Genomic DNA, 72089 nt, shown 5'->3' on the forward strand with positions numbered 1-72089 from the left:
ACATTTCAAAATACTATCAATCCTGCTGACGGGAAGTTAGCACCAAAATGGGAAGGCCCCTACTTGATTGAAGCTGAAGCAGGAAAGGGGGCATACAGGTTGCTAACCATGGAAGGAAACTTGTTACCAAGAGCCTGGAATGCTGTTCACTTAAAGAAATATTTCATGTGAACATGATCTTTCATGCATGTGATCCTTACATTGAAGTATCCTTGAAGGACCCCGGAGATATCAGTGATCCTTACTCTGGTAATACGCTTATCCTAAAACTATTGCATTTTCTTACTTTTTGCCTAAGGATAAGGATCATGTATCCTTCATCCTCTACTCACAAACCATTTGAGTTATGATAGTTCAGGTATCTTCAGCAAATCGTCAAAGATCTCCAAGAGCACCACAGATCCTTGGGTCCAACCCCAGTTATCCTTGGGATTATCCCCAGTTTCCGCCAGCAGCGCACGATGATCCTGATATAGTTCACGTCTTTGGGACCAGTACCCACTTTCGGGGCTGACAACCTCATCGTACTGGCTATATTTAGGATCCTACGTATAATGGTAGACGTACCATACATCCGTTCCTAAGGTTTCTAACGTTTTCACGTTAGCTAAGGTTTTGACATTTTCATGTCACTAAGTTTGGATAGTCGCCAGTAAGGGCCATACTCCAGTTTACATACGATCCTTTGGGCTTGTCCCCAGTTATCCTATGGGCTTGTCCCCAGTGATCCTCTGGGATCATTCTCAGCTATCCTTTGGGCATGTCCCCAGTTACTAGTTTATCTTTTACATTGGCTTAGTCCCAAGTTATATCTCACTTTTCAGGTTTTGGAAGTCTAAACATATAAGGATCCTTAATCCTTATTAACTATCAAAGTCTTATCTATAATTGTCTTGATTGAAGGTTAGGATCCTAACTTGGATCCTCAGGTATGATCCTTGACTATTTTTATTATATTCATTATCCTGACCGACCCTTATACTTTGACAACCAAACCTATGATCCTTGGACTAAAATACTTTGAATATTTTCAATATCAGGATATTTGATCTAGGATCATATCCTAAATTTATTAAATATATTTTCAACTCTTGCAAATATATTACAAAGACAACTAAAGAAACAAGAAGATAAGGATAACAACACGAGATAAGCCAGAAAAGTTAAGTTATATTATTAAACAAAAGGATCATTAACCCTTTCAAAAAGTTGTCAAAATTGCCAACCCACATTTCTACCAGCAAAACGTGGCCCGTCCACATGGGTTGGCAAAGGGTGTCCATTGTCTATGCGGTCTTAGCATTGTGCAGGAAAATTAAAGCGGCAGGATCACAAAGGCTTCATCCCCCAAACAGAGGATCCCTCCACCTTTTGCAATCCTACCCATTGTTCAAAGGATCCAGGATCCTTAACCCTAAGAAACTATTGTTCGAAGATTACAGACCATAATTGTTTCAAACACCACAAACTACTATCAAAATTTAAAAAATTGGGCTCCGGCTATGTCTAGAAGTTTCCATCATTGCCCAATCTTGCAGCTCAAACCTTCGCTGCACCATCACCACCAGCTCCACTTGCCTCCCCCTGATCCTTACCGGCATCTCCACCTTCAAGCATAGGGATATCCTCAACATCATCGTCATCCTCCAACTCTGCTAGCCTTGCCTTCCAGCCTTCAATATCCCATGTGCTCTTATCAAAGGAAGGATCCTGAGCCTCCGTGGCCATCTGCAGTTGTATCTTGTACATAGCTATCGCGGCAGAGACTTTAGCGTCCTGAGTAATGTCACGCTTCTCATAATCGAACTTGATCAATGCTTTGACAGCCTCATCCTTAACAGCCCGGATCTTCTTCTCAAGATCAGTGATCTTGAGATCCTTCAGCACACCCATTTGATGAAGGTCGGCAATCTGGCGATCCTGATCTTCAACGTGGCTAACATAAGATTCTATTTCAGTAAGTTTCTGCAAAAACAACAGGATATAACGTCAGACACGGGTGATCCTCAAAAACCATCAGGATAACCAACAGGGGCAGTGATCCTGACCTCGTTGACAGAATCAAGAAATTGCTGACGGAGGAGGGGAAATCCTTGAAGATCCTCAGAAACTTTCCTCTTCTTTCCCTTACCCCTAATGGGTAATTTAGGGGCTGAAGCAGAAGGACTAGCAACCGAAGTCTTCTTCTTCGAAGACGTGACCTTGGCAAGATCATCAATCCCAAACAAGGAGGCAGATTTGGCAGACTTAGCGGATTTCCCAGCACCTACACAATCAAAACAAGATAAGTCTCCTAACTAATTTAATATTTTTTACCTAAAACTTACTTTTTGGTAAGGATACTTACTTGACATTGTGGCAGACGCGGAAGATACTTCTTGTGAATCTCGGATGGTGACTTGAAAACTTCTGACCTCAGGATTAAGCCTTTTAAAAGCTAAAACTCTTTCTCTTGCAGCAGGGGTTAACTTGAGATGAGCGATGGAAATAGCTGCAAAGGAAAAGAGATATTAGTAATCTTCATCAAATGAGACAGGACTGATAGTGATCCTTCGAGGATCCTCTACCCTACCATGAGTAGCCCACTCCTTGGGCAGATCATTCCCATTAGGGAGGGAATCCCTTCTCACGAAGAAGAAACGACGCTTCCAATTTGTGTCATTTTTGGTAACTTTCAAAACAGGATGATCCTCCCCGGCCTTCCGTTTCAACAAATATCGATGAGAACCAAACGTGGTAAGATCATAAAGTGCGGCCAGCTCTGCCATCCCTAAATCAATCCCCTCCTGCTCGATGATCCTCTCGAAGGTATACAAGACCCTCCAGATCATCGGCATAGCTTGGATATAAGATATGCCGGTCAGAGAAAAGAAAGATTGGGTGAAGGCCGGAAAAGGATACGAATATCCTATGATAAATGGAGTTGCAGGAAAGATCACCCAGGTATCTGAAGTAAAATCACTCAAGGCAGTGGATGTGAAGGATTTGAAAACGGCATCCGCCGGAAAGCAATGACGAATCCTATCTACATGAGCATCGGTAAAGCAACATCTCTCCGTAGGAGAATCCTTAATGATCCCTTGGCTTTTCAGGGGACTATCCTTCTTGGAATCCTTGTGTGGAGAATTCCGGAGCAACATGTTTGTGACGGAACAGAAACAGAGACGGAGTAGAAAAAACAGAGCAAAGAGAAGGAAGAAGGGAAAGAGAGAAGAAGAGGATACCTGATCAGTCTTCGGTAGCGATTATAAAGGGAAGATATCTCGAATTTAAATGCAGAATGATCCTAACCCTATCTCCTATTTATAATGATGATTTGCAGGGATTGTCACATCTATGACGTAATGATCACAACGGCTAGTCAATGTGTAACGGCTAGTTATTCGGAATCGACCGTTAGAGATAAGATCGAAACAAAATATAACTCGTCTATTTACATTTAACTCCTTATATTTTGGGGGCAATTGTTAGGGCTGGATTTTTATTATACGTGATCCTTATAAGTGATCCTAACTAGTGATCCTTGTTCCTTTGGCAGACAGTGATCCTCAGGAGGACTTCAGGATCAGGATCATGGGACATTATAGTGATCCTTATACTAACGGCTACTTCCGCCCAATACAATATTGTTTTGCAGGAACATCTAGCAGGATATGCTCTAGACATCATGATCCAGGGACGCGTCTTCACAAATATGGCAAGAGCTTAATCGAAGAAAGACGTTGCACAGGATATGGAAACTAGGCTTGATTTATGGGCGGCTATTTAGGCTAGATTGTATCTCATTTCTAAAGGGGTAATGAGCTGAATATTAGTTTAGCTACCTAAAATAGGTCACCTACACATGTATAAATACCACTTCTCCATCATTTGGAAGGGGACACACGACATACAACGCAACTCTCACACACTTAGACACCAAAAGCAATAGTGATCCTTGTACTCAGCTCATTATCATCCAAAGTTGTAATCATATTTTTGTTATAGCGAAGTTGGTGATCGGTAGTTGCCATCACCCGAGGTTTTTTATGCCGGAGATCATTCATTGATCAAGGGCTTTTTCCTCGTATAAATCATTGTGTCTTTGCATCTTTATCACAGAAGTGATCCTTTACTTTCATAATTAACCAAGCATCATACCCCGTTTACATAAAGTTTGGTTACATTATCCTTGTGTGATTTTTGACCAAAACAATTGCCATGCCTTTTGGACTAAGAAATGCAGGTGCAACATATCAAAGGCTGGTAAATATGATGTTCAGAGATCAAATTGGAAAAACTATGGAGGTGTACATAGATGATATGGTGGTCAAGTCAAAGAAAGCTGAGGATCACCTAAGGGACTTGGAAGAAGCATTCGATATCCTTGATAATTACAACATGAAACTTAATCCTTCAAAATGCCATTTTGGTGTTAAGGCAGGAAAGTTCTTAGGATACATGGTAACCCAGAGGGGCATTGAAGCAAGCCCGGAACAAATCAAAGCATTAATAAATATCAAATCTCCTGCCAACGCCAAGGATGTTCAAAGACTGACAGGCAGGATAGCAGCTTTGAACAGGTTCATATCGAAATCCTCAGAAAAATGCAAAGAATTCTACGATATCCTAAGGAAGAATAAGAAGTTTGAATGGACTGAGAAACATGAGAACGCTTTACAAGCCCTTAAAGAATATATGTCCTCAGCACCAGCATTAGCAAAACCGGAAAAAGGAGATGTGTTATCCTTATACCTGGCGGTATCCTCAACCGCTGTAAGTGCAGTCCATGTCAAGGATCATGAAGGTACACAATATCCTATCTACTATGTAAGTAAAAGTTTACTTGATGCCGAATCCAGGTACTCACACCTCGAAAAACTTATTCTTGCATTAATCATGGCATCCACTAAGTTAAGGCATTATTTTGAAACCCATACTATTGTTGTTAAAACTAATTTTCCAATTAAGAATGTCCTCAGGAAACCGGAGATGTCAGGGAGAATGGCTAAGTGGGCAGTGAAGCTTAGTGCCCATGATATAAGATATGAACCAAGAACAGCCATTAAATCTCAAGCACTAGCTGACTTTGTGGCTGATTTCAGTAGTGATCTACAAAAAGAAGCGGAATTGGAGGTCCAGCAGCTGGATGAGACCAAGGATCCTTGGATACTACACACTGACGGATCCTCAAATATCAAAGGCACAGGGCTAGGGATCCTACTAAAATCGCCACAGGGGGACATAATACCCCACTCCATAGCCTGTGAGTTCCAGGCAACTAACAATGAGGCTGAATATGAAGCCTTAATTGCTGGCTTACAGATTGCTAAGGATATGGGGGTAAAATATCTCGAAGTATATGTAGACTCATTATTGATCACCAATCACTTTAATGGATCCTATGCTGTTAAAGGTGAAAAACTAACCAAATATTTAGAGATAGTCAAAGAATTGGCACTCTCTTTTGTTTCTTTTAGCTTAACACAGGTACCAAGGGAGGATAACACGGAAGCTGATGCATTGGCCAACCTAGGATCATCCTTAAAAATTCCAGAAGACATAAGTATCCCTATCATCCATATCCTGGCTCCTGCTATTGAAAATCAAGTGGCCATGGAAATAGAAGAGGATACTGCAGTAATCCCTAGTGAAGAAGCTCAATCTTATTCAGGATCATGGATCCCACCAATCATGAAATACTTGCAAAACGGAGAGATTCCAATGGGAGAAAATCCTAGAGCTTTCAGGATCAAGGTATCTCAATTTACAATCTTAAATAATGTGCTATATAAACGATCCCTTGCAGGACCATATTTAAGATGTATTGAGGATCCTGAAATTGAAGAAGTGTTGAGAGACTTCCATGAAGGAGATTGTGGAAACCACACTGGGGGCAGGGCATTATTCTCAAGGATCCTTAGAACAGGATACTACTGGCCAACCATGAAAAGGGATGCTGTAGAGTATGCTAAGAAATGTGATCCTTGCCAAAGGCATAGCAATATCCTCCATCAGCCAGCTGAATTTTTACACCCAATACCATCCTCTTGGCCATTCATGAGATGGGGAATGGATATAGTTGGCAAGCTCCCTAAAGCACCTGGTGGAAAAGTATTTATGCTTGCCATGACTGACTATTTTTCCAAGTGGATAGAAGCTGAAGCCTTCGCTCAAGTCAGAGAAAAGGAAGTCATATCCTTCATTAAAAGAAACATTATAACTAGATTTGGCATTCCCTCTGAAATTATATGTGATAATGGCTCCCAATTCATTGGAAGCAGAACCACTAACTTTTGTGACAGTTGGGGAATCAAGATGATAACATCAACACCAGTTCATCCACAAGCCAACGGTCAAGCAGAATCATCCAACAAGATCATCATCAACAATCTGAAGAAGAAGCTAGGATCCAAGAAAGGAAAATGGGCAGAGGAGTTACCTTATGTGCTATGGGCTGATAGGACAACTCCCAAGAATGCCACCGGTCAAACACCTTTCTCTTTAGTATTTGGGGCAGAAGCAGTGATCCCAACAGAGATGGTGATCCCAACTGCTAGAACAATTGCTCGTGATCCTGAAGAAAATGCTGCAATCCTAGCTCAGGATTTGGATACTATTGAGGAAATCAGGGATCTAGCTAGAATAAGGATGGCAAGCTACCAACAAAGAATGGCTGGTACCTACAACAAAAATGTCAGGATAAGGAAGTTCCAAGTCGGAGATATGGTGTTGAGAAAAGCATTTCAAAATACTATCAATCCTGCTGACGGGAAGCTAGCACCAAAATGGGAAGGTCCCTACTTGATTGAAGCTGAAGCAGGAAAGGGGGCATACAGGTTGCTAACCATGGAAGGAAACTTGTTACCAAGAGCCTGGAATGTTGTTCACATAAAGAAATATTTCATGTGAACATGATCCTTCCTGCATGTGATCCTTACATTGAAGTATCCTTGAAGGATCCCGGAGATATCTGTGATCCTTACTCTGGTAATATGCTTATCCTAAAACTATTGCATTTTCTTACTTTTTGCCTAAGGATAAGGATCATGTAACCTTCATCCTCTACTCACAAACCATTTGAGTTATGATAGTTCAGGTATCTTCAGCAAATCGTCAAAGATCTCCAAAAGCACCACAGATCCTTGGGTCCAACCCCAGTTATCCTTGGGATTATCCCCAGTTTCCGCCAGCAGCGCACGATGATCCTGATATAGTTCACGTCTTTGGGACCAGTACCCACTTTCGGGGCTGACAACCTCATCGTACTGGCTATATTTAGGATCCTACGTATAATGGTAGACGTACCATACATCCGTTCCTAAGGTTTCTAACGTTTTCACGTTAGCTAAGGTTTTGACATTTTCATGTCACTAAGTTTGGATAGTCGCCAGAAAAGGGCCATACTCCAGTTTACATACGATCCTTTGGGCTTGTCCCCAGTTATCCTATGGGCTTGTCCCCAGTGATCCTCTGGGATCATTCTCAGTTATCCTATGGGCTTGTCCCCAGTGATCCTCTGGGATCATTCTCAGTTATCCTTTGGGCATGACCCCAGTTACTAATTTATTTCTTACATTGGCGTAGTCCCAAGTTGTGCTTCGTTTTTCAGGATTGTCAAAGGTAAAACACATAAGGACCCTCAATCCTTATTATCCATCAAAATCTTATCCACGATTGTCTCAATTGAAGGTTAGGATCCTAACTTGGATCCTCAGGTATGATCCTTGACTATTTTGATTATATTCATTATCCTAACCGACCCTTATACTTTGACAACCAAACCTATGATCCTTGAACTAAAATACTTTGAATATTTTCAATATCAGGATATTTGATCTAGGATCATATCCTAAATTTATTAAATATATTTTCAACTCTTGCCACTTTAACAAATACTACAAAAACAACTAAGAAACAAGAAGATAAGGATAACAACACGAGATAAGCCAGAAAAGTTAAGTTATATTATTAAACAAAAGGATCATTAACCCTTTCAAGAAAGTTGTCAAAATTGCCAACCCACATTTCTACCAGCAAAACGTGGCCCGTCCACATGGGTTGGCAAAGGGTGTCCATTGTCTATGCGGTCTTAGCATTTTGCAGGAAATTAAAAGCGGCAGGATCACAAAGGCTTCATCCCCCAAACAGAGGATCCCTCCACCTTTTGTGATCCTACCTATTGTTCAAAGGATCCAGGATCCTTAACCCTAAAAACTATTGTTCGAAGATTACAAACCATAATTGTCTCAAACCATCAACAACCACAAAAACCACTACCAAATCTAAAAAAATTGGGCTCCGGCCTAGTCAACAATATCCATCATCGCCCAATCATGCAGCCTACTCCTTTGCTGCTCCATCACCACCGGCTGCTCCACCTTGATCCTTGTCAGCATCACCTCCCTCCAGCATTGGGATATCCTCAGCCTCATCCTCGTCCTCCAGGTCTGCCAGCCTTGCCTTCCACCCTTCAACATCCCACGAGCTTTTGTCAAAGGTAGGATCCTGAGCCTCCTCGGCCATCTGAAGTTGTATCTTATACATAGCAATTGCCGCGGAGACCTTAGCATCTTGGGTGATCTCCTGCTTCTCGTTATCCATATCGATCAACCTCTGAGCAGCCTCAGCCTTCATGACCCGGAGTACCTTCTCAAGATCTCCTATCTTGAGATCCTTTAACACAACCATTTGCTGGAGGTCGGCAATTTGGCTCTCCTGGTCCTCAACATGGCCAAGATAGGTCTCAATCTCGGCAAGTTTCTGCAACAGGAGAAAAAAGATAAGCTTAGGATCAGATGATCCTCAAGAAAAGGAGGATACACAAACAGGATATGCGAGACGGATAACCAACAGGGGCAGTGATCCTTACCTCATTCACGTAGTCGAGGAATTGCTGACGGAGGAGGGGAAATCCCTGGAGATCATCTGAAGCCTTCCTCTTCTTCCCTTTGCCTCGGATAGGCGCTTTAGGAGCTGATGCTGAAGGACTGGCAGCAGGAGCCTTCTTCTTTGAAGACGTGACATTGGCAAGATCACTTATCCCAAATTTGGAGGCAGATTTAATAGACCTGGCAGATTTTCCAGCACCTACAAAATTCAAAAACAAGATAAGTTCCCTTATTAAATTAAATACTCTTACATAAAACTTACTTTCTATGAGGATACTTACTTGACATTGTGGCAGATGCAGAGGATATTTCTTGAGAATCTTGGATGGTGACTTGGAAGCTTCTAACTTCAGGATCAAGCTTTTTAAAAGCTAGGACTCTCTCTTTTGCAGCAGGGCTTAATTTGAGATGAGCAATGGATATAGCTGCACGAGAAATAAAAAGAGATATTAGTGATCCTCATTATATGAGACAAGGCTGATAGTGATCCTTCGAGGATCCTCTATCCTACCATGAGTGGCCCATTCTTTGGGCAGATCCTTCCCATCCGGGATGGAATCCCTTCTAACAAAGAAAAAACGACGCTTCCAGTTTGTATCATTCTTGGTGACCTTGAAGACAGGGTGATCCTCACCGGCTTTCCGTTTCAGCAGATACCGGTAAGAACCAAAAGTGGTAAGATCGTAAAACTCGGCCAACTCCGTCATCCCCAGATCAATCCCTCTCTGCTCAATGATCCTTTCGAAGGTATACAGAACCCTCCAGATCATCGGCATAGCTTGGATGTAAGAGATGCCGGTTAAAGAAAAGAAGGATTGGGTGAAGGATGGAAAAGGATATGAATACCCTATGGTGAATGGAGTAGCAGGAAAAGCCACCCAGGTATCCGAAACAGAGTCACTCAGAGCGGTAGGTGTGAAGGACTTGAAAACAGCATTCTGTCTATGTGAACATCAGTAAAGCAACACCTCTCCGTAGGAGAATCCTTGATAATCCCCTGGCTTTTTAAGGGACTATCCTTCTTGGGATCCTTGTGTGGAGAATTCCGGAGCAACATGTTTGTGACGGGATGGAAACAGCGTAGAAGCAGAAAACAGAGCAAAGAGAAGAGAAAGAGAGAAAGAGAAGGATACCTGATCAATCTTCGGTGTAGAATATAAAGGGAGTGTATCTTGAATTTAAATACAAACTGATCCTCACCCTATCTCCTATTTATAATCATGATCTGCAGGGATTGTCACATCTGTGACGTAACAATCGCAACGGCTAGTCCGGGTGTAACGGCTAGTTTCTTGGAGTCGCCCGTTAGAGATAAGATCAAAATATAACTCGTCTATTTACAACTAACTCCTTATATTTTGGGGGCAATTGTTAGGGCTGGATTTTCATTATAGGTGATCCTTATACGTGATCCTAACCAGTGATCCTTGTTTCTTTGGCAGACAGTGATCCTCAGCAGGACTTCAGGATCAGGATCATGGGACATTATAGTGATCCTCATACTAACGGCCACTTCCACTTAATACCATATTGTTTTGCAGGAACATCTAGCAGGATACGCTCTAGGCATCATGATCCAGGGACGCGTCTTCATAATTATGGCAAGAGCTTAATTGAAGATAGACGTTGCACAGGATATGGAAACTAGGCTTGATTTATGGGCGGCTATTTAGGCTAGATTGTATCTCATTTCTAAAGGGGTAATGAGCTGAATATTAGTTTAGCTACCTAAAATAGGTCACCTACACATGTATAAATACCACTTCTTCATCATTTGGAAGGGGACACACGACATACAACGCAACTCTCGCACACTTAGACACCAAAAGCAATAGTGATCCTTGTACTCAGCTCATTATCATCCAAAGTTGTAATCATATTTTTGTGATATAGAAGTTGGTGATCGGTAGTTGCCATCACCCGAGGTTTTTTATGCCGGAGATCGTTCACTGATCAAGGGCTTTTTCCTCGTATAAATCATTGTGTCTTTGCATCTTTATCACAGAAGTGATCCTTTACTTTCATAATTAACCAAGCATCATACCCCGTTTTCATAAAGTTTGGTTACATTATCCTTGTGTGATTTTTTGACCAAAACAGTTAACAGGACGAGTGGCAGCCTTGAATAGATTTATTTCAAGATCCTCGGAAAAATGTAAAGAATTCTATGATATCCTGAAAAAGAATAAGAAATTTGAATGGGGTGAGAAGCATGAAGCAGCCCTGCAAGATTTGAAGCAGTATCTCTCAACCGCGCCTCTGTTGATGAAGCCCGAGGATGGTGAACCATTATCCCTGTATCTTGCAGTATCAGGGAATGCAGTAAGTGCGGTACTCGTAAAGGATCACGGAGGTCAGCAGTATCTTGTTTATTATGTTAGCAAAAGTTTGTTAAATGCTGAAACTAGATATTCTCACCTAGAAAAATTAATACTGGCTCTAGTTATGGCATCAACAAAGCTTAGACATTATTTTGAAACACATAGGATTTATGTTAAAACTAATTATCCTGTTAAGAATGTGCTTAGGAAACCGGAGATGTCGGGTAGAATGGCTAAGTGGTCAGTAAAATTAAGTGCCTATGATTTAATATATGAACCTAGAAATGCAATAAAGTCTCAGGCTCTAGCAGACTTTGTGGCTGATTTCAGTAGTGATATCCAGAATGAAGTAGACCTAGAAGTGCAACAACTAGGAGAAAACTTAGAATCCTGGACATTATATACTGATGGTGCATCTAATGTAAGGGGTGTAGGTTTAGGTATACTACTAAAATCGCCACAGGGGGACATAATACCCCAGGCTGTTAGATGTGAATTCCCTGCTACTAATAATGAGGCAGAATATGAAGCTTTAATTGCGGGATTAGAATTGGCTAAGAATATGAATATCAAGAATTTGCAAGTATATGTTGATTCCTTGTTAATTACTAATCATTTTAATGGATCCTATGCAGTCAAGGGTGAGAAATTAATCGAATACCTCGGTATTCTCAAGAAATTAGCAGGATATTTCGATATTTTTACACTTGAACAGGTACCAAGAGAGGATAACGCCGAAGCAGACGCATTGGCAAACTTGGGATCATCAATCAGGATACCAGAAGGGACCCCAATACCAATATTACATATCTTGTATCCTGCAACGAATCCTCAGGATAAAGAAGTAGCAGGTATTCAGGATCCAGGAGCGTTGTATCCTGAAGAGGATCCTAAATCCTGGACGGCTCCAATCATGAGATATCTCAAGGAAGGACATATTCCCGGAGATGAAAATCCTAAGGCATTTAGGATGAAGGTATCACGATTCACTATTATAAATAATATTTTATACAAGAAATCTCTTGCAGGACCATACTTGAGATGCTTGGAGGATCCTGAAGCTAAAGAAGTACTTCAGGATATACATGAAGGGGATTGTGGTAACCATACTGGGGGCAGGTCATTATTCTCAAAAGTGTTGAGGACAGGATATTATTGGCCAACAATGAGAAAAGATGCCGCAGAATATACTCGAAGATGTGATGCGTGTCAGAGACACAGTAACATATTGCATCAGCCCGCTGAACCGTTATATCCTATTGTTTCCCCTTGGCCATTTATGAAGTGGGGAATGGACATAGTAGGAAAGTTGCCAAAAGCTTCGGGAGGAAAAGTCTTTATGCTAGCAATGACGAATTATTTCTCTAAGTGGGTTGAAGCTGAAGCATTTGTCCAAGTTAGAGACCAAGAAGTAGTATCCTTCATAAAGAGGAATATCCTGACCAGGTTTGGAGTACCAGCTGAAATCATTTGTGATAATGACTTCTGCAAGAGTTGGGGGATCAAAATGATAACATCTACTCCAGTACACCCTCAAGCGAATGGACAAGCAGAATCCTCAAACAAGATAATTGTCAACAATTTGAAGAAAAGACTTGGGGCTAAGAAGGGAAGATGGGCAGAAGAATTACCATTTGTCTTATGGGCTGACAGAACAACGGTGAAGAATGCTACTGGGCAGACTCCATTTTCCTTAGTATTTGGAGCAGAGGCAGTAATCCCGACAGAAATGGCGATACCTACAGCAAGATCCAACCTCTGGGATCCTGAGAAGAATCCTGAAGCCCTATGTCAAGAATTGGATACTATTGATGAAACGAGGGATGCGGCGAAGTTGAGAATGGCAGCATATCAACAAAGAATATCTAGAGCATATAATAAGAATATCAGGACCAGAAGATTTAAGGTTGGAGATTGGGTGTTAAGAAAGGCTTTTCAGAATACTACAAATCCTGCTGATGGAAAGTTGGCCCCAAAATGGGAAGGACCCTATGAGATTGAATCAGAATCCGGAAAAGGAGCATACCAGCTCAAGAATATGGAGGGGGATATACTACCAAGATCCTGGAATGCTATACATCTCAAAGCCTAGGAGTTTAGAATTTAATTCCTAACTCAAGATGGTATGAACTCTGTCTCTTTTGGATATACTTTATTTTATTTGAACCCAAATCTAACTTAAGCATCGGAGGGGTGTTAGCCAAGCTAACACCCACCTTAGTTTTGGAATGTTTTGCAGTATATGCTTCGGGATATAGTTCCAGGATGCACACTCAGGATGTTTCGGAAGATTAGAGGATTGGCCCCCTCTCTCACGTATAAGGGATCCTGATCCCTTCATAGGTTTAAAGGTATTCACCTTTCATCCGAATTGGGTTTAAACACCCCGCCTGGAGCGCAAGTTGTTCGGGAATAGTTCAAGGTGGGGGGACCAGTTCATGTAAAAGTGGCTGACAATTTCGTTACTATTGGCTATATCCTGAATTCTAAAGGTATATGAGGATTGATCACCCTCTCTCACGAAAGGGTATTTTCATACTCTCTAAGGTTTAAAGGTTTTCACCTTTCTAAGTATTGGAGTTTATACACTCCCACCTGTAGCGCATGAATATTTGGGATTATCCCCAGGATACTAAGGATTTATCTCCAGGATATTTTCGGATTTTACCCCAATAACACAAGACCTGTCTATGCACTCTAAGTAAGTTTTTCTAAGTATTGAAAGATTTTGTACACAGGGGACATTTCTCCTAAGGCAATTATGCGAGGCACTAAGAGTTAAGTTTGGACCAAGCATGCAAGGACTGGGGACAGCTTGGTACAAGGAATTGCAATAAGGGTTGAAGTTTGAAACTAGACTTATACTCTATCTCTAGTATGATCTTTCCTTTGAGAGTCCTATGCAATTTGATTAAGCTTTTAAAACCGTGTCAGAAGTTTAATCATCCTGACTAGGATATATCTTCAGGATATCTCCTCAAAATATGTCCTCAGAATATATTCTCAGAGTATATTTCCAGGATATAATACGGGATATCTGTTTGGAATATTTGGAGTTATAGGGAAAATCAAAATGGAATTTGTTTATGAAAGCTAAGTAGACCATTTTATTTCTTTAAACACTTTAAAATATTCAAGGTTTTACAAATAACAAATTATTTTGAAACTCTATCCGTGATATGTGGATCTTGAGAAGATCTGTTTGCCAAAGTTTGTTTTTACTAAAAATATGGATTAAAGTATTTGAATGATTACACTAGTTGATATTAAAACAATATATAATGAGAAACTAAAGTATTGACAAAGGCAAGTAAGTCAAGGGTAGGTTTTATTATTAACATGTCAATAGTTGTGCTTTTGGTTTCACCTTAAACCAAGGCCCATCCACCAAAAGCACGAGGGATTCATAACCATATTTACACAACGATTGAAGGTTTCGTTTCAAACTGAAACCCATCCACCTCCAACCGTTGTATTGTCCAAAACAAAATATACTAACTGATAACCAAGGGCTTCATCCTGAAACCCAGGACCCATCCACCTTTGGTTATCAAATTGTTCTGATGCAGGAAAGGTAAATTGTTCAAAAGACATGGAAAATAAATTGTTCGACAGGTCACAACCATCAAGCTTAAAAAACTGGGCTCCGACCTCGGCATAAACATCCATCATCGCCCACTTTACTGCTTTCAAGGGGCAGCACCCTCTTCAACTACCACTCCATCAGCACCAGCTCCAGCATCGTCCCCGGGATTCTTCTCAGCATCCGCCGCTTCCTCCGCTGCCTTGGAAGGCTCTTCACCCGCAAGCTTGGCAGGATACTCAACAGGACTTCCCCCGAGGTCTCTCAGTTTTGCCTCCCAAGCCTTCACATCCCAGGAAGGGCATTCAAAGCCCAGGGTTTTGGCTTCATAGGCCATCTTTAATCTGGCCTGTAGGAGGGAGATCACAACTGACCCCTTGAGACCTTCTCGGTAGGAAGTCTTATCCTGCTCACATTGGAGTTGGGCGGCGTCCATCTTGGCTTGAGCATCTTCGGCGGCCTTGTTGATAGCAGCTTTGGCTTCTTGGGTCACGGCTTTGAATTTGTCTTCATAATGCTGAGGTTGTGCCTTGGCGATCATCCCTTGATCAGCAATGGTTTCTTCGGCTTTTTTGAGCTTGATCTCCAGCATCTTGTTCAGCCCACAAGCATCCTCATAGAGGAACATGAGACGTTCCAGACCCTACAACCGAAAGCACATGCATCAATATATATATATATATATAAAATAACCAGTATATGCTGCAGGATATAGGTTAAGGATACGAACCTGATTAAGAAAGCCAGTCATGAAGCCACTGGACTCAACAAACCCATGGTTCTCAAAGGGGAAGGTTTCAGACGAGGCAGGAGAGTCAGTTTCCTTTCTTTTTCGGGAACTTAAGGCACGTGGCTTGGTAGCAGGAGAAGGCTTGGGAACAACTGCTGATTTAGGACCGGATGCTGGTTTGGAGGTAGAAGCAGGTTTGCTGGGTTCTTTCTTCACTTGAACAGGAATGGCATAACTGTCCAATTCGTCGAGATCAAAGATCTCTGGAGCTTTGACTGGTGCTGCTAAACAGGGAAGACATCTAAAACTTTACTCTTGTCTCTTACTTTTATATTAATAAATGTGCAAAATATATGAGATTCTTACCTGACATGTCTGACGAGGAATACTGGCTTGAACTCGGAAGATGCTGTGAAAAGGATCTGTCACAATCAGGCAACTGGTAGATCCGGTTGATTCGTTCTTGAGATTCTTCAGAGGGAGGAGCTAACTCTTTGAAGTTTGCTGCAAAAAAGAGAAGTCAGGATATAAGTCAGGATACATTACCAGGATATGTTTGGGGATATCTAAAAACCCTAAACCCTACCGGAGGTCAACCATTTCACCGGAAGGCTTTTGCCCTCGGGAATGGAATCCCGTCTAACAAAGAAGTGCCACCCATCCTCGTTTTTTGAAGCTTTGAGGATGAGGGGATTGCTAGAGGTTGAATAAAGCAAGAAGCGACTATTGCCGTGAGATCGGAGGCGGTAAGCAAGAGGAAGGTCTTCGATACAAAGATCGGGGATGTGAAGGGTTTTGATTTAGTTAAGCACAATCAGTACTCTCCAGACCATAGGCATCGTCTGAGCAAAGTAGAGACCGGTAATCCGAAAGAACTCCATGATGAACTCCGGGAATGGATATCGGAGAGCAAGAGAAAAAGGATATGATGAGAAGCAGATCCACTCCTCGGAACATACGTCGGAACGAATGCTCCGGTCGAATGGACGGATAATTGCTGTGTCGGAAAAAGCACCGGAGGTTCTTAACGCGTTGATATCTGCGTTATCGAAGGAGCACACCTCCTTCTCGGGGTATTTCAGCAAGTTCTGGTTAACGAACGACGAAGTAGACTCGCCGGAGCGGGAACGTGTTCTGGTGGCTATCGGAAAATTTGAACGAAAAAAGTTAAGAGATAGAAAGAGAGAAGTACCTGAGAATTCTGAGAGAGATGATGGTATATCAACAAGAAAGAGAGAAGATATGTGACACTCTAGGTTTTTCCAAACGAACACCTTGTAATATTTTGTGTATATAAATATTATTAAATGAAAACGTGACCTTTGTGCATGATATGTGATGTATGTATGTAATATATATATATATATATATGAGAGCCGAGACCACGACCCGAGACCATGACTCGCAACCACTCGGTTGCGAGTGGGCCACTCGGTCTCGAGTGGGCCTTTGAGCCGTAACCGGTTTGGGCCGAAACCCCAAGCCCAACCCGAAAACCCTCTTGTATAAATCCCAACCTTTTCCCCCACTTGCTTCATTTTACACACAAACACACTCCTTAAACTCTCTCACTAGAAACCCTCTACAAACACCACTTTCCTTCTCCAAAATCTCGGTTCAAGCAAGGATCTCGGACAAGAACTCGGTCAAGATCATCACTCGGACACTCCATCTTCTCGATTCCTTTCTCTTTGTTTTCGGCTCATTCTTCTTCCTCACAACCGGTTAGTGTTAACTTTATGTATAAAAGATTTGTGAAATGTTTATGAACTAGAAATGCTTGGTTAGTGATATTATGCATGATCTTTAGGATGGTTTGTGAGGTTTGCCTATATGTGAAAATCTTTATGTATGAAAGCATGATAATATGTTTACATAGCCAAAAGAATAATGATTTAGGAATGATTATGCCAACCGAACCATGTTTAAGGTTACAAAATGTATGTTTTGTTGTTCTTGCATTTTGATCTTGTTAAAATATGTGATTTTTGGTTCAAAAATGTGTGATTATGTTGGCATGAAAACCCTAGAAAAATGATGAACATTGGATGAACTTGTTGAATGTAGTTTGAAGATTTCAAAAATGGCAAAGTTTGATCTAAGTTTACTAATATTCAGATTAGGCAAAGTTGTTTGTGAAACCTCATTGGCTGTTGCCCGATTTGGGCCTGATTACTTGGTACAAATTGGACTGTTACATCTGCATCATCACGTGTACATGAAAGGGACAGCTTCCGACTCGCAACCACGGCATTACGACTCGAGACCACGCCGTTGCGACTCGCAACCAAAGCGTGACAACTCGAAACCACATGATGCGACTCGAGACTACGACGGTTGCGACTCGCAACCACAACGTGACAACTCGAGACCACGGTTGCGACTCGCAACCACAGCGTGACAAGCCGAAACCTCCTGGTTGCGACTCGAGACCTCCTGGTTGCGACTGGGCTGTCCACTTTGGTTATTGGGCCATAATGTGTTTAACTTGGGCTATCTGTTGACTGGATTATGTGTTGCTGTTGACTGCTTAAATGTTTAGGGCGGCCCAATAACCCCATGACTGTTTACTTGTATGTATGCTACGTGCCAGTTATGTGTATAGATTTTTATGTGAATGCTTGTGCACCGAACCTGACCTACACTGTCAACCATGTTAGGACGTGGTGACCAACGTGATTGACAAGTAACCTAAACCTACCGAGCAACCCAAGGTGAGTTCACAACTTAAAAGCATGCGTCCCGGTGGTTTGGGACACGAGACTAAAACAACCCTATCCCCTTGTAAAAGGGGATACCATTCACATTCCTTCCCTAGTTACTGGGAACAAACTTACTTTTCCTTCCCTTGTCATTGGGAAACCTTTGGTTAATTACTGTTTATACGGATTGCAACTAACGGCACTAAACGAAACTCTATCACTCAAGTCCCTACTACATAATACCGATTAGTCGCCGGGGCCAGGCGAACGGGTTATTAGTTGATAGCGCTATTTAGGTGTTTACCAGCCTCACACCGTGCCCTGGTTTGGGATCGGTCGTGAACTAATGTACTCAGGCATCCGTCAATGATGATAGAACATTGACATCGGGGCATCCTGCGGAAACGCAACGGTTACCTAGTGTTCGGTATTGGAAAACAGTTTAGTCGCTAACTTTTGGGGTAGCTCCCCATGGCATGTATAAACGGATAAATTAACTGGTGGAACAAGTTTTTGGTAATTAAAACTGGACAACTAGTGAACTCACTCAGCATTATTGTTGACCCCTTACTGCATGCTTTGCAGGTAACCAGTGACGAAGGAGCTTGCTGCTTGGGAACGAGTAGTGTCTGTCCACCCTTGTGTTGGGTGTTACCTTATTTTGAACTATGAACTTGTTTAAACTACCTACTTATGCTTCCGCTACTTATTAACTGTTTGAACTTAAAACCTTAAACCCTGAACTTGTTATTTGCTAAACTTATGGCTAGTCAGTATTACTTTTGTTATCAATTTTAATTATTCAGTATAATTGGTGGCTGGATCCTGGTCAGTCACGCCCTCGAAGCGGGTGTTATCCGCAGGTGGATTTTGGGGGTGTGACAGATTGGTATCAGAGCCATTGGTTATAGTGAACTTGGTTTTAAAAAGAGGAAAATCTTTTCTTGAGAAAACCAGACTATAACCCGTGACTCGCGACGACACTACACTCCAAGTGCAGGGCTCAACACTTTTGACCTCATAGCTCGGACCAGTGTTTACTTGTTTGCTTACTTTATGTTTCCTGTTTTACTGTATGTACTAGTGTGCCTAATTAGATAGATACACTTCTCTCTCTTCTATCTCATTCTCGTCACACTACGGCATCACACTCATACTGTGTTCTCTGGTTATGAAGACATTGAGTGGACGTGGAAGGGGAAACATCAACATGACTCAGGCTCAGTTCACTAACCTACTCAACACAGTGGCTGCCGCTTTCGCAGCTCACCCTATAGGTCAGCATGCACCTGCGCAACCACCCGTGTGTACTTTTAAAACTTTCATGGATTGCAAGCCTCTCCCTTTCAACGGCACTGAGGGTGCCATAGGTCTTCTGCATTGGATTGAGAAAATTGAAGCTGTTTTTGCTGTTTGCGAGTGTCCTCCTGCAAATTGGGTGAAATTTGCTACTGCTACGCTTGAAGGAAGCGCGCTTTCTTGGTGGAAGGCGCAGATTCAGATGTTTGGGTTGGAAACTGCTAATGCTACTGCGTGGGAGGATTTCAAGGACATGATAAAGGAGGAATACTGTCACCGGGATGACATCCACAAGCTTGAGAATGAGTACTATGAGCTCAAGATGGTTGGGTCAGAGATTGAAACTTACACCAAACTGTCCAACGATTATGCTGCTCTTTGCCCAAACATGTCTCGACCCATGTATCGAAGAATCGAACTGTACATCAAGGGTTTGGCTCCAGAAATTCGAAGCCATGTAACTTCAGCCAACCACACTACCATTCAGCTGATCGTTCGACTTGCTCACAAACTTACTGATCAGGCCGTAGAAGAGGGCAGGTTGCCCAAAAGGATCAGTGCTACTGTCAGAACTTCTACTGACAACAAGCGTAAGTGGGAAGGAAGTCAGGGCAAGGATGCTAACCCCACTCAGGCCCCAGCACAGCAAAGGAAAACTGAAAACAACAAAGGCACTCAGCAACAGGGTGGCTACCGGGGAAGCTACCCTAAGTGCAACAAGTGTAACAGACACCACAATGGGGCATGTAACAAGGGTCAGTGTCAGCGATGCCACAAGATGGGGCACGAAGCCAAGGATTGTAGGAGCCAGTTCCCAGCAAGACAGAATCAGCAACAACCTCAACAGCAACAGCAGCAAGGAAACGACCGAGCATGTTTTAAATGTGGGGCAACAGGGCACTTTAAGAAGGATTGCCCTGAACTGAATCAGAACCGCAACAATAATCAGGGAGCTGGGAACAACAATCAAAACAACAATGCTGGGAATGGTGCTAGAGGAAGGGCTTTCGTGATTGGAGCTGGTGAAGCAAGGAATGACCCCAACGTCGTGGCGGGTAAGTTCCTACTTGATGATCGTTATGTTTCTGTGTTATTTGATTCCGGTGCCGATGCTAGTTATGTATCCCTACGTATTAGTAAGAAGCTTAAGCGTCCGCTTTCATTACTAAGTTCTCCTCATATCGTCGAGTTAGCTAATGGTAGAAACATCGAGGCCTCACATGTTGTCAAGGGCTGCAAACTAGAGTTGTCTGGTCAGACATTCAGTATCGACCTTTTCCCTGTTACTCTTGGAAGCTTCGACGTCGTTATTGGTATGGATTGGCTATCCAAGCATCGCACTGAGATCCTCTGTCAAGAGAAAGCCGTTCGTATTCCCCGCCGTTCTGGCAAATCCCTCATTGTACAAGGTGGCAAAGGCGGAGAAATCTCCGGCGTTATCTCGTTCTTGAAGGCCCAGAAGTGTTTACGAAAAGGGCACACCGCTATCTTAGCACTTGTTACCAACACGCAGGAAAAGGAAAAGAGGATTGAAGATTTTCCGGTAGTGCGTAACTACCCTGAGGTATTTCCTGAGGAATTACCTGGACTCCCTCCCCACCGTCAGGTCGAATTCCAAATCGAGCTAGCTCCCGGAGCAGCACCAATAGCTCGTGCGCCTTATCGACTAGCCCCCGCAGAATTGAAGGAACTCTCTACTCAACTACAGGAACTTTTGGATAAAGGGTTTATTCGCCCTAGTTCGTCACCCTGGGGAGCACCGGTACTCTTTGTTAAGAAGAAGGATGGCACGTTCCGAATGTGCATTGACTATCATGAGTTGAACAAGGTTACCATCAAGAATCGTTACCCTCTCCCGCGAATCGATGACCTATTCGATCAATTGCAAGGATCAAGCTACTATTCTAAGATTGACCTGCGATCAGGCTACCATCAGTTAAGGGTCCGTAATGAAGACATCTCCAAAACTGCATTCAGAACTCGTTATGGTCATTATGAATTCCTCGTTACGCCCTTTGGAATGACCAACGCGCCTGCAGTGTTCATGGATCTTATGAACCGAGTATGCAAACCCTACCTCGACAAATTTGTGATCGTGTTTATAGACGACATCTTGATCTACTCGAAAAGTCAGGAAGAGCATGAACAGCACCTACGCCTTATCCTCGAACTCCTTCGCAATGAGCAACTGTATGCCAAGTTCTCGAAATGCGACTTCTGGCTTCGAGAAGTCCATTTCCTTGGGCACGTGGTTAACAAGGATGGGATCCACGTCGACCCTGCAAAGATCGACTCTATAAAGAATTGGCCTACCCCTAAGACTCCGACTGAAGTCCGCCAATTCTTGGGACTGGCGGGATACTATCGAAGATTTATCATGGGATTCTCCAAGATCGCTCAGCCTCTCACGGCTCTTACTCAGAAGGGTATGGTTTATAAATGGGGTGAAGCTCAGGAAACTGCATTTCAGAAACTAAAGGATAACCTCTGCAGTGCTCCTATTCTCTCGTTACCTGAAGGAACGGATGACTTTGTGGTTTACTGCGATGCGTCTATTCATGGGCTCGGTTGCGTGTTGATGCAACGCGAGAAAGTTATTGCTTACGCCTCTCGACAACTCAAGACGCACGAAAGGAACTACACAACACACGACTTGGAACTAGGAGCGGTGATCTTTGCGCTTAAGATATGGAGACATTACCTGTACGGTACCAAGTGCACCATTTACACCGATCACAGGAGTCTCGAGCATATCTTCAAGCAAAAGGAATTAAACATGCGACAACGCCGATGGGTCGAACTTCTGAATGATTATGAATGCGCCATAAAGTATCATCCGGGCAAGGCCAATGTTGTGGCAGACGCCCTCAGCCGGAAAGACACTATACCAAAGCGTGTGCGAGCATTACAACTTACCATCCAGTCTAATCTCCCTACCCAAATCCGAAATGCCCAGACTGAAGCTTTGAAACCGGAAAACATCATGGCTGAGTCCCTGCGAGGATCGAGGCAGCAGCTAGAACAGAAAGAAGACGGCGCCTACTATGTGGCAGGGCGCATTTGGGTCCCACTTTACGGAGATCTACGAGAGCTTGTGATGGACGAAGCCCATAAGTCCCGTTATTCAGTACATCCTGGTTCAGATAAGATGTACCACGACTTAAGGACCACTTACTGGTGGCCTGGCATGAAAGCCCACATAGCCGCTTACGTTGGCAAATGTTTGACCTGCGCAAGAGTCAAAACTGAGTATCAGAAACCAGCAGGCCTACTCCAGCAGCCGGAAATCCCGAAATGGAAATGGGAGCAGATTTCCATGGATTTTGTTACAGGGCTACCTAGATCCCAACGCGGGAATGACACTATTTGGGTGATAGTAGATCGATTGACTAAGTCTGCACACTTTCTGGCTATTAAGGAAACAGACAAGTTTTCTACCTTAGCAGAAATCTACTTGAAGGAAGTAGTCTCCAGGCACGGGGTGCCAACTTCTATTATTTCCGACAGAGACGCTCGTTTTACTTCCGAGTTGTGGCAAACTATGCACAAATCCTTTGGCTCACGTTTGGACATGAGCACCGCTTACCACCCACAAACGGATGGGCAGTCTGAACGCACCATCCAAACCCTGGAAGACATGCTTAGGGCATGTGTGATCGATTTTGGCAAGAACTGGGAGAAGCATCTACCGCTGGTGGAATTCTCCTACAATAACAGCTACCACACTAGCATTCAGGCGGCACCTTTTGAGGCATTGTACGGTCGTAAATGCCGATCACCTCTCTGCTGGGCGGAAGTCGGTGATAGTCAACTCACAGGCCCAGAACTAGTGGTAGATACAACAGAAAAGATTTCACAGATCAGGCAACGCATGGCGGCAGCTCGTGACCGTCAGAAGAGCTACGCTGATAAGCGTAGGAAACCACTAGAATTCCAGGTTGGGGACCGGGTTCTACTTAAAGTCTCACCCTGGAAGGGTGTGGTCCGTTTCGGTAAACGAGGCAAGCTGAATCCACGATATGTTGGACCATTCGAAATTACCGAGAAAATCGGTAAGGTTGCTTATAGATTGAACCTGCCTGCAGAGCTGAGTGCAGTGCACAATGTCTTTCACGTGTCTAATCTGAAGAAGTGTCTGTCAGACGAAACACTCATAATTCCTTTCAAGGAACTCACTATTGATGAACAGCTACACTTTACTGAGGAACCGATTGAGATCACGGATCGAGAGATCAAAACCCTCAAACGTAGCCAGATACCTCTCGTGCGAGTTCGTTGGAACTCACGACGCGGCCCAGAGTTTACCTGGGAGCGGGAAGACCAGATGAAGTCCAAGTATCCCCAGCTGTTCCCAAACGAAAACCCCAGCGCTGAAGCTACAACTGAATTTCGGGACGAAATTCCAAACTAACGGGGGGATGATGTGACACCCCGTTGAAACACGCTAGTTTGGCAGTGGCTGCCTTAACTTTCGGGACGAAAGTTCTTAAAACTTGGGGATAATGTGACACTCTAGGTTTTTCCAAACGAACACCTTGTAATATTTTGTGTATATAAATATTATTAAATGAAAACGTGACCTTTGTGCATGATATGTGATGTATGTATGTAATATATATATATATATATGAGAGCCGAGACCACGACCCGAGACCATGACTCGCAACCACTCGGTTGCGAGTGGGCCACTCGGTCTCGAGTGGGCCTTTGAGCCGTAACCGGTTTGGGCCGAAACCCCAAGCCCAACCCGAAAACCCTCTTGTATAAATCCCAACCTTTTCCCCCACTTGCTTCATTTTACACACAAACACACTCCTTAAATTCTCTCACTAGAAACCCTCTACAAACACCACTTTCCTTCTCCAAAATCTCGGTTCAAGCAAGGATCTCGGACAAGAACTCGGTCAAGATCATCACTCGGACACTCCATCTTCTCGATTCCTTTCTCTTTGTTTTCGGCTCATTCTTCTTCCTCACAACCGGTTAGTGTTAACTTTATGTATAAAAGATTTGTGAAATGTTTATGAACTAGAAATGCTTGGTTAGTGATATTATGCATGATCTTTAGGATGGTTTGTGAGGTTTGCCTATATGTGAAAATCTTTATGTATGAAAGCATGATAATATGTTTACATGGCCAAAAGAATAATGATTTAGGAATGATTATGCCAACCGAACCATGTTTAAGGTTACAAAATGTATGTTTTGTTGTTCTTGCATTTTGATCTTGTTAAAATATGTGATTTTTGGTTCAAAAATGTGTGATTATGTTGGCATGAAAACCCTAGAAAAATGATGAACATTGGATGAACTTGTTGAATGTAGTTTGAAGATTTCAAAAATGGCAAAGTTTGATCTAAGTTTACTAATATTCAGATTAGGCAAAGTTGTTTGTGAAACCTCATTGGCTGTTGCCCGATTTGGGCCTGATTACTTGGTACAAATTGGACTGTTACATCTGCATCATCACGTGTACATGAAAGGGACAGCTTCCGACTCGCAACCACGGCATTACGACTCGAGACCACGCCGTTGCGACTCGCAACCAAAGCGTGACAACTCGAAACCACATGACGACTCGAGACTACGACGGTTGCGACTCGCAACCACAACGTGACAACTCGAGACCACGGTTGCGACTCGCAACCACAGCGTGACAAGCCGAAACCTCCTGGTTGCGACTCGAGACCTCCTGGTTGCGACTGGGCTGTCCACTTTGGTTATTGGGCCATAATGTGTTTAACTTGGGCTATCTGTTGACTGGATTATGTGTTGCTGTTGACTGCTTAAATGTTTAGGGCGGCCCAATAACCCCATGACTGTTTACTTGTATGTATGCTACGTGCCAGTTATGTGTATAGATTTTTATGTGAATGCTTGTGCACCGAACCTGACCTACACTGTCAACCATGTTAGGACGTGGTGACCAACGTGATTGACAAGTAACCTAAACCTACCGAGCAACCCAAGGTGAGTTCACAACTTAAAAGCATGCGTCCCGGTGGTTTGGGACACGAGACTAAAACAACCCTATCCCCTTGTAAAAGGGGATACCATTCACATTCCTTCCCTAGTTACTGGGAACAAACTTACTTTTCCTTCCCTTGTCATTGGGAAACCTTTGGTTAATTACTGTTTATACGGATTGCAACTAACGACACTAAACGAAACTCTATCACTCAAGTCCCTACTACATAATACCGATTAGTCGTCGGGGCCAGGCGAACGGGTTATTAGTTGATAGCGCTATTTAGGTGTTTACCAGCCTCACACCGTGCCCTGGTTTGGGATCGGTCGTGAACTAATGTACTCAGGCATCCGTCAATGATGATAGAACATTGACATCGGGGCATCCTGCGGAAACGCAACGGTTACCTAGTGTTCGGTATTGGAAAACAGTTTAGTCGCTAACTTTTGGGGTAGCTCCCCATGGCATGTATAAACGGATAAATTAACTGGTGGAACAAGTTTTTGGTAATTAAAACTGGACAACTAGTGAACTCACTCAGCATTATTGTTGACCCCTTACTGCATGCTTTGCAGGTAACCAGTGACGAAGGAGCTTGCTGCTTGGGAACGAGTAGTGTCTGTCCACCCTTGTGTTGGGTGTTACCTTATTTTGAACTATGAACTTGTTTAAACTACCTACTTATGCTTCCGCTACTTATTAACTGTTTGAACTTAAAACCTTAAACCCTGAACTTGTTATTTGCTAAACTTATGGCTAGTCAGTATTACTTTTGTTATCAATTTTAATTATTCAGTATAATTGGTGGCTGGATCCTGGTCAGTCACGCCCTCGAAGCGGGTGTTATCCGCAGGTGGATTTTGGGGGTGTGACAAGATATAGGGGCTAAATGGATAGCCATTGAGTGAAAAACGCGTTGGGAGTTGCACAATGTCACTTCAAGGGTCATTCTGGTTTAATTACCTCGATACACGGAATAAATCTTAAAATATATCCATTGGAGTTGGTATACCAACAGATATATTTTGGGGACAATTGTTATGGGCCATTTTCTGAACGTATATCTTGACTAATATTCTGATTATGATTGTTTATTTGTAATCAGGATACTGGACGGGATATTGCTAATAATATCCCGAGGTATATTGAATTAATCACGTGCAGGTTAGAGGCTGGAACTTGCTAACGGTCAATTGGACTTCTTCTCCTCAAGACTCGGGCGTATCTGTTAAGGGAGAGACGTTGAACCCGAAAGACTGGGTCTACAACGTTCGGCTGAGGAATATTCGTTGCATCCCGGTTTTAGAGGATAGTTAGTTGCTTTATCTTTACTATAAATAGATGGGGGCGGATCAGTTTAAGGCACACAATTTTTTACTAACACTCTCGTACACTTTCACTCTCTAGCTTACTGCGATCACCACACTTGTATCCAAATCATATTGTAACACTTAGTCGATCCGCACCACATCCTGCACTGTATCCTGAAGTTTGAAGTAATAAGAAGAACAAGGCAGCTGCGATTGTCAGCTCCCGAGGTTTTATGCCGGAGATCTAGATTGATTAAGGGCTTTCCTCGTACATCTCGTGTCAACCCCTTTACTTTTTGCTCATTGTTTGATCGTAGATACAGCTCAATATCCTGAGCCGTATCCTGAATACTGTTTTTCTAAACAACTTAACCAACATATTTTCAACACACTTTTTAGCACACTACCTCACTTAACTAATTTGATCACTTAATTGCTTCGGTAATTTTTGACCAAAACAACGTCGACCTGGACTAGGTCGAGTCTTGCCTAATTCCCTATAGTTATGGCTCTGATACCAATCTGTCACACCCCAACCGATGGCGGAATCATCGGGGCGCGGCACTAAGCGAATCAGATTGCTCAAGAGAATCCATAACGACTATATTGCGATAATATTCATTACATTTGTTATCCCATACTAACAAACAATACAATCACATCAGTTATCACAGATTTCTTGTCCTCTCGAACAATTCAAATCCGACAACCTAGTTTTTAGGTGAGTTTCTAGACTTCCTAGCTTGATTTGATGTAGACTTCGACTAAACCTGCAACATACGTTAAAACATTGTCAATACAAATGTATTGGCGAGTATACAGGTTTGATATGTAATATCACATTAGATTTAAAAGTGCTGCGAATTTCCACAAGCATAAACGTAATACACGACTTATATACTCACAAAACTGATACTACCAGCTAAGTCCTCGATGATCGATTCTTCGGTGGCATAACTAGACCCCGTCGGGCGAAATAGTACTATACTAGTCGTGGTGGGACGTCACGAGTATAAGTCCTAGCATACATGCAACTAGCATCACGTGTATCTATGCAAACAGTTATTCGCAAGTGATAAATTGACAAATTGAATCATTCGTTTGATAAGTTCGATTTATAAGGAACGTATGTTACACCCAAAATTCGATAAAAAGGGGTCAAGTATACTCACAGTGCGTATTTGGCAAGTAACCACAACTTGATTTGGATCGATTGAGAGTGCGTCTGAGTTATCCTGGTTATAGATCGTTAGCCGATGAATAGTGCGTTAATTGGCGAAAAGACCAGGGTTTTGAGGGTGATCCGATCGAATGGGTTGCTGTCCGATCGGATGGGCTGCTATCCGATCGGATGGGTTGTTGTCCGATCGGTTGGCAGCCTGTCCGGTCGGCTGGCGACCTGTCCGATCGGGTGGCAGCCCGTTCGATCGGACGACCTGTCCGATCGGACGGTGACCCGTCCAACTGACTTTGTCGTTTCCTGGGCAGTTTTGGTAGAGGCGGTGTGCCATTGTGTTGAACAACTGATATCCCATCAGATCGACCCGTTCCAACGGTCGGGAACCACCCCGATCCGTCAGATCTGACCGTTCTTGATGGTTTTTCCCACGTTTATCCCGAAAACACACACACTTTGGCTAGGTAACACTGATTTAGGTGAGATTTGTTATAAAATAGGGGAAAGTACTTAGATTCGAGCTGTTTATGGTGAAAATGAGGTCACTCTTTGGAGTTCTTATGATGACATCACCTTCGAAACAACTCAAATCCATAAGAATCACATAACTTCTTGGTTAGAAAACATGGATTTAGACTCGATTCGTGTGAAAACATATGGAAATCACTCAGATCCAAGTCATTCCTTCATAGGATGACATTACTCTTGAAGTTCATAAGAACACAAAATCCAAAGATTTCATGGTTAAAAGTGGAAATTTGAGAGGTAGAAAGGTGTAGAATTGAGTTTAGATTAAGGAAGTACAAAATTTAGGTTAGAAACTTACAAGAATCATGAGAAGTCGTGAGAAAATAGCCCAAGAGCCTGCTGGTCGAGTGGGAGCTTTTCATCAGAGTGAAAGATGAGTGAAATGGGGTATTTATAGGCAAGATAGGGAAGAAGAGTGAAAAGAAGCATTTGGGTCCGTTGGCCCGTTCGATCGGACGGCCTGTCCGATCGGAGAGCCCATCCGATCGGCTGGCCTATCCGTTCGGACGGCCCATCCGATCGGCTAGGCCATCCGTTCGGATGTGCCTTGGCCTGTTTCTTTCGACGTTTTGCGTTGCGATAGCTTCGGGCACTTATTTCATTCATATTTATTTATTTATTTATTATTCTTAATCACAAAAGGGTCGTATATACGCATCTATATATCCCATATTCGGTGTGATGATCGAGTTACGCATGCCTTCGAGTGCGTTCTTCGACGTGATGTGCCACAATGATTATCGGGGTACTACTTTGCCCGTATTGCCGTCATCGTCACGATGGCTGGAGACATGGTACTCTCCCGATAGTCTTTGTTAGCGTTGCTTGTTTACATTTTGACTCCTCACGGGTATCGAGGAGGGTAGATTGAGCCCTCACTCAACATCATCGTGAGTGTTATGATTTATGAAAATAGATTTGTAATAGCGATAGAATATGCGTAATTATTCGATTATACTTCGATTTAGCGATATATCTGATATAGTTACATTATGATCCGAATCTCTGGTGCTAGGCGTATCGAGTGTATCGAGTAGTAACAACGCACAAAGGTGCGGGTTGTTACAATTTCGTCCCAAAATTAGGTCGAAGCCGTAGTAAACAACTGTGGGTACTTTGTCTTCATGTCGCTTTCGAGTGCCCAAGTGAACTCTGCGCCTCGTTTGCCTTCCCATCGGACCTTCACAATAGGAATGCGCGAGCGTCTGAGCTGCTTGGTTTGGCGATCCATGATTTCGACAAGTTTCTCCACGAACTATAGTGTTTCGTTTACTTGGAGGTCATCGAGCGGTACAATCTAATCATGCTCAGCCAGGCACTTTCGGAGGTTTGACACATGGAAAGTCGGGTGGACGTTACTAAGTTCCTCCGGTAGTTCGAGTCTGTAGGCGACTTTTCCGATCCTTTCCAGAATCTTAAAAGGTCCAACATATCGAGGCGCTAGTTTCCCTTTCTTGCCGAATTTGACCACACCCTTCCAAGGTGATACCTTTAGGAGTACGCAGTCGCCAACATCAAATTCAAGGGGCTTGCGTCGTCTATCGGCATAACTTTTCTATCTACTCTGAGCTTTCAACAAGTTGTCTCGAATTTGGAGGACTTTGTCAGTTGTTTCTTGCAATAGCTCAGGACCGGTTAATTACGAGTGACCGATCTCGTGCCACACAATAGGCGATCGACATCTTCTTCCATACAAAGCCTCAAATGGTGCCATTTGGATGCTGGTATGACAACTGTTGTTATACGAGAATTCGACTAACGGCAGGTATTTGTCCCAATTACCACCGAAGTCTATGACACACGAACGGAGCATATCTTCCAGAGTACGAATCGTTCTCTCAGTCTGGCCGTCGGTCTGAGGATGGAATGCGGTACTCAGGTTAAGCGTAGTACCAAGAGCAGCTTGAAACGTTTCCCACAATCGCGAGGTAAACTGAGCATCACGGTCAGAGATGATGTCACGAGGCGTCCCATGATTACAAATGATCTTGTTGGTGTAGATTCGGGCTAATCGTTCCACCTTGTAGTCTTCTCGTATTGGCAGAAAGTGGGCTGATTTGGTTAAACGATCAACAACAACCCAAATGCTGTCGTGACCTAATGACGTGTGCGGAAGCTTTGTTATGAAGTCCATAGCTATACTCTCCCATTTCCACATAGGGATTGGGGGTTGCTCGAGCAAGCCAGAGGGCCTTTGATGTTCAGCCTTGATCCTTGCATAGGTCAGGCACTTCCCAACGTAGAGAGCGATATCCCTTTTCATTCCCGGCCACCAGTACTTGTAACGAAGATCCTGGTACATTTTATCGGCACCGGGATGAATAGAATACCGGGATTTGTGGGCTTCGTCCATCAAAATCTTTCGCAATTCAGTCCGCTTAGGGATCCAAATTCGGTCCAAAAAATAGAAGATCCCATTCGATTTGCTTACAAGCTGAGATCCATCGTGATAGATTCTCTCCCTCTTCAAGGTGCGTTTATTAAAACAGGCGTGCTGGGCTTCGCGGATGAGGGTTTTGAGATCGTATTGAGCTTGGGTATTACGAATGCTAAGCAAATAACTCCGTCTGCTGAGCGCGTCCGCAACGACATTTGCTTTGCCTGGGTGATAATGAATCTCACAGTCGTAATCGTTGAGAAGTTCTACCCATCGGCGTTGACGCATATTAAGTTCTTTTTGTTCAAAGATATGTTGTAGGCTCCTATGATCGATGAAGATCGTACACTTGGTACCATACAGGTAGTGTCGCCAAATCTTTAACGCAAAAACAACTGCGCCTAGCTCGAGATCATGGGTTGTATAGTTCTTCTCGTGGATTTTGAGCTGTCGAGAAGCGTAAGCTATAACCTTGTCTCGTTGCATGAGAACACAACCAAGACCGAGTTGGAAGCATCACAATAGACAATGGGACCGTCGTTTCCATTGGGCAATGTGAGAACAGGAGCACTGCAAAGCATGAGCTTGAGGGTTTGGAAAGCAGACTCTTGTTCAGTTCCCCAAACAAAAGACCTGTCGTTATGCGTGAGAGCGGTAAGCGGCACGACGATCTTGGAGAATCCTTCGATAAATCGGCGATAATAACCCGCTAGTCCGAGAAAAGAACGAACTTCGGACGGGTCCTTAGGTATAATCCAGCTCTTAACTGCTTCAATCTTCGCAGGATCGACATGAATACCTTGACTATTGACAATGTATCCCAGAAACTGAACCTCCCCCAGCCAAAATTCACACTTGGAGAACTTAGCATAGAGTTGATTCCCCTGGAGTAGTTCGAGAACCAAACGTAGATGTTGTGCGTGTTCGGCTCTTGACTTGGAATAGATCAAGACATCATCGATGAACACGATGACGAAACGGTCGAGATAAGGTTTACACACGCGATTCATCAGATCCATGAAAACCACGGGTGCATTGGTTAAGCCAAAAGGCATAACAACGAACTCGTAGTGGCCGTAGCGAGTGCGAAAAGCGGTTTTGGGTATATCCTCCTCTTGAATACGTAGCTGGTGATAGCCTGAACGGAGATCGATCTTCGAGAAGCACGTAGCACCTTGCAGCTGATCAAACAAATAGTCGATGCGAGGTAGGGGATAGCGGTTCTTGATGGTTAGCTTATTCAATTCCCGGTAGTCGATGCACATCCGGAACGACCCATCCTTCTTTTTGACGAAGAGGACTGGCGCACCCCAAGGAGAGGTGCTCGGGTGAATGAAGCCTTTCTCACGTAGTTCCTGGAGTTGGTTTGAGAGTTCACGCATTTCAGATGGTGCAAGTCGGTAGGGAGCTTTGGCAACAGGGTTGGCTCCAGGAATGAGGTCGATATGGAAGTCGATATCACGACTTAGCGGTAGTCCAGGAAGATCATCAGGGAACACCTGAGGAAATTCATGGACCACGAGGACGTCCTTGACTTTTGCCTTCCTTTTCTTTTCCTTCTCCGCTACTACAATGTTGGCCAAGAAAGCTCTGTATTCCTTGCGGAGACACTTGCTAGCTTGGACGTAGGACATAAGTTTGAGACCTTTCGAAGCAGTTTCGCCATAGACGCATAATAAATCACCATTCGTGAGCGAGAATCGAATCATCTTGTCGAAGCATACAACTTCAGCATGGTTTTCGCGAAGAAAGTCCATGCCTACTATGACGTCGAAGCTTCCGAGTTGCATCGGAATGAGGTCGATTGGGAAGATGTGATGGTTGAGCTCAAGAGTACAATCACGGAGAACAGAATTGGCGGTGACAGTTCTTCTGGTAGCGAATTCAACATTGAATGTCGAGGAGAGATAAGAGCGCTTACGACTAAGGAGCTTCTCAAATTCGAACGACACAAAGCAATTATCGGCTCCAGTATCAAACAAACATGATGCATAAATCTCATTCACAAGGAACGTACCATTGACCACATTGTTGTCGGTCTGGGCTTGGCGCACGTTGATGTTGAAAGTTCTGGCGTGTACGACTTGTTGTTGCTGCTGCTGGTGTAGCTGCTACTGCTGGGGCTCTTGCTTCACTACCCTGTTCGGGCACATGTTTGCAAAGTGGTTGGAATCACCACATGCGAAGCAGACTTTGGCGTTGACCGCGGGTGCCAGAGCCGCGTGTTGGCCTTGCAGGGCAGGGAGCAGAGCTTGATGAGCAGTGGCAGGAGCTGCGGTTTTTCGAGGACCAGTACGGCAGTTGACAGTGAAGTGGCCGTACATGTTGCAGTGAGCGCAAAAATGACAGGCAATACCCACCCGATGATGATAAGACCATGTTGGGCAAACCGGGTAGGGGCCTGTGTATGCACGCTTTGCTGGTGGTGCATAGGTAGTTGGAGTTGGACGGTGATGGGGCTGCTGCGGAGCCGGTACGGCTTGCAGTGGAGCAGCAGTGCTAGTGGCAGCGAAGTTCTTGTTGCTGGAGCTGCTGTTGTTGTTCTTCTTCTTCCGGCGTGAAGACTTTGATGACTGAGGTGCGGTGGCGGTGGAGTCAGTGGTTGGTGCGGTAGTAGCTTGATGCAGATGCTTTGAAGTTTTATCCCAAACACCAGCCTTGACCCGTTTGTTGTTGATTTTAGCGGCCAATAGGTAAGTTTCCTCGATCGTCTTAGTCTTAGCCGCTTGCACGAAATCGGTAACACAATCAGGCAGGCCTCGGATATACTTCTTGATTGCCATGTCAGAAGTTTTCACCTGATCAGGGCAGATGATACTGAGCTGCTTGAATCGAGCAATTAGAGCAGCGTTTTCACCATGCTTCTGCTTTATGTGCCAGAATTCATCTTCCAACATCTGGCGTTCATGAGGAGGACAAGATTCTTCCAGCATGACCTCCTTGAGTTCTTCCCACGATAGACCGTATGCTGCATCGTTTCCTCGCTTGTTTCTCTCGGCCGTCCACCAGTCTAGTGCGCGGGACTGGAAGACGCCAGTAGCGTTGAGAGTGCGAAGATCGTCGGGGAAACTGCTCTGTCGTAGAGTAACCTCAATGGAATCAAACCATTGGAACAACGCTGTAGGGCCTTCCTCGCCAATGAATTCTTTTGGCCCACAGGCTTTAAACTGCTTGAAACTGAAGGCAGCTTTGGGGTCAGCTTTAGGAGCTTCGGTTCTCGACTCCTCAGACGATTTGTTGGCGTTCTCGTAGACATTACTGACAATTTTTGCTACTTGTTTGGCGATGATAGCAGCAAGACGTTTGTCTCTCTTTTCTTGGCGAGAAAGTGATGGGCGACGGTGTCCAGATGACGACATTGTCTGCAATAGACATTGTCATAGGTCTTCAGACACGTCATAGTCGAATCTCACCTCACACGTTTAATACTTACTAAAGCTTAGAATCACCATGAACACGTATCACATAATCATGTAAGCACAAAATCACCGATTCACAGAAGTACAGAAGCACATAAACACGTAGGCACATAGACATGTAGGGAACAGAAACACAGAGCACGTAATCCTCCTAAAAGCACATAGGAGCAGTCAGAATACAGAAACCTATCATTCAAAGCCTGCGTTCGTTCGAATATAGCGATTAGTATGGGTTAAGCATATAGTATAGCAAGCATCATAGCGTATGGCGTTTCCTTATGGCAGTAACGATTTGTTAGCATTTTGAGATAGAGAAGCAACGCATGTTGTGTGTGTCGATCGAAGTGAGAGCAAAAATCGAGTAAATCTCAAAATTTTAAACACATAAACAGTTAAACATAAATAAAATCAACGAGCCATCAGAGTCAGCAGTTGCGGGCTCAGAATCGAAACACATAAAAATCGAGAAATAGATTGTCTGCGGTTATTTAGACATTGACTATCCAAAGTGATTCGACTATTCTCAGGGATCCGTCGTACACATGTTGACTTTCAGGATAGGGCCTCTGCCTCGATTCTTGGGCATCCGGCGCACATCCCTCCAGCCGTACTGTGAGCTCAGATCGTTGGACTCCGTCGAGACTTTGGTGAGAGTTTTCGTAAAACCAGGGACAAGCCGTCAAGGTTAGGGTTTCACCCCTGGCATGACAACTTCCCCTTGATTTTAGTAAAATAGAGGAGATTATTCATCAAAATATGGATTTCACTCCTGGTTTGGTATAATTCTCCCCGCTAAACAAGCATTCGTTATTGAAAAGAATTTGATTCGCTTGCTTGTATAAAAGGTGAAACTGTTCCTTGAAATGGAGAGAGTTGGTGTGTCAAAAATAATAAAGAGATCATTGATAAGTTGATAAAAACAGCATTGATGTGCGCAAGGTGAATAGTGAAAATACGGGTTGATCAAGCAATTTAGTCGAGAGTTTGCGGCTTTCACACCTAATCTTGACTAAATCGCTCCCTCATTATTGAAAATTCGAGTGCGGTGATAGTGTAGCGTAGGCGAGAATAGCGAAGGATAGTAATACGCTCATACGTAGTCCCTAATGGACATGCACGAGTTGGTCTATCGAGTCCTAACTATAGTCTAGGTCTCTAAGACATCGACCCGGACTAGGTCGACTCTTGCCTAATTCCCTATAGTTATGGCTCTGATACCAATCTGTCACACCCCAACCGCTGGCGGAATCATCGGGGCGCACTGAGCGAAACAGATTGTCCAGAAGTTTCCATAACAATTGTCATTGCCATTCAATTTAAAATAACATGTCCCATACCATGTCTCAAACAGTAAACAAATTATTACAGACAGAAATCTGGGCAAATAGTTCTATTCCGACAACTCAGATTTAAATATAGCAATTGTTTATCTGCTTCTAGAGACTCTTGATTCAAGATCTACAGACAACTATTTGTTGGGCTCTAGAAGCTTATTCTAGCCTCGCTTTCCTAGCAGATAAGCATCCTAATTACCTGTCACATACTTTAAAAGTAAAAGTCTATACAAGTTTAGTAATAGCGTATAGAGTTCGAAATTTTTTACGCATAACCAGCATGTACACAGAGGAAAACGAAGCATGTTAATTATCGACACAGATCTATCGATACCAATGACTGCGGGTCGACTGCCCGAGGCAGTTCGCAATACATGATCACCACTGTAATCCATGCAAGTTGATGGATTGAAGGGAGCGCTTGAGAGTAGGGTTAGCCTGAATAGTTCGATAGTATAACGATAAGCAATGCGTAAAACGGAAACAAGTGTCGGAGGTTCAGACAGATGGTCGATCGGACGGTAGTCCGATCGGGCGGCTGACCGTTCTGTTGACAGTTCGTTCGGACAGTTGTCCGGTCGGACGGTAGTCCGATCGGATGGCTGTTCGAGTGGATTGTTTCTTCCTTTGTGTAGGATGTGTTTGTTTATGATGGTTTGACTTTTGAAGTTTTTGTTGTAGTTTTTGAAGACATTGAAGTATATTTACCTTTCAGGTCAGTCGATCGGACGATCGTTCGATCAGCCGGCAACCCGATCAGCTAGGTACCTCAGCAAAGCAAGTTCTCAGCAGGGTGTAACCTGATCGGACGGCTGTTCGATCGGGTGGCACTCCTAGTGCGTCGAACATGTTGAAAAATCGATTAAGTGTTGAAGTCAAGTATCTCATGATCCGAAGAGTAATCCAATCGGACGGTAGTCCGATCGGACTGTAGTTCGTTCAATACTCAAATCCAAGTAATTTATTTAAGTGTGGGACCCATGTGCTAGCCGATCGGCTGACTGTCCGATCGGCTGGCTGTCCGTTCGAACAGCAGTCCGATTGGTCAGCACCCTGACCTGGTCGGCCTGTTCGTCTAACACTTGGTTGTTATGATTGTTTGTCGTTTTATCGAGGTATTTTGACAACGAGTCAAACCACAGAACCCTCGTCTTTACCTGGTTCTCCTGATCGGACAGGAATCACCCAAATTCGGTTAGCGAACGGTTCGAGACGGTGTTTAACGTTTAACTCGAAATCAGTGAACCTCATGGATAGAATCCGGATCTGGGGCCACGCAACCACCGGAATGATTAGCAAGTTGGCACAAGTTCCGTTTCTGTCGGTTTTGAAGATATTGGGTGTAAAAGAGTTGAAAGAAAGCAGGAAATCCATCTTTCAATCCCTTTCACTGTGAATATGTTTAGATCTATGAAAGATCTTTGTTTGTTTATGTGGAAATCGGTTAGATCCAAGTTATTCTTGGTGGATTGAGGCCAAAACATGAAGTTCTTCAAGAACACCATGATGACATCATCCTAGAGTACTTGAATCTTGATGATTTCACGGTTAAAATTTAAGATTTGAAAGATAGAAAGGAGTAGGAGTGCGTGTAGATCAAGAAAGTACAAGATTTAGGACGAGATCTTACCGGAATCGCGAGAAATCTGAGAAAAAGTGAGCTGAGCGTGCTGGTCGGAAAGAGGTCACCAAAAGTAGAAAGTTTGACAATGACAGGGGTATTTATAGGATGCCAAAAGAGGTAAAGCCTGGCCGATCGGTCAGGCAGCATGATCGGACAGCCTGTCCAATCAGACAGCAGTCCGATCGGCTGGCTGTTCGATCGGCTGGTAGCCTGATCGATCAGTTGCCTGATTCGAGTGTTCGGTGCGACGATTTTTGATATTTCGATTTCGATTGCGAGTGATGCGAACGCGGTAGAGTTTCCTATTCAAATTACTTTTAATCCCAATTACTATATCAACATACAAGTATCCCTATTTCGTATTCGGTTTGCGATTGGGATTCGATTGCGATTGAGTTCGATTGCGATTCGATTGATTACCACCCCTAACATAAATAAACATGCACAAGTAACACATAAGGCACATACACACGTATAACAGTAACCCAAAATGCGTATATTCGAGTTTGCGAGCGCGATGATGATTAGATTAGTTTGATTAGCGTTTAATTGACTTTCTCGCATTGTTACTTCCTACTATTCACAGTCGTAACGCGGTTCGTATTGGGAAATATACTTCGATTACTTCTGTTGTAATTAATTATTCCACATAATACAACTAACATAAAAACATAAAATAGACTAACTAAAGTCAAAGAAGTCAAAACAGGGATTGAGCAAGGAGAGACAGGTTGCTATTAGCGATCTTTTCCTCCTTTGACTTCAATCTTGACTTTGACTTTGACTTTCAAAACACTGGGGTGTTACAGTAGTATAGTCTTATATCTTATCGTATCGAATAATGTAGTATAAGTATCGTATAGGTCCCCTAAAGGTCCATTATATGCCTAGAGGCCTATACGGGTGTTGTATGGTATCCTATAGTATCGTATCGTATCGTATAGCATCGTATGGTACGGTATGGTATGGTATGGTATGGTATGGTATGGTATGGTATGGTATGGTATGGTATGGTATGGTATGGTATGGTATGGTATGGTATGGTATGGTATGGTATGGTATGGTATGGTATGGTATGGTATGGTATGGTATGGTATGGTATGGTATGGTATGGTATGGTATGGTATGGTATGGTATGGTATGGTATGGTATGGTATGGTATGGTATGGTATGGTATGGTATGGTATGGTATGGTATGGTATGGTATGGTATGGTATGGTATGGTATGGTATGGTATGGTATGGTATGGTATGGTATGGTATGGTATGGTATGGTATGGTATGGTATGGTATGGTATGGTATGGTATGGTATGGTATGGTATGGTATGGTATGGTATGGTATGGTATGGTATGGTATGGTATGGTATGGTATGGTATGGTATGGTATGGTATGGTATGGTATGGTATGGTATGGTATGGTATGGTATGGTATGGTATGGTATGGTATGGTATGGTATGGTATGGTATGGTATGGTATGGTATGGTATGGTATGGTATGGTATGGTATGGTATGGTATGGTATGGTATGGTATGCTATGGTATGGTATGGTATGGTAAGTAAGGTATACTATAGTATATATAGGCCTATACGGGACCTAAACTACACATATAGTCCTATACGTGACTTATACTACACCTATAGGTCTACGTGGGACCTATAATACATCCATAGGTCTATACGAGACATATAAGCATATACGGGACCTATACAAGACTTATACTACACCATATGATACAATACTACACCTATAGGCCTACACCAGACGATACTACACATATATGCTTATACATGACTTATACTACACTATACGATACAATACGATACGATAAGATACAATTTTATATTACACGCTTAGATGTATACAGGATTTATACTACACAATATGATACGATACTACATCTATACGAGACCTATACTATACTATATGATAGAATACTTAACAATGTTTTTTTACTACACTATACGATACGATACGATAGGATACAAGATTGTATTACACGTATAGACCTATACGAGATTTATACTACACTATATGATACGATACTACATCCATAGGCCTATACGAGGCCTATATTAAAACAGACGATAGAATACTTAACAATGTTTTTATTTATCTATTTTTAAAAATTACTTATTATAAAAGTTTGCTAAAACGATAAATAATGTATATGTTTCTTTAAAAAAAACACCATTTACATACACTGCGTATACGCCTATACGCATCGTATATAAAAGGACAAATTCCCACATCATATCAGTGAATCTTTTGGAAATTGAAAAAGCTGGCTATACGTCGCATATAGACCTATACGCGGCGTATATAAAGCTAGAGTTTGGTGTGCAAATAGACATTTTGGTGTACAAATATGTACACTATTTTGATATGAAAGATGTTTCAAAATTTACGTGGTTAATATAATATTCCTTCAAATGGACTTTAAAAAAATAAGTGTTACAGTTACAATAACAATAACGACAACACAAAATGTACACATGGTCAAAATAAATACAAATAAATAATAAAGAAAGTCCAAACATTACGATGAATAAATAAGATTGTTAGATATCAATCAAAAAGGTATTCAAATCATTTTTATGTCACTCATACAAGTACAACAAAAGTTTTATGTCACTCATTCAAGTACAACAAAAGTTATTTCAGGCGAAATTTATAAAAAGAATGATCAAATTCAGTAAATTTTCTTCTAAAATCAGTCCTACTTAGTTTTGCTATTTTTAGTAGCTATTGGGGATTTAAATTTCGCCAAAATGGGTCATATTTTGTATGTTTCTTGAATGTAATGCAGGTTGTCTTTGCTAAGGATTGGGTAGGTTTTAGACGATTTTTACTAGGCTGTTCTTGTTCCGTTTCCTCCTGTCGCAACCCCAGTCCCCTACTTACCCGGGAATGGGCGGCCGCGGCCAGTTTTGGTGGTATTCGTGTTTATCATTTTAGCAGCGGAAATTACATCAGGACCGTAGTTAGGAAATACTTTATCAGAGTAAAATACCACATTTTCATAATATTAAACACGTGGGAATAATCCCAAATTTTAAGTACACACATTTTCATAAGGATAAACCCTATTTTATTTAATGAAACCATCTCTTTATTTTAGGTAACTTTATAGCCACTTTTCCAAGCCTTCAGTGCTGTCCAACTGACTTCTATTTGGCTTTCACATTTTGTTACCTGAAACGCGTTTAAAAATATTTTGTCAGTGGGAAATACTAGTGAGTAAATATCAGCTTAATCAAGTAAGTAAAACCATTGTACAGTATTGAGGGCGGTCGCACAATTACATTTGTTTCCATCTACTTTAATTACCACCCACGGTACTGTTAACCCGATTTATGGTCATGTTACTCCTCGCAAGGTAGTAACAAATTTTGTATACAAAACCCCAACATACCGACGATAATTGTAGAATACAAATACTCAATCACTGTTTAATATAATATTAATTAAGAGAGGTTTTGTAAAAACAGTTTGCAAAAAGGAGATTACTCACATTGTTGTCTCAGGTTTTCCTTTAGGGTTTCCTAGTGATTGTCTATAATTTACACAAATGCATACGTGTTAGTATAATAACCCAATATTTACATTAGTAATACCCTCCCCGAGACGGCATTCCAACGACTACGTCGGGCAGAACCTCGACAACCGTTACGGAACCCTGGATCAATCGGGCAGCGTATCTAATACGTAACCGGGGTTATGATACTTACAACGAGGCAGAACTTCGTTATTTTAGTGGGGGTATTTGCCCGAGTATAATGTATACTACGTAGAAATTTGAGAGAGAAATCGAGAGATGAACGAATTGAAACTGAGGCTGAGAACCTCAATTTATAGTGACCCTTCGACTCCCGTCGCACCCCGCGTAAACTTCCTCCAGGGCCTACGCGGCCCGCGAGGCTCCCTAGTGTAGGCCCTAGGGTTGCTGAGTTGACCAATAGGCTCGACACGACTGGGACACGTGGCGGCCTCGGGGCTTGCCAGATGTCTGAGTTGTCGCGGCCCGTGACTGAGGTAACCAAGGGTTACGCAGCCCGTGACGGCCCTTTAGATTTTGTTTTTATTTTCATTTTATTAATTCAAAGGTATTTAGGGCTATTATACGTATACGGGGTGTATTTTAGGATGTACAGGGACACTTTAAAATATATGAGGATGTCGAAAATATTTTGGAGGGTTGTTATATCCTCCCCACCTTGTTTTAGAGCCCGTCCTCGAGATCTACTAGAACAAGTGTGGATATTTCTTTTGCATTTCCGATTCAAGCTCTCATGTATACTCTGGTCCTCTCTTGGTGTCCCACTTTACTTTGACAAGAACTAATCTCTTGTGCTTGAGGTTCTTAACTTTCCTGTCTTCAATCTGTAGAGGTCTTTCTACAAATTTAATTTGCTCATTAACCTCTATATCCTTAAGAGGTACCATTAGTGATTCATCAGCTAAGCATTTATTGAGATTAGATACATGAAATACTTCATGTATTCCGGCCATTTCCCCTGGCAGTTGTAGCTGATAGGGTACAGGTCCTATTCTCTTAATAATCTCAAAAGGTCCAACATACCTGGGGCTTAGCTTTCCCCTTTTTATGAATCTTACCACTCCTTTCCAAGGAGAGACTTTTAATAACACTTTGTCACCTACTTGAAATTCCAACGGCTTTCGTCTGTTATCAGCATAATTCTTTTATCGGTCATGTGCTGCTTTCAGTCGTTCCTTGACTTGAATGATTTTGTCGGTTGTTTCTTGCACTATTTCAGGTCCAGATAGTTGTTTTTCCCCAATTTCTGCCCAACAGACTGGGGTTCGGCACTTTCGTCCATAAAGTGCTTCGAAGGGTGCAACATTGATACTTGTGTGATAACTGTTATTATAAGAAAATTCTATTAGTGATAAATGATCGTCCCAATTACCTCCCAAATCAATTACACAAGCTCTAAGCATGTCCTCCATTGTCTGAATTGTCCTTTCGTTTTGTCCATCCGTTTGAGGATGATAAGTTGTGCTTAGATTCAACTTGGTTCCCATTGCTTTTTGGAAACTTGTCCAAAAGTGAGAGGTAAAACAGCTATCCCTATCAGGGACAATTGATAAAGGAATTCCATGTAATGAAACTATTTCATTTACATACAGCTTAGCTAATTGTTCCATATTGAAAGTTTCCTTCATTGGTAGGAAATGAGCTGACTTAGTTAGCCTGTCTACAATCACCCAGATTGTATCATTACCTTTCCTTGTTTTTGGGTAATTTGGTAAAAAAATCCATTGTTATCAATTCCCATTTCCACACTGCATTTCTAATTGCTGCAATAAACCTGAGGGTTTCTGGTGTTCAGCCTTGACTTGGGAACAGGTTAAACATTTGAAACATAAGCTGATATATTCTTTTTCATTCCTATCCACCAAAAATTCTTTCTTAAATCCTGATACATCTTATCACTTCCAGGATGCATTGTATACTTAGACTTATGGGCTTCTTCTAATATACGGTGGCGTAGGTTTCCTAGTTTAGGTATCCACATTCTCTTCTTATGGAATCTCCAAATTCCACCTGTTCCTTGTTCTAATTCCTTGATCATTCCTTTTAATTTTTCAGTATCATTCTTGATTACTGATTCTTGTGCTTTTCTAATTTGTTCATTTAAATGTATCTGTAGATTTAATTTAAGAGAACGTATTCTTTTTGGCTTTTCATGATACTTTCGACTTAAAGCATCAACCACTACATTTGCTTTTCCTGCATGATACTGGATATTACAAACATAATCACTAAGTATCTCCATCCAGCGTCTTTGCCTCATATTCAGTTCCTTTTTCCCAAAAATATACTTTAAACTCTTATGGTTGGTGAAAATTGTAGGTCCCCTTGATGTTATGGATCTTCACAGAATCGTCTTTCCAATCAAGAGTGCGGAATCCTCTTGATCAGAATAAGCAGAAAACGTGTAGAAAACAGAAACAGCAATTCCAATCAAACCGGGTTTTCTATTGATTATCAATCTCACGGATTACAATCAATCCAAAACCCTAACACACTCAAATTCGTCCAAGCTGTAGGAGCTCTCACGAAATTCTATCTCTCACAACTGTTTTGGCTAATTAACTGATTAACCTAAACCCTAAAGCCTAACCTTGTTTATATAACACAAGGTTTACAAGTTGGACTAGGGTTTACTACATGGGCAAGCCCAATTCGTTTCCCCTTGACCCAAATGGGTTTAGTTAGCCCAAACATTACAACTAACTATTACAAAGCTAAACCCGCTAACCGTTTATTGTTTAACTAATTACAAGATATCCAAAGACCAAATCTAAGCTGTTGTCACAAATATGCACCAACAAACTCCCCCTTGACAATAGCTTCATAAAAACTTTGTCTTCGGTCTTCTTGCAATCTTCAAGTAGTCTTGCACTGTCTTTGGTCTTTGGATAGCTTCAGCTTCAATAGCTTCTGTCAGCAACAGACTGTCAGCAACAGACTCCCCCTAAGCTGATGCATCCAATCACCAAATCTTCAACACGTTAGCGTTTGAGTAAACTCCAGTTCAGCATTTGCAAAGCAATCTTCAAACTCTTCAATCTTGTCTGCAATATAGAAAGGAGGTTCTACCATGCATCCAATCAAACTCTCATCTTCACACTTCACAGCAACTTCTCAGCAACAAACTGCTTCAATCTGTATACTATAAAACAAACATCTCGAGAAACCATAAGAATTTTTCAACATAAGTTAAATAAATTATTATTTTTCAAGAGATTTGTTAAACTGTATAACAGATGAAGCTTTTTCAACTTATCATCAACACGCAAAACTTTTCATTCAACACACAAGAACCCGCCTGATTGAAAATTTTGAGCTCACTTACTAACACCGTCTCCCCCTATTAGTAACAATTCCTCCACGAATAACAGTTTTCCGTACATTAAGAATTTGAAACAGAAAATGACGCTATTTTTGGATTTTTATATTTTTCTGAAAGCAAGTAAATAACGAAAACCAATAAACACTCTATTTTTGTGAGAATCACTGGTAAGAAGATCATATCAGCACAATCAAACTGTTTCACACAATTAGATTATTCTTAATGTTTTAGTGAAAAGCAGTTCAAGACGATTACCAGTATGTTTGTCCTCTTAAACAAAATGCATGAACATTTCAAGTACCATTACCGTATGATACGTTAAGGTAATTTTATTATACTGAAATACTAGTGTGTCCCACTTCAGGATATACTCCTACGATCAAGGTATGCACAAAGATTCATCGTAGTAGGTGAGTATACTGAATTCATCCTTTAAGATATCCTGACTGTGTCTAGTTCTGCATATAAACTGTTTTATCATGTTTTAATTGCTTAATTATGAACACCCAAATAAATACTAATCAAATCCTGGAAATATAAATAGCACACTCTATCATGCAAGTATCTTCCCTACCACATATTTCACAAGTCCAATCCAGAGTTCTGAAATCTTAACTGGGAATAGGTTGAGAAGAGAACAGAATAGATCTTTAGTAGAGATGGTATAATATACAGATCAAATGAGATTTTCTCAGTTTGATATAGGTTTCTTGGGTTTCTTTTGGGCACTTGAGGACCTCTTTCGGGTGTATTAGATCTATAGCGCGACAACGTACAGCTAGGTCAGCATGTATCTGGATGCAGCAGAAGCTGTCGTTGCCTAGCACCTCCAGGTCAGCATATATCTGGATGCAGCAGAGGAGGTACACGACTTTTTTCAGAGAAGATTTCAGAATCAGATCAAAATTGTGTGTATCGGGACACATACAGACATTCAAATAGAAATGAGCTAATTCCAAGTGACTATCTTTCCTGGGGTCATGTACAATTTTAGTTCTAACAGAAAGACAGCCAAGATATCCCTAGATGAAATAACAGTATAAAGACCCAAAACTTCAGATTTTGGCAATCTATCAACGCAAGAATTAAGGTCATTAAACCATACACCACTAATTTGTTCCCCACTCATATTCAGTTCATTTAAGTTTATATCACATTGGTAAGTTGATTATTTCATGCTTTTGCCTACTGGTACATCATATGATGAAGCTGCTATCACACTTAAGCAATTTAGGTTCAAGTTCAGTGTAACAGTCTAACTTGCTGATGTACTATCATTTCTCCTTTTTCACACAGTGATAACTCATTTTTTATTTTCTATTTTTTTTATGTTTTTGATTTTTCAATTTTTTTTATGTTTTTGATTTTTATGTAAAGCAGTAAACTATTTACAAAAATTCTTATGAAAAACCAGTTATTCAGGATTCCTCATCCCGTTGAGTTCGACTAAATGTTCAAAGCGAGCCCTGTCAAATGCTTTAGTATAAAGATCTGCCAGGTTATCCTCTGTGTCGACTCGATGTAATTCAATTAGTCTCTTTTCAGCACAATCCCGTATAAAATGATGACGTATGTCAATATGTTTTGTGAGACTGTGATTCACGGGATTATTAGTTATTGAAATAGTGGCATTATTGTCTATCATAATAGGAGTACGAGTGAAATCCAAACCGTAATCGCGCATTTGCTGTTGTATCCAGAGAACCTGAGAGCAGCAGCTTCCAGCAGCAATATATTCAGCTTCACACGTAGATGTAGACACACAAGATTGCTTCTTGCATTGCCAAGATACAATCCTGCCTCCTAAGAACTGACAACCACCTGTTGTAGACTTTCTGTTCGACTTGCATCCTCCAAAGTCTGAGTCAGTGTAAGCAACAAACGTCAGATCACTATCAGCTGGATATCACAACCCAAGTTTAGGTTTCCCCTTCAAGTAACGAAGAATCCGCTTCAATGCTTTCATGTGTGACTCTTTAGGATTCGCCTGATATCTGGCACACAAGCATACGGCAAACATGATGTCAGGTCTTGAAGCAGTCAAGTACATCAGAGAACCAATCATTGCCCTGTATTGAGTAGGATCAACGTCTTCAGTACTTTCATGATCTGGGCCAAGATTGTGATTTTCACACATGGGTGTGTTGGAAGTAGTGCAATCATTCATTTTGAACCGACTCAAAATGTCATACACATACTTTGTTTGATGAATAAACATCCCATCCGCCTTCTGTTCAACTTGTAATCCCAGAAAGTAAGACAGCTAACCCATAGCACTCATTTCGAACTTGCTCTTCATCACCTGCTCGAACTCTTTACACATGCTTTCATCAGATGACCCAAAGATGATGTCATCCATGTACACTTGTACCAGCAGAAAATCTTCCTTCTTCCTCTTGATGAACAGTGTACTGTCAATCTGACCTCTTTCAAAACCATTCTTTATCAGATGTGTAGACAGTGTCTCGTACCACGCCCTGGGAGCTTGATGTAACCCATACAAAGCCTTATCAAGTTTGTACACTCGATCTGGATAATCTGGATCAACGAACCCATCTGGTTGTGAGACATACACCACTTCTTGGACTTTCCCGTAAAGAAACGCACTCTTCACGTCTAGTTGGTAAACTTTGAAGCCCTTGAAAGTTGCGAAAGCCAGAAACAAACGAATTGCCTCCAACCTTGCCACTGGTGCAAACACCTCATTGTAATCTATCCCTTCTTGCTGATTAAAACCTTTGACCACCAATCGAGCCTTGTTTCGCGTGACTATACCTCTTTCATCTTTCTTGCACCTAAATACCCATTTAGTGCCAATCTCTCTTTCACCTTTAGGAAGATCAACCAACTCCCAAACTTTCAACTTAGCAAACTGGGCCAATTCCTCTTGCATAGCTTCAACCCATGAATTGTCTTTAAGAGCCATATGAATGTTCTTCGGCTCCTCTTGGGAAATAAAGCAACTATACAAGCACTCGTTCACAATCCCAATCTTCTCAATCGACACAAATAAACCAGTATTCGCTGCTATGCTTCTTCTCGTCTGAACACCTGCAGTAGGATCTCCAAGTATCATGTCAACTGGATGATCCCTATTTGCTCGTGTAGTTGCAACAGCATCGACTACTAGATTGTCACCCAGGTTTGATCCAACCTCCCCCTGAATATTCTGATTTGCAAACGGATTAATGAAATCCTCCCCCTGATTGGGTTCGGGTTCACCATCACTTGAATCAGTATCATCAGCATCTTGGGAAGTTTCAGGAGCATCTGTCATATCAACATTTGATCTAGGCATGAACTCTCCTTCATCATCTCCATTTATCACTGTTTGAATCAGCTGAGACTCATCTGCATTGGAAAACTCAGGAATATTAAATGATTTAAAAACATTTTCATAATCATATAATATAGCTGGTCCACTCGTTGACTGTTGAGGTTTGTAAGAAGTAATTTCAACATTAAACACAACCTCAATTTTACCAGTTTTTAGATTGAAAACCCTTTTATTCGGTGCGCCAGGTACATAACCTAGAAAGTAGCCCTCGTCAGCCACCTCACCGAATTTTTGTTTATCTTTATTTCGCACAATGGTGCAGGGTAATCCAAATGGTTCAAAGCCTTCTAAGTTTGGTTTCTTGTTAAACATTAATTCATGACAAGTTTTATTAAAACGTTTAACAGTCAAAACTTTGTTTAGGACGTAGCAAGCTGTATTCACAGCTTCTCCCCAGAAAAGAACTGGTAGCTTAGAATCTGAAAGCATCGTCCTAGCGGCTTCAATCAACGTCCTGTTTTTCCTCTCAGCAACTCCATTCTGTTGAGGCGTATAAGGAGCAGAATATTGATGTTCAATTCCCTTGCGAAGACAATAGAGATCCAGAATACGATTCTTGAATTCCGTGCCATTATCACTCCTTATCCTCTTGATCTTTGCATCATGGACGTTTTCCAATTTTGTAAAAAGATCTATCAACATCTCTGCTGTCTCATCTTTTGTACCTAAAAAGAAAACCCATGAATAACGTGAGTAATCATCAGTGACAACTAAACAATAGTACTTTCCACCTATGCTCCTCACGTTCACTGGACCGAATAAATCCATGTGAAGTAATTCGTAAGGGGCATCTATGGAATTTACTGTTTTTGATTTATGAGGTTTCTTATGTTGTTTTCCCTTTTGACATGGAAGACATTTGTCTTCCACTTGAAACCTCCGCAATGGAACCCCTTTCACTAGCTCATTTTTAACAAGGTAATTCATTTTTCGATAGTGAATATGGGCCATGCGTCTGTGCCACAACATCGATTCAGCTTCAGATGCTTTTGATAGTAAACACGCCACTACAGCAGTTGGATCCTTTGCACCCATGTCCATGACATAAGTGTCATTTCTCCTTGGCGCTCGCATCACTATCCAATCGTCCGGTATCTCCAAACCTGGTTTCAACACTAATGCTTCAGTCTTGGTAAAATGGACCGAGTGACCCTTGTCGCAGACTTGTGACACGCTCATAAGATTGTGTTTAAGCTGCTCCACATAGTTCACTTTGTCCAGTGTGATCTTCCCATTGGTCACCTTTCCTCGTCCAGTAATTCTACCACCTTTCGCACACGCAAAATTTACATGTCCTCCATCATAATCTTCAAATTCAGTCAACAACCTCGCATCCCCCATCATGTGCCTGGAGCAGCCACTATCAACATACCACAAGTTGATAATCCTCCTTAGCAGCTCCTACACACACCAACCAAGAAATTAGTTAGATTGGGGGACCCAAGCCTTAATGGTCTTGGGTCGTCCAAATTCACCAACCACCGGAACATCCATCCAATATCCATTACTCCTAACTGGAGTCTTGGATCTCAGACCAGTTGGAATTTGATTTTGATTTCCACTAGGTCTTTGGTCCTGAGGGTTCCTATGTGTGTTTGGACTATTTGACCTTTGAAAATTTTGATTTTGATTCCAAGAAGCATTATTATTATAATTTCTAAAGCCATTGTTATAAAAAGTTCGACCACCATTATTTTGGTATCGATTTTGATATTGACCTTGACTTCTGAAATTATTTGTATTTTGGTTGTTCATTCTTGGTGAACTGCTTCTAGGTCTCTCAAATCTGCCTGGTGGAGATCTAGGCTGAAATCTAGGTTGATTTCTTTGAAAACGAGGAACTTGTGGAGTTCCTTTTTCAGCCTTATCCACACCAACAGCAACTGTCTCTGGTTGCTTAGGAGCAGATTTCTTTGGAGAGTTGGACTCTCTCTCCTGCTTATCACCACTTTTCTCTGGTGACTTCTCTCTCTTCCTCTCATTCACTTGTGCTTCATTCTTTTTGTTAGGACAGCAGCTAGCTACATGTCCTTTGGTGTGACATTTGAAGCACGGCATCCTTTTCGAAGACTTCTTATCTGAAGCCTTTGAACTAGATTCAGGCTTTGATGATGATGCTTTAGAAGAATCTGGTTCAGTTTGCTTAATTTCAGAATTTTCTTTGTTTTTATTTTTAGCAAACTCTACGTTCGATTCATTTTCAATAACAGCTGTCTCATTTTTCATGTCACTTCCTTGAACAAAATTTATCTTTTTAGCAAAAGTCGAATTTTTATTCTTAGGTTGTGAAGTGTTCTTTTTCAAAACTGGTTTGCTGTTATTATCCTTCTTAGCATCACCTCTCTCAGACTCATCACCTCGACTTGCTGTGGAACTACTTGGTGCTGTTGACATAAACTTTGTTAGCTCATCTTCATCAGGTAGGAATGAATAATCATGACTAAGAGGAGGTGGGACTTCATTATAGCCTTGGAATCCCACACTAGTCTTGTCATTACTCTTCTTTAACCCACCCATCATATGTTTCATAACAAAAGTAGAATCCCTGAATTGACCCAATTTCTTTTCAAGTTCAACAATTCTGAGTTGAGCATCTGACAACTCTTTGTTTTTATCAGAAATCTCTTTTGTTTTCTCAGCCATCATGTCATGAGCTAAGTCTATGACTTGAAGTTTTTCATTTAATTTGCAGGTTACGGCTTCAATTTCACTTTCATAACCTTTTATTTTTTTCAAGTATGACGTTTCATTTCTTTTAGCAAAAAAGTTTGATTCTTTAATGTTAGACATCTCGCTTACCAAACTTTTGTTTTGTGCAGACAACCTGTCAACCTCACCCTGTAGTTCACGACATTTTAAACACACATAATTAGACTTTACCTCTCCTGTTTTTTTGTCAAGGTTGGCCATTAGAGCTGCAAGCTGAGCTTCCAATTGTTTATACTTAGCATCCTTTTCCTCAGCTTCTTTTTCATATTCAGACTTTTGTTTTTCATCTTCAGCACCTGTTGTCTGATCAACCTTCTTTTCTTCAGCTCTATTCTCTACCTTCACCTCAGCATCCACTTTCACTTCAGCATCATCTACTTTAGCTTCACCATCATCGATTGGAGTAATCTCTGCCATGAATGCTTGAGTGACATTCCCATCATTTTCTAAATGAATGCTCCAATCATATGAACCCTCTCTTGCAGTAGAGATCAATGCCTTTGAGCTAGAGTTGTTTGATGCATTCCTGTTGTTTGAACTCTGACTCGAATTTTCTTGCTTTTGTTTCTGACATTCCCTAGCAAAATGCCCATAACTTTGACAATTAAAGCACCTTACTTTGGTCTTGTCGAAACCAACACTTCTTCCCACAAACTTCCTTCTTGTTCTGTTCATGAACCTTTTCACACGCCTAGAAATCATGGCCATTTGCCATTGCAAATCCATCTCCTCAAGATCATCAGGGTCAATCTGATCATAGTCTTCATCTAAAGTAGCAGGATCAGATATCTTTCCCTGAATGTAGTTTTCATAAGAAGACACAAACGAAGCAAGTAGAGCCAGATGCTCTTCAGCAGACTTCACACTCATTGGCATTGACTTAGCACTACTACTCTGCTTAGAAGCTGACGATTTCTTTACTCCTGATGATCCTCCTGAAGCAGTAACAAAACACACATCACCATCCTGATTCACCATAACCTGCTCATTTTCACATGATAAAAACGCAGTAGCAGAGTCGCTAGAAGCGTTGTGAGATGAAGAAGATGTAAGCCCATTGTAAACCGCCGGATCTTGAACCTGATCATACCCAGTATCTTTCTTCTTCATGCTGAGCTCATAAGCTCTCAACTTTCCTACCACCTCTTCAAGCTCTTTTGTTTCATAATCTGCTTCACCCTTGATCATAAGAGTGTAGATATCCCACTTAGTAGGCAAAGCATCAAGCAGCTTGTCATTCTTCTCTACGTCAGAATAGCAATCGATCTCATAATTGTCCATTTCTGACATCAAATGGTAGTAACGAGTGATGACGTCTTCAAGTGATTCATGCTTCATGTACTTGAAAACAGCAAACTGCTTCTTCAGTAGATCAATCTTGTTCTTCTTGACATCAGCATTTCCAGCGTATCTTTTCTCCAAAGCATCCCACATATCCTTTGAGTTAGTGTACTTCTTGAAGGTATGCTTAATGCTATCAGGTAACGACATTTTGATTGCAGCCAAGGCTCTCTTTTCAGCCTCATACATCTTTTTATCATTATCTTGCATGTTCACATATTATGTTCTACGTGGTCTGCCCTCAAAGTCGTGTGTAGGATTCACGTACCCATCTTCGATGCATATCCACATGCGCGTATCCTGATATTCAATGAAGGACTGAAAACGATCCTTCCATGTCAGATAGTTTTCCCCCTTCATCATCTTAGGTGGTTTGTTGGTAGTACCAACCTCATGCTCCATCTTCAACAACTCGTTCAAAGTAGACATGTTTTACATTTTAACGTTAACAGACTGAGAAAATCGTACAAAAGTCGTCCGAAAACAGTGGTTACCAAATTACACCGTTAGAATCGTCTCGAAAAGACGAATCCAATGATATATAATGTCAAAAACCGAATTCGGAATTTTCCAGAGTCTAGCTCAAAGGTGCAAACGGTGGTTACCAAATTACCAAATTACATTTTTTTTTGTCCTAAAAATCACACGAGTTCAACGGTGCAAACGGTTCTATCAAACGAGCTACGGATCAATTTCTATTTGCAAAACACTGAAAATTTTCCGACGCTTGCCAACTGAAATTCCACCCTTTAATTTTGCTATTAATTTCGCTAGCTGGTCAAGGGTTATTTCGCAGATCAAATTCGCTGGTCTAATTCACTGATCTAGTTCGCTTAAATGTCAATTTCGCTGTCAAAATCGCTGGTCAAATTTCACTGCCAATTTCGCTAAATTCGCTGGTCAATATCGCTATCCGACGACCAGAAAATTCGCCGAAAAACCGTGGTAATTTCGCTGTGGAAAATTACACGGTCACCAAAGTCGCCTTTGGATTTAATTTCGCCGGTAAGTTTGCTAGTTAAATTCGCAGATCAGTCAATTTCGCCAGTCAATTTCGCCAGTAACTAAGGAAACTCAATCTGTTCGAAATTTTTGATGATTTTCTGATTTTCCTAACAACTTTCTGCAAAATCAAAACAAGCAAATTATCAGTGATTTTCGAAAATCAACAAGAAACAGAACGAAGAACGCGAAGAACAATCTTCGAATCTTCAAGTGTTTCCAGCCAAAATCCTTCAAACAATCAACCAAAATAGTCCTGCAAACCCTAAAACCTGCAAAACAGCAATCAAACTAACCAGAATATCAAAACAGTCAACAAAAATTCGAAAATCAGAATCAAACACCAAAAAATTTTCGAAAATTTTAAAACCCTAATTTTCAGATTTCACCAATTTCGAAAATCCTTCTGCCAAGCACAATTCTGAACCGAGCAATCAAGAGCCTAATGCTCTGATACCAATTGTAGGTCCCCTTGATGTTATGGATCTTCACAGAATCGTCTTTCCAATCAAGAGTGCGGGATCCTCTTGATCAGAATAAGCAGAAAACGTGTAGAAAACAGAAACAGCAATTCCAATCAAACCGGGTTTTCTATTGATTATCAATCTCACGAATTACAATCAATCCAAAACCCTAACACACTCAAATTCGTCCAAGCTGTAGGAGCTCTCACGAAATTCTATCTCTCACAACTGTTTTGGCTAATTAACTGATTAACCTGAACCCTAAAGCCTAACCTTGTTTATATAACACAAGGTTTACAAGTTGGACTAGGGTTTACTACATGGGCAAGCCCAATTCGTTTCCCCTTGACCCAAATGGGTTTAGTTAGCCCAAACATTACAACTAACTATTACAAAGCTAAACCCGCTAACCGTTTATCGTTTAACTAATTACAAGATATCCAAAGACCAAATCTAAGCTGTTGTCACAAATATGCACCAACAAAAATGGTAAACTTACTACCGTAAAAGTAATGTCTCCAAATCTTAAGGGCAAAAATTATGGCTCATAATTCCAAATCATGGGTTGAATAATTCTCTTCATGATTCTTAAGTTGTCTAGAAGCATAAGCTATAACCTTTTGACGTTGCATCAATACACATCCATAACCTAACTTAGAAGCGTCTCAATGGACTACAAAGTCTTCAGTTCCTTCTTGTAACGCTAGTATGGGTGCATTGGTTAGTCTTTGCTTAAGAATTCTAAAGGCTTCTTCTTGTTTTGGTCCCATTCAAACTTAACAGATTTATAGGTTAGCTTAGTTAAGGGAATGACTATTCTAGAAAAATGTCGAATAAATCTCCTATAATAACCGGCCAATCCTAAGAAACTTCTAGCCTCGGTTAGTGACTCAGGGGTTTTCCATTTGGTAATCGCCTCGATCCTCGTGGGATCCACATGAATTCCTTCATGATTAACTAAATGTCCAAGAAACTATACCTGTTCTAACCAAAACTCACACTTTGAAAACTTTGCATAAAGCTTTTCTTTTCTCAGTAAACTTAGAAGTGCGTGCAAATGCTTTGCATGTTCCTCTTTACTCCTATAGTAAATGAGAATATCATCTATGAAGACAATTATGAATTTATCCAAATATGGCTTACATATTCGGTTCATCATGTCCATAAATGCAGTTGGGGCATTGGTTAAACCAAATGGCATGACAGTAAATTCATAATGGCCATACCTTGTTCTAAATGCGGTCTTAGGAATGTCCTTTTCCTGTACCTTTAATTGATGATATCCTGACCGTAAATCGATTTTAGAGAAAAATCGAGCTCCTTGCAATTGATCGAACATATCATTGATTCTTGGTAATGGATATCGATTTTTAATCGTGACTTTGTTCAATTCACGGTAGTCAATGCACATATGCATAGATCCGTCTTTCTTCTTAACGAATAAAATCGGTGCTCCCCATGGCGATGAACTTGGCTGTATGAATCCCTTCTCCAACAGTTCGTCTAACTGTTTCTTTAGTTCCTGCATTTCTGCGGGTGCCAAACGGTAAGGTGCTTTGGCAATTGGTGTTGTCCCTGGTAGCAGATGGATTCTGAATTCAACTTCCCTGTCCGGAGGTAGTCCTGGTAATTCTTTTAGAAATACATCTGAAAACTGAGATACTACTGGAATATCTTTCAGTTCTTTTCCTTTAGTGTAAGTGATTATGGTAATCAAATACACTAATGACCCTTTTCTTATATAACTTGATGTTTTCATCACAGAGATGAATTTCGTGGATCTAGATGGCTTATCTCCTTTAATTGTGATCTTTTCACCCCTTGGTGAATTTACTTGAATTGACTTTTGATCACATAAAATACTGGCTTTATTGGTTATTAACCAATCCATTCCTAATACAACATCAAATCCTGCCAGATTCATTGGATAAAGGTTTACAATAAAGTTTTGATTTAAAAAAATCTATTCTTGCTCCCTGCAAGATTTCAAAAATCCTAACGGTTTCCCCATTTGATGTCTCTACTAGACATTCTTGTGGGAGTTTAGTTAATGGTTGATTGAGAAGTTTACAAAATGAAGTATTAATAAAACTTTGGTTCACACCAGAGTCAAATAATACTTTAGCAGAAACATCATTAACTAAAAACCTACCGGCTATCACGTCCAGAATCATCTTGGCTTCATCTGCCGTCAAAACAAATGCTCTAGCATTTTTGGTAGTCTTATTGCGCATGGCTAGAACTAGTTTCGGACAGTTCGGCTTGATGTGACATTTTTCTCCACAGTTGAAGCACATCCCGTTATTAGGTTTCCTCCTACAATCTTCTTCCTTGTGCCCTGGTATCTTTCAAAAATTGTAGTAAGTGGAGCACTTTCCTGAATGCTTCTTCTTGCAAGCCTTGCAGTAGGGTACAGAGGTAGAACCTACATTTCTCCCACGGTTGGAATTTCCATAACGCAATTCTTGGGTAAGCCTTTGAGCTAGGTTCCTCCTCTGGTCTTCTTCTCGTGTACGCACTAGCTCATCAGTCAAGGTGTTTGCTAGTTCTACAACTTCTTCTATAGTTTGAGGTCTAGCTGCCTTGACTACATGCCTAATCTCATTGATTAATACCCAGATGTAACATGAGATTAATACTAGTTCTGGTGATGCAAGGGTTGGCACTATTCTAGCATATTCAAAGAATGTACTAGTATAACCCTTATTATCTATTCCAGTCATTCTAAGGTTTAAGAACTTATTTGCTATTTGTTCCTTTTCATTGGGGGGGCAGAATTTCCTTTCTACCATGTTCTTAAATTCCTCTCATTCCATATTGTAAATCCTGTCACTTCCCTAGACTGGAGGATCGTGTTCCACCATTCTAAGGCTGAGTTCTTAAATAGATTGGAAGCAAACATTATCTTATCCTCTTCCGCGCACTTGCTTATTTTTAAGACAGCCTCAGTCTTTTCTATCCAGTGTAGAGTTGCAATGGGTCCTTTATTGCCCGAGAATTCTATTGGTTTCCAGGACCAGAATTCCTTGTAAGAACAACCATAAGTGTCACGGCCCCCAACCCGGTTTGACCCGTTTCAGGAGTCGCGGGACAGGAATCCCGTGGTATTTAATTTAAGCGACAGCAGAAGTCTTTTTAAAAACAGGATCTTTCAATAATTTAAACTGCTCGTTTCATAACTTAGGGATAAATTCCCGAAAGTTACAATAATGTGATTTCTCAGGGAAATCTTTATTTTCAAAACATATTCATTTATTTATTTACATTGAGCCACTTTTCTAAGCTGGGAGTTCTCCACGGCACTTTTCTTTTGCTCATACCAGATCACCTGAAACATGTTTGAAAAAGGTTTTGTCAGCGGGGAAATACTGAGTGAATCATTCATTTTACTGAAAACGACACATTTGTTATAATCTATAGTATTAAGGGGAATTACAATGTTTCTGATATCAAAACAACTACCCACAGTATTTGTCACTCGACCATCCATTGGCTAGCCCATTTGTCCAATGGTTTCTGTGACTGTGGTCAGATCACCTCTTGGCCACCCGTTTGTCCAAGTGTGACGGGAAATAAGTAATGTATACAAAACCCCACATACCGGCTGTAACTTGGTGATTACATAGACTTAATCACTGTAACTATAACTTTGAAAATAATTTGGAGTTTTGTAAAACAATTGATAAAAAGATAATGACTCATAAACTGTGAGAAAAGAGTTTATAAAAGGGGAATGACTCACATTGCAGATTTATGAGCAGAGTATAAGCTTTACTGATTAGCCTTCTAACCTAATTTAAATAACAATGCACACACAAACGGGATTAGTAACTAATTCAGCAGTTACGTCAATTCACGAGATTAAACCCTCACAACTATTATCAAGTGCGATACTTAACAATTCAATGGATTCACAACGAATGACAGAGCATAGTCCGAATTCGAACAGCACTCAAACATTCAAGTTGAAATCACAATGAATAACAAAGTACAAGCTCAATTTGAGTAGCACTCGGACAATCGTTGGATAGTTATAATCGATCGGACGTTGAATCATAATAGCGATCGAGTTATTACCCTGATTGTGGCAGCACCTCGTGATCGTGTATGTTTAATTGTAGTGTAACAGCTATAACTCGACGTACAGACGGAATCTGTGCGACGTTTGAAGAACAGAAGCTAAGTGCCAATGTCGGCTATTTATAGTAATTTTTGGGTCTCCCTTACGGACCGTATGCCTGATCCCTTACGGTCCGTAAGCTAAGCAGTCTAATTATAGGCTGCCTAGGCTCGGGACTAGCTTGGGTGAATCAAAACATTTGGCCAATCAGCTTTCAACAACGATTTTAATATATAAATATTCAACTAGGGTTTGCCCCCCTCGAGTTTTAGGGGTCCTGATTCTAATTCTGATTGTCCTGAAAATTTTAGGGCTAGTGCAGAATTAATTGGGTGTCTCAATTAGGGTTTTCTTATTGACTAATTATCGTCCTAATTATTGATTTTAGTGACAGTTGTTACATCCTCCCCACCTTGAGAAAAATCTCGTCCTCGAGATTTACTGAAATAGATGAGGATACTTTCGCTTCATCTCTGTTTCCAGTTCCCAAGTATATTATGGTCCTCTCTTGGATTCCCATTTGACTTTTACTAGTACTAGTCGTTTGTGTTTGAGAAACTTGATCTTCCGGTCTTCTATTTGTAGGGGTTTCTCTACGAATTTCAGCTTTTCATTTACCTCTATATCTTGAAGAGGTACTACCAGGGATTCGTCTGATAGACATTTCTTGAGATTGGATACATGAAACACATCATGTACTCCAGCTAACTCTTCTGGTAGTTGTAACCGATAAGCTACTGGTCCGATTCGTTGGATCACTGGGAATGGTCCAACATATCTTGGACTCAGTTTTCCTTTCTTACCAAATCGTACTACTCCTTTCCAAGGAGATACTTTCAAAAGTACTTTGTCTCCGTCTTGGAATTCTAATGGCTTACGGCGATTGTCTGCATAGCTTTTCTGGCGATCTCTGGCTGTCTTCAGTCTTTCCTTGATTTGAGTTATTTTGTCTGTAGTCTCTTGTACAATCTCTGGACCTGATAATTGACTTTCTCCTATTTCCGCCCAACAAACGGGAGTTCTGCATTTGCGTCCATACAGTGCTTCGAATGGAGCAGCTTCGACACTCGAATGATAACTATTGTTATAGGAGAATTCAATTAATGGTAAATGGCTATCCCAATTACCACCAAAATCAATTACACATGCTCGGAGCATGTCTTCCAGGGTTTGTATCGTCCTTTCACTTTGTCCGTCTGTTTGAGGATGATATGCAGTACTTAAATTAAGTCGAGTTACCATTGCTTCTTGGAAACTTGTCCAGAAACGGGAAGTAAAACGACTATCTCTATCCGATACAATGGAGAGTGGGACTCCATGTAAGGATACTACTTCATCTACATACAACTTGGCTAACCTTTCCATGCTAAAGGTTTCCTTCATTGGTAGAAAATGAGTTGATTTGGTTAATCGATCCACAATTACCCAAATAGCATCATTACCTTTTCTGGTTTTGGGTAACTTAGTAACAAAATCCATTGTTATGAGTTCCCATTTCCATACAGGCATTTCTAACTGTTGTAGTAGTCCTGAAGGTTTCTGATGTTCGGCTTTAACTTGTGAACAAGTTAGACACTTAGATACGTATTCGGCTATATCCTTTTTCATACCTATCCACCAAAAATTATTTCTTAAATCCTGGTACATCTTATTATTTCCTGGATGTACAGTATACCTAGATTTATGAGATTCTTCTAAAATCTTATTTCTTAATTCTCCTTGTTTAGGTACCCAAATTCGTTTCTTGTGGAATCTCCAAATTCCATCTTTTCCTTGTTCTAATTCTTTTAGGTAACCTTTCATTCCTTCGGCATCGTCCTTGATTGCCGTTCCCTGAATTTTCTTCAATTGTTCCATTAAATCTAATTGTAGATTTAACCTAAGAGCACGGACTCGCTTTTGCTTTTCATGATACTTACGACTTAAGGCATCTGCTACTACGTTTGCTTTCCCTTCGTGATATTGAATATCACAGTCGTAATCACTTAGGATTTCCATCCACCTTCTTTGCCTCATGTTTAACTCTTTTTGCCCAAATATATACCTTAAACTCTTATGGTCCGTATAGATAGTAAACTTACTTCCATACAGATAATGTCTCCAAATTTTAAGAGCAAAAATTATGGCTCCTAACTCTAGGTCATGAGTTGTGTAATTTTCTTCGTGTTTTTTCAATTGCCTAGAGGCATACGCAATTACCTTTTTGCGTTGCATCAACACACATCCATATCCTAATTTTGAAGCATCACAGTAGACTTCAAAATCCTCGGTTCCTTCGGGTAAAGCTAAGATTGGAGCATTCGTTAATTTGTGCTTTAGAATCCTAAAAGCTTCTTCTTGTTTAGTTCCCCATTCGAACTTAACTGCCTTACAGGTTAGCTTAGTGAAAGGTACAGCTATCTTAGAGAAATCTTTAATAAATCGTCTATAGTATCCAACTAAGCCTAGAAAACTTCTAACTTCCATAGCCGTTCGTGGAGCTTTCCAATTTGTGATTGCTTCTATTTTAGCAGGATCTACATGAATTCCTTCGTGATTCACCATATGACCTAAAAATTGCACTTCTTGTAGCCAGAATTCACACTTCGAGAATTTGGCATAAAGCTTTTCCTTTCTTAACAAGGTTAAGAGTGCATGTAAGTGCTCACAATGTTCCTCCTGACTTTTGGAATAAATGAGTATATCGTCAATGAACACGATTACAAATTTATCCAAGTATGGTTTACAGATCCTATTCATCATGTCCATAAATGCGGCTGGAGCATTTGTTAATCCAAAGGGCATGACTGTAAACTCATAATGACCATACCTAGTTCTGAAAGCAGTTTTAGGTATGTCCTCCTCTTGCAATTTTAGCTGGTGATATCCTGATCTTAAGTCTATCTTAGAGAAATACCTAGCTCCTTGCAATTGATCAAAAAGATCATCAATCCTAGGTAATGGGTATCGATTCTTAATTGTAATTTTATTCAATTCCCTATAATCGATACATATTCTCATTGATCCATCTTTCTTTTTCACAAACAACACTGGTGCACCCCAAGGGGATGAACTAGGTTGTATGAATCCTTTGCTTAGTAATTCATCTAATTGCTTTTTCAATTCTAGCATTTCAGTAGGTGCTAATCGATAAGGTGTCTTAGCTATTGGTGTAGTACCTGGAATTAAATGAATTCTAAACTCTACTTCCCTATCAGGTGGTAAACCAGGTAATTCTTCTGGAAAAACATCTGGGTATTCTGAAATTATAGGAATGTCCTGGAGTTCCTTACTTTTAGTGTTAATGATTACAGAAATCATATACACCATTTCTTGTTTCCTTGAATAACTAGCCAATTTCATTACTGAAAAGAATTTCAGTGGCTTTCGAGGTCTATCTCCTGTAATTAGAATTACTTCTCCTGTGGGGGTACGGATTTCTACGGAATTCTTATCACACAGGATTCGAGCATGGTAGGTGACTAACCAATCCATTCCTAATACTACATCAAATCCGGCTAAATTCATAGGTAACATGTTTGCAGAAAACTTATGGCCTAATAATTCTATCTTTCCTTCTTGCAAAACCTTGTCTATGTTGACAGAATTTCCATCTGCCGTTTCAACAGTAAAGATCTGCCTAAGGGTAGTTAGAGGTAGGTTAAGAGCTTGGCAGAATGAAGTATTAATAAAACTTTGGTTTGCACCAGAGTCAAATAATACTTTTGCATAGACGTTATGCACTAAGAACGTACCCGCTATCACATCTGGAATGAGTTCGGCTTCTTGAGTGGTCAGTTGGAATGCACGCGCATTTTTCTTAGTAGTTCCTTCGGTCGTTTTAGCTCTACTGTCTGCTGGTTTAGCTAACTTAGGACATTCAGATTGGAAATGTCCCGTTTCTCTGCAGTTATAACAAATTCTTGTTTTCCTTCTGCAGTCTTCTTCCCGATGTCCTTTCGCCTTGCAGAAGTTGCAAAATATATTGCACTGTCCATAGTGTTTCTTTTTTCAATTTTTGCAGAAAGGAGGTGACGAGTATTGCCCGGTTCCTCTTTTCTTGAATTTACTACTATTATTACCCACACGAAATCCTTGGGTAATCTTCTGAGCCAATTCCTTCTTGCGATCTTCTTCTCTGGTGCGGACTAGTTCATCAGTTAAGGTATTAGCTAATTCCACAGCATCGTCAATCGTGCGTGGTCTCGCAGCTTTAACGATGTTACGGATTTCTCCAATTAATCCCCAAATATAGCGGGAAATGAGTACCGGTTCTGGCGAAGCCAGGGAAGGTACCACTCTCGCATATTCGAAGAATGTCGGAGTATATCCTCGACAGTCTACACCTATCATACGATGGCTCAGGAACTTGTTTGCCATTTGTTCCTTCTCATATTCGGGACAGAATTTTCTTTCGACAAGACTCTTAAATTCTTCCCAATTCATCGCATAGGCCACCCTTCTTCCTTTTGCTTGTAGCACCGTGTTCCACCATTCTAACGCCCCTTCTTTGAACAAGTTTGACGCATACATCACTTGATCTTCCTCAGCACATTTACTTATTGCAATTACTGCCTCGGTTTTCTCTAACCAACGCAGTGTTGCAGTTGCCCCTTCATTACCTGCAAATTCAGCGGGTTTACAGGCAAGAAATTCTTTGTAAGTGCAACCAGGTGTTGCAGCTTTCATTTTCTTAGGAAGTGGGGCCTGTTGCGGATCATGATCGTCATGATTGCCGCCTCCATTTATGTTGTTACTACCGTTATCTTCCGGAGTACGTTTACTAGGAATTAATTGTGGTTTGGCAGGTTTCTGAACAGCAGCCACAATTTCTGGAATAGCATTGGCTATCCCTTGAGCAATAAAGTACTCAATATCTTGTCTAGTTATATATTGATCTTCCTGAATTTGCTCAGACTGATTTACTTCATTAACTGGTTCACTATTAGCGTTTTCCATCTGCTAATTAGTATTTAATAGGAATTATTAGTGTCTAATTATTGATACCAAAATCATAGAGAAACACATAGATCAGTATAACATGCAAGCATAGCCAAAATTGTTGATATCTCGACTTCTGTTTTGTTTTATATATTATACCTGCTTCAATACACACTTTTTATCTTACAGTGTTTTATTGCCCATTTTACAGAGTCAGTTTTACTATATTAGTTATAATACAAACAAACTTCTCCAAACCCCTCCTATCTTTTGGTTCACTGGCAGTTTCAGTAACGACGCTCCCTCTCTTCGTACTTCCAAGAGATCTGCTCCCCCATTTCCCGGATCCTATTCCCGGTGCCTATCAGTTCTTCACCAAACTGACATAGTTCAGCTAAATTTTCATAGCTCATTGGCGGATTAGGGATAGGTTCTGGATCAAACTGTGGGAGAAAACTATAGGGACTATCGACTATATTTTGGAATTGCCAGTCATTGGTCCACCATTCCTCCATTTGGCCTAATGGTCGGGTGTGAACTAGTGGGTCTGGAATAGCTGGTCCTAGGTTTATTAGGAGTTGGGCTGTAGCAGGATAAGAGAAGAGATTATCGTTGATAGGCTCTAGTACATCACAATTATCTAGTAGGCGGTCTATTTCGTCCTGGAATGTGATTTCTTCAGGCTGTTTAGAGCTTTCTCCGATTTCTATTCCCTTTTGCTTTAGGTCTATCCCTATTTCTGCTGGTTTGGAACTTTCTCCGGTTTCTATTTCTTTTCCTTTGCTTACACTCATAGGGTTTTCTATTTTAGGGAGTCTCCTAGGTTTCCTTCTGCGCACTTTTCGCCACCCTACATATCTTCTCCTCTTTTTAGGTTTTGCTTTTTCCAGCGGTGGAGCTTGGAATTCCAGAGGTTCCTCTATGTCAGCAATGTAACCAGTGAAGTTGTGGGAGACTTCAATTGGCACAGGATAGAGGTTGAGATTCTGAAACGCCTCGGATAGCTCACTCATGCTGTGTAGTATATATGCAAAATGCACAAAATGTTAAGTTAAAACTTTGGAACAAAGTTTAACAAATAAACATTTTTATTGCACACCAATTTGTACAACATAACAGCAAACAGAACACACTCAGATCTATTTATTTATTTACTGGGAAGTACTTATTTCTAGATTTAGAGTTTAAAGATTTGCATTTTCTGCTACAGTAGCGAGCAGATACAGATTTGCCCATTTTTCATCTAAGTTATTTTCCCCTGGTGGATTACTGCTATTTTCCTGAATTTCCAGGTTAAACCTCACTCTCTTGGTTTGGGGTTTCTTTTTCTCTTGACCCTTCCTAATAATCAAATTTCTTTTCTTCGGTGTAAGTGGATTTTCATAATTTGCCTTACGGACAAAGATTCCTTCCTCTAACTTGACGGGAGATTTGGAGGAAGAGGTTCCCTGTTCTTTGGGTGTACTATCTAATTTACGGTAGATAGCAGAAATCTTTTGTTTACCCATACTGTAATTTTAACAATTAGTCAGTTAATGCACACATATTCACAGAATGACAATTTAAATTTCCTAAGTACTTAAATTAAAATAGTGAGTTTAATCAGTAAGCTTAAAACAGTGGCTCTGATACCACCTTTTTCCTGTCACGGCCCCCAACCCGGTTTGACCCGTTTCAGGAGCCGCGGGACAGGAATCCCGTGGTATTTAATTTAAGCGACAGCGGAAGTCTTTTTAAAAACAGGATCTTTCAATAATTTAAACTACTTGTTTCATAACTTAGGGATAAATTTCCGAAAGTTACAATAATGTGATTTCTCAGGGAAATCTTTATTTTCAAAACATGTTCATTTATTTATTTACATTGAGCCACTTTTCTAAGCTGGGAGTGCTCCACGGCACTTTTCTTTTGCTCATACCAGATCACCTGAAACATGTTTGAAAAAGGTTTTGTCAGCGGGGAAATACTGAGTGAATCATTCATTTTACTGAAAACGACACATTTGTTATAATCTACAGTATTAAGGGGAATTACAATGTTTCTGATATCAAACCAACTACCCACAGTATTTGTCACTCGACCATCCATTGGCTAGCCCATTTGTCCAATGGTGTCTGTGACTGTGGTCAGATCACCCCTTGGCCACCCGTTTGTCCAAGTGTGACGGGAAATAAGTAATGTATACAAAACCCCACATACCGGCTGTAACTTGGTGATTACATAGACTTAATCACTGTAACTATAACTTTGAAAATAATTTGGAGTTTTGTAAAACAGTTGATAAAAAGAGAATGACTCACAAACTGTGAGAAAAGAGTTTATAAAAGGGGAATGACTCACATTGCAGATTTATGAGCAGAGTATAAGCTTTACTGATTAGCCTTCTAACCTAATTTAAATAACAATGCACACACAAACGGGATTAGTAACTAATTCAGCAGTTACGTCAATTCACGAGATTAAACCCTCACAACTATTATCAAGTGCGATACTTAACAATTCAATGGATTCACAACAATGACAGAGCATAGTCCGAATTCGAACAGCACTCAAACATTCAAGTTGAAATCACAATGAATAACAAAGTACAAGCTCAATTTGAGCAGCACTCGGACAATCGTTGGATAGTTATAATCGATCGGACGTTAAATCGTAATAGCGATCGAGTTATTACCCTGATTGCGGCAGCACCTCGTGATCGTGTGTGTTTAATTGTAGTGTAACAGCTATAACTCGACGTACAGACGGAATCTGTGCGACGTTTGAACAACAGAAGCTAAGTGCCAATGTCGGCTATTTATAGTAATTTTTGGGTCTCCCTTACGGACCGTATGCCTGATCCCTTACGGTCCGTAAGCTAAGAAGTCTAATTATAGGCTGCCTAGGCTCGGGACTAGCTTGGGTGAATCAAAACATTTGGCCAATCAGCTTTCAACAACGATTTTAATAGATAAATATTCAACTAGGGTTCGCCCCCCTCGAGTTTTAGGGGTCCTGATCCTAATTCTGATTGTCCTGAAAATTTTAGGGCTAGTGCAGAATTAATTGGGTGTCTCAATTAGGGTTTTCTTATTGACTAATTATCGTCCTAATTATTGATTTTAGTGGCAGTTGTTACAATAAGATATGGTTCTTCTTCTTTTGGGAATGGGCACTTGAAGTATGGGTCCATTGTTTACGTTGTGTTCAGGTTCAGTCGGTCGCTTACTGCCATTGTTACTTTTATTATCGGCTTCCCTAACTGTTTTGATAATATATGGTATTGCATCTATTATCCCTTGTGCCACTATGTGTTGAATGGCACTATTATTGATGTGTGTAAAATGAAACATATAAATCACATCAATTAAGGCATAAAACTAACCCTTTTTAAGTACTAATGTTGGAAAAAGAGTGTTTTTGTCTTCCTTTTGTATTTTCAGGATGAAATGAGCTCAAAATCACAAAAGAAGCAAAAAGACAACTAATTCTAGCATAAATACAAGAAAAGGAATAAAAGTAGACTGCCCGGACCCTCAACGGCACCTCCTAAGGCAAAGCAGAGAAAACAGAAGACTGAACACGCCCCGTGTCCAGCGAACACGGGGCCGTGCCCAAGAAGCAGTAGAAAAGACAAACCAGTAGAAGCTTCCATTGCCCACCACGGGGCCGTGTCCAACCAACACGCCCCCGTGCTGAGCCCCCTGCAGAAAAACACCCAGTTCAGGTAACTGGACACGGGCCGTGTTCAGCGGACACGCCCCCGTGTCCAGGCTTCTGTTTCAATTCTTTAATTTTCGTTACTGGCACTTGACCACGGGGCCGTGCCCGGTCACCACGGGGCCGTGTCCAGGATGCCAGTAACATAAATCTTTGCTTTTTAACCTACTTTTACACATTCTAATCAACCAAAAACCCTATTTTTGGACACATTGAGGACAATGTGTAATTTAAGTGTGGGGGGGATGCTAAAACCTTGAATTTTGCAAATCCTAAATACAAGCCTTACACAAAACTCTATTGGAACCGCTAAACACCCCAAATTTTTTCAAAAACTTTTTCATTTTTTTATCATTTACTTGTCTTAGTTTAAGTTGGGAATAATAAGTTCTAAAAAGGTTATATTTTTACAAATTTACAACCGATAGCGTCATGATAACAAAGAACCAACATAAGAAAATTACGAAACGGCATAACAAGTCTAGTTAAAAATTCGATTATATATACTTGATCACATTAAAAAACCCATTCCCACAAAAGTGAGTTTTGAGCCTTTATTGAGCATAAAGATATACATATTTAGACTAAATGCTCATTTTTCGTTTCTTGTGTGAATAGCCGCTTGGTTCTTACAACTCTAGAACTTGCCACGACGATACATTCCCGGTCCTTACCAACTTAAACCCAAGTAAGTAAGTGATGGAGGCATTAGGACTAACCATATTTTTCTTTCTAAACCATTATTTTTCATTTTTTTTTTATCACCTACCCAAAATCCCCCTAGATAGCCCCTTTGAGCCTAAACCTTTCATTTCATTTCCCAAAACCCTTTTTACCCACCAAAAACCCTTTTTATTTTTTTCCCTTTATTTTAGTAACAAGCTCGGTTTTTCGTAAACTCGCCTTTTTATGTGTTGAAAAAAAAATATATGATGATGAAGTCAAAAACAAACAAAAGCTATATAAAAGCTTGTTTGGAGAAATACTTCAAAATAAAAAGTCACTAAAAACAAGGTATGTCACGAAAACCGACGCTTTTTACGATTTTCGCCCTTTTACTAACAACTAACCCAAACCACCCACCTTTAACCCAAGCCTAACCCTTCACCCAAAAAGTCCTCTTGATATTTACAAAGGTAAAAAGTTAAAAAGGAGGAGGATTGATTGCTTGGCAAGCCTATGGAAGGCGTAAGTTCCATGCCGCTCTCGAGTGATTCACTAAAAATTACACCTTCGGCCGAGTGTTGAGTGATCTCCCGTGAGGTATGTGAACTTGTATATAAATGGAATTTTAATAAGGCATGCTATGCCCAAATAAGTAATTTATCTTATGAAACGTTCAAAATAAATCATAACGAATAGGATTGTAAATAAATAAAAATAAAACTTACAAAGACCTTGGATTCCCGACACTCTAAGACAAGCTAAAAACTTTCTCTTCTACCTATTCCATTTGGGAGTGCAAGCCACATTTAAAAGAGTTTTGCTTGAGGACAAGCAAAAGTTCAAGTGTGGGGGTATTTGATGTGTGTAAAATGCAACATATAAATCACATCAATTAAGGCATAAAACTAACCCTTTTTAAGTACTAATGTTGGAAAAAGAGTGTTTTTGTCTTCCTTTTGTATTTTCAGGATGAAATGAGCTCAAAATCACAAAAGAAGCAAAAAGACAACTAATTCTAGCATAAATACAAGAAAAGGAATAAAAGTAGACTGCCCGGACCCTCAACGGCACCTCCCAAGGCAAAGAAGAGAAAACAGAAGACTGAACACGCCCCGTGTCCAGCGAACACGGGGCCGTGCCCAAGAAGCAGCAGAAAAGACAAACCAGTAGAAGCTTCCATTGCCCACCACGGGGCCGTGTCCAGCGGGCACGGGGGCGTGGTGAAAGTACAGCAGGCGCATTAATTGTAATTGCGAATTACAATTAATGAAGAGAGAGAATGTCAGACGGGCACGGGGCCGTGTCCAGCGGACACGGGGCCGTGCCCAGCCTTCTGTTCAGCCTATAAATAGGGGTGCTTGGTTTCATTCCATCTCATCCCTTGGCACACCACCTCTCTCACACTTCACCCACCACCCACCACCACCATAACACCATCATCCACCACCATCATCCATTGTCCATCGTAGAGTGTGTGAGTCGTCTCGGGATCCAAGATTGATCGTAAGAGTTCTTGACAATCAAGGCCATGTTTGCCTAAGTCTCTTACATCACTTGGTGAAGACAAGTGTTTAGTATAATACTTTTTATTTTTAATCTTTTGCACTTTTTATTTGGTTTTGTATTAATGACTTTAATAACTAGTTACTTATGTTGAAGGTGATCTTTCCTTATCGTTTGTCCGTGGTGTCTTGGCGTTATTTTACTGTCTATATAAAATAAAAGATTTTCACCATTCATATCTCCACGGTCTATATGGAGGTATGTTGGCTACCTGGTCGGGGGTTAAGGGAACGGTTTGGTAAGGGTCTTGCCCTTGTTCAGCGTTTAGAGGTCCTGCGTGGGACCTGGGTCAAATTTAGTAGGATCTCCTTCAATGCCCATAGGTATTGGATGGCGGGGATCCAAACTCTTTGACCCCCTCATAAGTTAACTACTATTAATACTATAACCCGGCTATTTAGGACTGTATCCCTGCTGACTCAGACTACTTAGCCGAGGGTAACGTCACCGCCGAAAGCGGGGCCTACCACAATTTGCATTAATAACTTAATTCATTATCTTTCAATAATCCGACCCTTTAGGATTGTATCCTTGCTGACTCAAACTACTGGGTTGAGGGTAACGTCGCCTTCAAAAGAGGGGCCTACTACAATAACTAAGATAATCTCTTAAACAAGTGCAAAAGTACGAAAATAATCAAAGGTTATACTAACACACGTGTCGGATCCAAGTGATTCATCTTGTCTATCTGTTTTATTTTATTTTATTTTTCAGCATTTAGTTAGTTTTTATTTTTCTTAGTTTAAAACATTTTTCTCACTTTCTGATTTGATTAGACGTTGAGGATAAACCGGTATTAAAAGCTCTTGTGTCCTTGGACGACCTCGGTATCTTACCAACACTATACTACGTCCACGATGGGTGCACTTGCCCATATGTGTGTTTAGTGTTAGTAAATATCGTGTTTTATAAATTTAAAACTTGGCTAAAAGTGTAAAAAGGGGCTTAAATATACATCTAAAATATAACACACTTCACGCACATCAATTATCCACTTGGTTTCCATTGTTATCGTTGTTCGGATTATCATTATTCGGGTTATCGTTGTTCTGGTTATTATCATTCTGGTTTTCTTGGTTCACTTCGTTGTCCATCTGAATTTTAAACCTTTACCATGTATTAATATCACATGATAATATTTAATACAACTAATCACACAACACGCATGTTGACCAAAAACTTCGAACATTGCGACTTACTTTTTCTTATATATATTATGCATCTAATACAAACTGAAACTGGAAATTAAAATTACAATACTAGTAGGCATCTATAGCTATTGTCTAGAATTTTTTTTTCAAACATACACAAATATTATATATTATTATATTATTATTATTATTACCACCACCATCACGGATATGGGTTCATCCAGAACTCCATATTGCGCTCGTCATACTTCCAGACGAGTCGCTCTGCAACATGCCTCATTCTCTCGCTACTTTCTAAAATCACTTCTCCGAAGGTTCGGAGCTCTTGCACATTTTCTGCACTCATTGTGGGTGCAGGTGCTGGGACTGGGTTTGGGAACTGGGGCATGTGTTCTTGGTACGGGTATGGATTCTCGAAAATTTCCCTAATGTATTCATCGTTATCATAGTAGGGGTCTAGAGGGTCCAAACCTGGGTAGGCTGCTAGATTCGGCATGGGTTCATCTTCGGGTATTGGGTAGCGCTGCTGGTAATCCCTATGTTCATCTAACCACGGGTCATAGCCTGGGTCTAAGGGATTAGGTGCTAGAATTCTAGGTATCTCTTCTGGTTTGAAATCATGCATTTGGATTTGATTTTCTGGATTGTTTTCTATTTCCATTGGCTGGGTAGGAAACAATGGTAATGGTTGGGGTGCTATGAGTGACTCCAGGTTAGGGTCGGCAGCTGTGGTTGCTAGGATATGGAAAATGGCTAAACTCCTATTAAGCATATCCTGTGTGTGGGCATCTGTCTCTCTTTTAGCGGCTGCTAGGGCTCGCTGCTGTTGTAACTTTTTCATTCGTTTCCTACGTTCATGCGCTCCACTACTGAACCATCCTCTCTTTTTAGGAGGGAATGGCTCTTCAGACTGAGCCTTAAACACGAATATCCCATCTTCATCGTCAGCTGAATACCCTGAGAGGGCAGGTTGTGAAGAAGTGCCTTCGCTCCTAGGAGAGCTGGACAACTGACGGTATGCGTCGGAAGGTCCTTGGTCGCTCATACCGTAAACTAACAAATAGTCAAATAACACACAACAATAAAATACAATTATGCACGTAGTTCCATAATTTATTTCCTAACACTTTGAATAATATCTTGGTGTCAGCAGAACACTTCTGTGGCTGAATCAGTGGCTTAGCTCTGATACCACATTCTGTCGCAAACCCCGTCCCCTAATTACCCTGGAACGGGCGACTGCGACCAGTTTTGGTGGTATTCGTGTTTATCATTTTGGCAGCGGAAATTACATCAGGACCGTAGTTAGGAAATATTTTATCAGAGTAAAATACCACATTTTCATAATATTAAACACGTGGGAATAATCCCAAGTTTTAAGTACACATATTTTCATACGGATAAACCCTATTTTATTTAATAAAAACATCTCTTTATTTTAGGTAACTTTATAGCCACTTTTCCAAGCCTTCAGTGCTGTCCAGCTGGGTTCTATTTGGCTTTCACATTTTGTTACCTGAAACGCGTTTAAAAACATTTTGTCAGTGGGAAATACTGGTGACTAAATCTTAGCTTAATCAAGTTAAGTAAAACCATTGTACAGTATTGAGGGCGGTCGCGCAATTACATTTGTTTCCATCTACTTTAATTACCACCCACGGTACTGTCAACCCGACTTGTGGTCATGTTACTCCTCGCAAGGTAGTAACAAATTTTGTATACAAAACCCCAACACACCGACGATAATTGTAGAATACAAATACTCAATCACTGTTTAATATAATATTTTATTAAGTGAGGTTTTGTAAAAACAGTTTGCAAAAAGGAGATTACTCACATTGCTGTCTTAGGTTTTTCTTTAGGGTTTCCTAGTGATTGTCTATAATTTACACAAATGCACACGCGTTAGTATAATAACCCAATATTTACATTAGTAATACCCTCCCCGAGACGGCATTCCAACGACTACGTCGGGCAGAAGCTCGACAGCCGTTACAAAACCCTGGATCAATCGGGCATATCTAATACGTAACTGGGGTTATGATACTTACAACGAAGCAGAACTTCGTTATTATAGGGGGGTATTTGCCCGAGTATAATGTATACTACGTAGAAATTTGAGAGAGAAATCGAGAGATGAACGAATTGAAACTGAGGCTGAGAACCTCAATTTATAGTGACCCTTCGACTCCCGTCGCGCCTCGCGTAAACTTCCTCCTGGGCCTACGCAGCCCGCGAGGCTCCCTAGGGTAGGCCCTAGGGTTGCTGAGTTGACCAATAGGCTCGACACAACTGGGACACGTGGCGGCCTCGGGGCTTGCCTGATGTCTGAGTTGTCGCGGCCCGCGACTGAGATAATCAAGGGTTACGCGGCCCGCGACGGCCCTTTAGATTTTGTTTTTATTTTCATTTTATTAATTTAAAGGTATTTAGGGCTATTATACGTATACGGGGTGTATTTTAGGACGTACATGGACACTTTAAAATATATGAGGGTGTCCAAAATATTTTGGAGGGTTGTTATACCTCCGTTACTAGAACTGTTGTGGTTTCAAAGTCGGATTCCCGGTTTTAACTGGAAACCGCTTATGCCACGTGTTCGCTCACATGCCTTCAGATTGAACAAAATAAGCTGCCGAATTTAGAAATTTATGAGCAAACTCGCTGAAAATCGAACATGTGAAAAATAAAAACCAAAAGTTGTATCTTCACACTCCTCATTTAGTAACTAGCATGAATAGTTTTCTTTTGGAAGATTTACCGGAACATTTATATACTTAGATTAATAGAGAGGATAAAATAAGAACAAAATTGAGTTGCGAGAACCAAGAGTACTTGGTCATCCAAAAGTTATTTTCAAATTTTTTTTCAAAAAGTCTTTAAAAACCACTTGTTCCAATAAAAAAAATCGTATGCAAAAATTTACATCCGACGTAAAAAAAATTGATCGCCATAGAGAAAATTTACATCAGGCGTAAATAAAATTTATATCGGA

This window comes from Helianthus annuus, chromosome 15, assembly GCF_002127325.2.
Source record: "Helianthus annuus cultivar XRQ/B chromosome 15, HanXRQr2.0-SUNRISE, whole genome shotgun sequence".
In the NCBI taxonomy this organism is placed as follows: Eukaryota; Viridiplantae; Streptophyta; class Magnoliopsida; order Asterales; family Asteraceae; genus Helianthus; species Helianthus annuus.